Below are 72,089 nucleotides of genomic sequence, written 5' to 3' on the forward strand. Positions count from 1 at the left end.
TTTTAAATTATTATTTTGCCCCAAGAAAAAGTAAAATAATATTGTGTATGAAATGAATGAGCCTGCGACAATATAAAAAAAAGGAATCAATATCAACAATATTTGCCAGTTGTGAACTTTTTTTTTGGTGAGTATTTCAAGAAACTCCATTATGATTTTGCTGTCTCGCCTGCAAAAATTTAGATGAATACAATAATCACTACATACATATTATTGTAGGTAGGTATGATTATGTTTTTATGGGTTGTTATGCTGTAAATGGATTGTTCTTGCTGATTTAGGAACAGTATTGCAGAATTATTCATCATCTAGACAGTGGCTCTTCAGGCAAAAAACGAACGCAAAATGAGGAAATCATACGATTTTGCCATTTTAAAACTAATGTTTTTTTTTTAAATCGCGCAGTAATAAAAAAAAGCTTGTTTGCATGAAACCCGGTTGTGGAAAAAAAAAAATAATAAAAAATTAGTGGTTAAAAACAAAGTTGTTTTATTTATTTTATTGGAATAATAATCTATTATGATAGAAAAAATTAACACTTGACTGGAATGATGCTGGCTAAAACATTAACTACATTTTTTACTTAAAACAATAAATTATTAGAATATCTTTATTTTTTGTACTATTTTCAAATAAGTATGCGACTCCAGTGTGTCAAGAATCAAGTTGTAATAAAATTGATTTAGAGCCGTCAATCTGAAGTCCATTACGCTACCAATGGAGCAATGGATCATAAAATTATTGACACTTATCTTTTTTTAAATCCAAAATTAAAAAAAAATAGAATCCTATCAAATAAGCCTCATATAAATTTTCTTAACACGTCACTTTTGCCATAAGAAAAGAATTAGTAAAATTGTTTAATTATGGCAATAGGTACATAATAACTGGACTGAATAGTGTCACCTAGGTACTTCAGGGAGATTTTCAAGGTAAGAAACCCCTATATAATACTTGACTATATAATGGCAGGTATACATGTAAAGCTACATATTTTAATATGAGCAAATGTTCCAACCATAGAATTATAATATAACAGAAGGCGCGTAGAACCAAGTTTGTATGCATTGTACTGTGTCCAAAAGTCCCACCTCTACCCGACATCCTGCCTGCGTGCATGTGTGAAGTGGCCGCATAATGTTGCCAGACCGTGAATAATTTGTTATCATAACACAAATATAAGGTAATTTTGTGTTATGTTATGTTTTACCAAAAAAAATATTTTACTGTCTAGAAACGTAAAAAAGTCATTCAATAATCATTTAGTAATCAAGTAAATTGATCCATTTAATATTTTACGATATTAAACAGAGATAATAGAAAGCCGAGTAAAAAATTCAACTACCCTGGCAATACTAACAAAATGTCCACCTAATTTTATTTAACAATCTGAGAGTTAATAGCAAATAATATTATTTGTGAATTCGCTTCTTACACATGAAATGTGATCCCACCGTATTCCCTTTTCATCCCAATAGTATTTTGACAATTACGAACGACATAACACGACATAATTGAATTTAAATCGGCAGTTGTGCACTAAGCGACGTCTACAGAATACCAAATAGCCAAAATGTAAAGCTACTCATTTATGAGTAGTTTAGTCGGCATCAGTTTGATACGCGGTTTCTGGACTATTATAATTCCATGATCCCAACAAAATTGGCATATTTACATACATTGTCCCCCAAGCTCCTCCCGGTGTACTTAAAATAAAATATACAATACCACAATATGAAATCTAATCTCAGATTAATGCTCCTGTGTTATTATGCGGTGGAACCGTTTGAGAATATTTGTAAATATTCTGCTAATAAAATTAAACTGAAACTTTATTACTCAAAACGGCCATGATGTTAAAAAAATACTTATTTTCATTCTTAAGGATTTGATTTGACCAAAGGCACTTTGATCTTTTTATCGTGACAATGCACAGATGGCGTTAATAATTATTCCCACATCAGACGAGGCCAATGCGCTGTGGACATGTGAAGATGCAATGGAATAGTTGAAAATATCTCCGCGATGCTACTGACTTGTCAAGGACACAATCAAGGGTCATAATATATTAATAATTGGGATAACTTATTAATTATAAAACAAGAGATTTATATCTTTATATAAGTACCGTCACTCTTTTGCAAATATCTCGGAGGTGCGTGATGTGCGTGCCTTTTTCTTCAAAGATCACATTATTCTTTACGCCGGTACTTGCGGAACAATGCTTCCCCCAGTAAGAAGAACATCTCCACCAAGACTTGAATGTGCATCTTGACGTCCTATGGCGGCAGAATGTAAAACCGTCAACCATCAACAATGTCTTGTTTTTAACATATATGAATTTGGCTGCAACAGAAGAAAAATTGTTATATACATTGATAAATATTATCACTATCAGTCATATACGCAAAACAATTTCTTTTCAACTTTTGTTATTGCTTTCATATTTTCAATATTCCTTACTGTAATATGAGTACCAATACTGTATTTGCTGAAGGGAATTTTAGAACCAATGTCGACATCTACTCTCTATCTCACATCTTAATTTAATTCTGTGCCCAATACGTCTACCTGAATCATGTTATGTTTTTACAATGGACAGAGGTTCATTGTTTTATGTTCTGACTAGCTATGAATAGTGGTTTTTATTTTTGCACCACAACAGGCCAAAAAGCCCAATTACAGTGGTTTTTTTTTTAAAATTTTATTTTGTACATATTAAGGCTTTACTGACAGAATGCATTATTTTTGGTTATTGTTTGCTCTTCTTATGAAGATTTTAGCATTTTTCACCTAGTAAAACTAAATTTTTTATCCTAATAACGAATACTCTTTAATGATTGAATTTAATTTTTTTTTAGAGTGGAGGCGTATAAAAAAAAAAAAAAGGCTATTTAAATAAATTATCAGTTTTTTTTTCAAAATAACAACCCACTAAGTCTCTATCTTAGAGTCTTGTCAGCAGCTGAGAAAGAGGAGATATGGAAGGAAGTCATGTAAATACACCACAACATCCAGACACTGGAAAAAATAATCTTTCTTGGATTTTCTTTCTTACAACAGGAGGGAATTGAATTTGCGATGCCAGTTCCACAGTTGGCCATCTATAAATACTCAATGAGACATACTATCAATACCTTCTGATATCAAATAATCACTTACCAAGGATCTATAGAACTACTGATAGCATAATACTGACACTCTAATTTGCTTAATTTATAATGTGATTATCAATTTATGACTTTTAAAAAATATATTCTTTCAGTTTTTCACTTTAACTATTTTCTGTGGTTAAAATGAAGTGAAAATTATAATTAATTAAAAATAATAACCCTGTCTTTTTTGTAACAATCCCTCATAATCTCAGTTAGTGAATTAACAATAGAATGAAACACATTTCATTTTCTTCTTTCCACATCCGCCCCTCCAGGACACCCTTCTGCTAGCCAGAACTCTCGCCTTCTCTCATGTTAATCCCCTGTCTCTTAGTTCCCAAGCCGCAAAATTGTCATCGACAAGAAGAGGCAACTTGGGTTTAGGTTCTCCTGAGACATGCACAGCACATGTCTAAGCCAAGTCCACCACCGATTATAGGAGGCTGCTGCGTCCATTCTCGGACTTCAATGTTAGCTATGAAATAGAACCACCTTATGCCTAATATTCTCTTCAAGCACTTACTCTCAAAATTCAGAAGTTTGGCATTTTGAGTTTTGGTAAGGTGCCAAGATTCGCACCAATATAGGAGTAGTGACTTCTTCTTCTTTTTCTTCTTCGTCAGCCTTTTGTCCTCTACTGCTGGATATAGGCCTCTTGACATTATGCAAGAATTGAATAATCGGCATTCAGTTTTGGCTGAGTATAGACTAGAGTTCCAGACAAGATGCATCGCGTTAAATGTTGCTCCAGGAATTCCTAGGTGGGTTGCGAGCTCTTTGTGCATGCCACCATTTTCAGTTATTTATTTATTTTGTTCATTAACGCCCAAGGGGCATTAACAAAAAAAAAATACATGCTAACATACTTAAAAATAAAACACAAAAATACAGAAAAAAGATGTGAAATCCCAGGTATTTAAAGCTGTCAACATTCTCGATCCTCTGCCTATTATTAGAGAGAGGCTGATCAGGGTCAGGACAGGATTGATTGCACATAATCTAGGTCTTTTGACATTCCAATTTATTGAAATCTAAAATATACAAGTTAATCGGAAAAATAAAAATCAAACTTTTTTTCATGGTTATGACATTTTGTAAGACGATGGGTAACCAAACACCAATACACCAAAAATAATTAAAAATATTAATTTTGTGTATGTGGTGGCTTATGACATATTGAATTTGCATGGATGATAAGTTATGTTACGATTTCTAAATCCAATTCAAATATATATTAAAAACACAAAAGATATTTTAAAAATAATTTAACACTTACTGGTATATATAGTTTTAAAAAAACATAGTAATCCCAAATTAACATAAAACTAAGTTTAAATTGATTTAATTATGTTTTTTCATAGTTGACTACAAAGAAATATCATTAAACAATTCTAATTTAGTTTTGCATTTATTTATTTCAATAATAACATAGAAATTCTATTTTGATTTTTGTCACATTATTCGACATTCCCTGGAAAAATACATTTTATTAAACATTTCAATTTTATTACATAGTTGAACAGAACACTATTGAAATAAATAGAGTCAATGTCAGTATTAAAACTATAGATTTATTTCCTCTCGAATATTATGATAACAGTTTTTCAAAACAATGGCATATTATTTAAATTACACCAAAACCAAGGCATTTAGATTATTCGGCCACTAATTTTATTTAAGAAAAAAATGCACTTATTGAAGAGTCATTATTTATCAGTTTTAATGATACCTTTCATATATGTCTATACAGTTTTATACTATTTATGGCATTCTAAACTAATTGGTTGAACTTACTTAACCTAAAGGAGTACAAGGCCACTTCAAATTAAATTTATTTGTATCATGAGGTATTTTTTAAAAATATGTTGCACAAATAATTTTAACTGATACATAAATATTAGAATTTATAAACTGCAAGAAAAGAGTATTTGGACAATTATTTTGCAATCAAGTAAAGATGCGTTGAATAACTAGGGTAGTATTGAAAATACTTAATACAGTATAATGCATAGTCAAATATTATAATTAACTAAAAAATGTATAATTTAAAGCATAAAAATACATAATTATTTACTACTATGAACTAAAGTATATAAAATATAGTATGTAGATTGAAACACATTTTACAATAAAATGAGTTTTTTTGCAGATTTTGTGGAGCACATTAATATTTTTAAACCATGATTATATTTCAAAACAAAATATATACAGAATAAAATACAAAACATCAACAAATTACTTATTTTTAAATGTTATATTTATGGAAAATATACATTGGTGTCAAAACTTCAGAATATATCATAGGTAAAAAGGCTAAAGGAGAATCAATTAAAGATTTTTAAAAAAAAATGCATAACATTTTATATTTTTAATAAATTTAAAAAAACAATGTAGGTAAGATAGGTGTCATGTAAAACTATTAAGGCTACGTAAAATAAGTATCATAAACAGATTTTAATGTTCATCTAAATGAGAATTCATAAAAACAAGTCCAATTTTAAGTGATATGATCTGTTGATTTTATGAATGTCGTATAAAATGTTTTTTTTTACAACAGTCCAGGAGGCCCAATAAAAGTAGTGAAATCAAGCACAAAAGACCCAGGCTTGAGAAAAAAATCGCAATTAAGGCAATCCATTACACCATGGAAGCCGCTGTTTTTTATTTACGTCCAATATTGTTTCAATATGTTTAAAATTCTGAGAAAAGTAAATATATAACTCAATTTCAGCTAAAGCAGCTTATCAGTCACTTAACCTTTTTACTGTCGATATAATTAATAATATTTTTATATCAATATATATGTGAGACAATAATATTTAATATTATATTTAAGGTTTATTTACAAATACATCGGCTTAACTTGTAAAACTTCTAAGTCCCAAACTTACTTTTGTTCAGGGGAGAGTTAAAACAGTGTTTACTTCTGTAGCAAATAATAGTAATGTTTTTTCTCGAGTTTGTTTTAAAGATAATGTAAACACTCTACGAATATACAAGTTATAAACACACACAAATTATTTGAATTCCTAACAGAAAATGCCAAAATATCATTTTTGACAGTTTGTAATGAATTTTACAATTTATGGTGACGAATAGTATTTATGAATTACATAACACATATTTTTTGTACTAAACAAACATATACATCTAAAAGTTCATTGATTAAAAAACTTAAATTTCAATATAAGTATAAATTCATGGAAAAACAATATGCATAAAATCATACATAGTCAAACAATAAAAATTACTTCAACATTAAAATACTACATTTAAAAAAAAAAAACAATATAAGAACAATGCTATAAAAAAATGCAATTGACTTAGCTCCACAGATACAATTGAATTATTTCTTTGATATTTTTACACAGTAAAAAAGGTTAAGGTACTTTCTTTCTTTGCATCATGAACCAAAATTTTAATATTTAAAAAAAATAGGTATATAAATATGAGTCGTAAACATTTAAATTTATTAAATTTCTCAGTGGAAATTTATTAAAATTTCAAATACTTTAATCCATTTACTTTTGCAGACTAATTACTACTAACATATTAAAACAGAGATGAAGAACATTTAAGAGAAGGTAATATAAAAGTCTAGGAATCTACAGGGCTTATGACCTGTCAATGGCTGGTTTAAGTTAATATAATAATAATGTTAATATAAACAGCTCCCCAGGGAGTTGAATCCAGTCCTTGTCTACAAAAATTTGGACAAACTCAAAATATTGTTGACTAATTATAGTTTTATCACTCTTATAAAAATACCTTTGAAAAAATTCACAACATCTCCCATTTAAATTAAACACTGGCAAAAATACCAGTCTGATGATATTGCTAGAGCAATGAACCAGTTTTCTGATGCAGAAAAATGCAAAATACATATTTTTTAATAGATCACAAAGAAAATACACGTAGAATTATTTTTTATGCATAATACAATATATTTGAAGAAACAAGAAATATTTGAGTTCTAACCCTAATATTTAAATTTCAGGGCCATCATCATCATTAACATCATTGGTACACCAATCGCAGTGTATCTTGATCATTTTTGTTACATGAAAGCAAGATGATCAGTCTTAGGCTTCAACTACCAGTCCAAGGACTATGAAATATGCTAGACCCTTTTAAATAAATATTTCATATCATGTTGGGAATCAACCTGAGACCTCTTGCATGGTAGGCAAACGCGGTGACCATCGCACCACGGGGCCGACTTCAGTTAGTAAATAACAAATATATCGATACTATTAATGCTCATAAGTATCTTCGAAATCTTCTGTGGAGCCAAAATAACGCCGAATAAACCATAAAACATCTATAACTATTTAACTTTTTAGATTTTCATGGGCTTTGATATACTAATGGTGTTCTTCTGGTTATTAGCATCATTTTATAAATGTTTCGGATATGATCACATCATTGTTTTCAAGTGATTTTAATTTCAACAAATTACAACAGGGATGGAGAACATTTTAGAGAAGGGAATATATTAATCTCAATGACTCCCTGGGGGTTAAATTTAGTATTTTGTCAACAAACGTTTGGACAAACTACAAAATATTGTGATTTTAATTTCATCAGACCGTAAAAAAAAGCATTTCTTGTTTTTGTTAATATAATATAATGAAACTCATCTTATACTAAAAAAAACATTGTACAGCAAGAGTTGGTATTGATTTATTTAATTACAAAACAAGAAAAAATAATAATGTTCTTTCCCTTTTCCCTTTCTCAAACAATTAATTTACACACTGTCCCTTACAGCATTTCAAATTTCTGCTGTCATTTGAAAAACAGGTATTTAAAAACAAAAATATATTTAAAACAGGTATTTAAAAGCAAAATACGACTTCATTGTTTAAAAAAATGAGAGATATATCAAGTCTTGTATTTTATGCAGGCTCATGTGACATCATACCCACACAAAAGTTAAATAAAAAAATAAAGATTGAGATGATCTGAGGAGTGCAGACAACGTTTTAGTCTCTGTCCATTCATTCTCCTTGCCGCTGATTAACCTAGATGGCTAAACAACCGAGAAGAACACAATAAGTATGAATTGGTCAATCTATAGGCTACAAGTCTCATTTCACAAAATAATAGCGTCATTGCCATACTTCCAGTCCGTACATATTTTTGTGAGCTTTAGGTTTACCGTGACTGTGCACTGGAACCGAGTATACAACCTTCCCCTCCTCTACGTGCGCCAATGCTTTGCAGCTCTTACTAGATCGGGAAGAACAGTACCAACGAGTTTTTCCAGTCAAAGAATAACATGGGCTGGAATATGTATAGCCTCGATATAACAGGAGCTGCCTGCCGATCCTCGATCTGACATATTTTGCTGCAAAATAAGATTTAAGTCAATATAAAGAAAAATACATTTAAAGATTCAGATGAAATGCAATTTCTTGGTGGATATGCCGTAAGATTTTTGCTAAAAATAATAAATTATTTAATAAACATGAAGCGTCTTAAAACAAAGATGGCATTTTCCACTTTATTTTGTTTCGAGTAATATGCAATAAATGTTTTGTACTACTTTTTGCAGACAGCAGGGATATTTCATTATTTCAATTAATAATTATTTCCATAAGTTACTCTCCAAGAATATTTTGTTGTGATTAATCAGTCAATTATTGACTTATTTGAAATAACTGATGGTTTTTATTCTATAACGTAAAGAATATTGCCGTTGTTATTGAAGAAACTAAATGCATTGATTAAAAAATGTATGACATACTGCTATTTGTGCTTTATTCAGACCAATGGTAAAGATCGCCGTCTTTGTTTCAACACGCCTCAAATGTATATTTCGTTATAGTATTAGATCCTTGCTGTCATATAAAAAAAGTCAAAATAATTATGAATTAAATTGCCTTGCTGACTCTTTAATATTTTTGTATAACATATATGTTTTCTCAAAATAAGTATATCGGAGTATACATTATTTGAATGAACATTTTTCTAAAATTCACATGTTTTACCCAGGATGCAGTCTTAAAATATAATGTTTAATGACTGTCTAATTAAAGAAAAGTCTTATATGCGTAAATTCATTAACAGAATCCTCTTTCCCTTCTATCATGATCTTATTCCTACCTTTCTTGTTGTCCCTTTTGGTATTCGTTAGGCTTATACTTTCTCTTGTATCTCATATTTGTCATTTCAACTTTTATTGATGAACTAATTAATGAAACAGCAGTTATTGTAAAATATTCATCTAATATTGACAGCCAAATACAACATTGATTAAAATCTACAGCAATCTTACTACAAACAAATTGAAATAGATATTTTATTCAATCGTACTTATAAAATGCACATACTTACATAAAATTACATTATTTGCAGAAAAACATGAACATTTTTTACAGGTTCTTGGTCTAATTAATGTAAACTATCTACAGTGGCTTGCCATATTATTAGACTCAGTGGAATAATAGCACAAATCTTCGAGTAAAATATCGGCCCTTGTCCCAAATGCAGTAGAATAAGATTTTTTCACTCTGGCATCACCGATGAATACATATAAATCAATGGCAACACTGCTTGTGTCTACATTTCGATCTTTTGTAACTAGTTATGCCATTTTTTGGTGGTCAGTGGTTCATGGAGTATTTATTTTCCAGACAAATTATTAATTGAAATATTTTATTTTGATTATATTTTTGTGACTTTAATATGTTTTGTTGTTTGTTTTGAAGGGTATGTATACCTCAATACCTGTACATGTTTTTGTGTATTATTATCATAATGAGCGGGGATGGTATATTTTTATTGAGTTATTACATAACCCTACTTTTGATAATATTTTTTAGCTGTGGGGGGAACTGCTGATATTTCTCCACAAAATGTAGGAGAAATTTTGCGGGTTATTGAATAATACTGAGATGTCTCAGTGTAGCAGAGATTCATCAAATTTATCATAGCACAGGGAAAAGAGTGAATCGAAAACTGGATTTAGGTGTACCTTAAGAACCTGCTCATAAAGGAGCGTGTGGCAGAAAACAGATAATATAATAGAAATCTTAGAGATATTTCTTTGTAAAATAGAAAACATCCTGTAAATGTATTGACCAAACAGCCAAAGAAGGGCATTGAGATTTCGCAATGTACAGTTCAGAAACGCATTAAACCATTTGGGATAACTTCTCATTGCCCGGCACGCAAACTCAATTTAACACCCACAATGGCCAAGTAATATATGTAAACTTCAATGCACATGTAGATGTAGATGATTGGAAAAGAGCACTGATACTGAATAATCATAAATGATTTATTAATATACCCATAGAATTAAGAATGGTCCAGAAGGAGAATAGAATCGGATTTAAATACATCGGAATGTGTCCAATAATTCCCCTACTATGCCCCATTTTCACCGCGTGCATTCGTGATGTCGCCGCGATATGTTGCACGATGGGAAATAATACAATTATAACACAAATGTAAGGTAAAAAAAAGCAATCTGTTAATTTCTCTAAAATTTTATTGTGCACGCGGAAATATTGATTGACACAACAGAGTAGATAAGTAAAGGGTCATTTAAAAGGAGTAATTGAATTTTTGTTTTTATTTTATTTTTTATTTTTAACTTTAAACTTAAATTATAAAACAAATTTTATTTTACATAAAACTGATATTTTTATATCATGTTAAATAATATTTGATGTTTTAAAGATAATGTCGATCAAATGTCCACGATAGAGTTGTTTAATCCAAGATCCAATTTTGATTAGTTTTCTCATTAGATGAATAAAGTAGGGTAAAAAAATTTACAACCCTGGCAACACAAACGAAATGTTCATTTTGTTTCTTCGACAATCTGACAGATGGACAAATAATTAATTTTTTAAGTAATGCATTTGCTACATACACATTCATTTGCTAATTACACATGAAATGTGATTGCATCCTGTTTCTTTAAGATATTAGCAGTATTTCTACACTTTAAAAGGACACAACACGGCATAGTTGAATTCAAATCAGGAGTTGCGTACTGAGCAACGTCTACAAAGAAAATAATGGGTCAAAACGTAAACCTACTCATTTATGAGTAGTTTAGTCGCCTTCTGATTAATGTGCGTATGCGGTTTCTGGACTATTCTTAATTCTATGAATATACCTTTTAAATGTGTTTTACAATCGCTCACCAAAACTCTATTGTATTGATAAATTTCGTTGTTTTCACATTAAGTCTAATATATAGCAAGCAAATCATTAGATAATTTCCATAGATGAAACAAATATTAAATATAGTATAGAAGTCAAATTCAACAAAATAATCATATTATGGTAAAGGTTAAGTTAGGTTAGATTAAATCTAAATCTTACTTTAAACAGAACTCTTTTTTTAACCCCTTGATTCCAGATTTCTTTGTACGACATATCAGCTACTCTAGAGGATTTTAAACAAAATCAAGAACAAAAATTTTGGTTTCTTGATTTTTTTTTTTGATAGGGTTGTTCATAAATATAATTGCTAGCATTACTAGAAATCTGTATTTATCGTCTTTTTTGTCATTGAAATAAAAAATTAACCACATTTTTATCATTTTTTTAAGGTATGACATTTATAAAAACAATTTCCCATATGCAGTCATGGTTTAGTGGGACGAGTCACAAAACTCGCTATCAAATGTCTTCCACCTTTTTAAATCTTTTTTAGCACACCACACAATCCCTTACTGCACCATTTCTTAAAACATGTAGTCCTGTCTTTTGTGAGGCAATATCAAAGCTCATGGGTGTTTTCATTATCTTTATCCTGTTCTGACCCTGATCAGCCTCTCTACAATAATGGACAGAGGATTGAGAAAGTCGACAGATTTAAATACTTGGGAGTTCATATAACTGAGGATGGAATCATGCACTAAGAGCTCGCAACCAGCCTAGGAATTGCTGGAGCAAGTTTTAACATGATGCGTGTTGTCTGGAACTCTAGTCTATACTCGGTCAAAACGAAATGTCGATTGTTCAACTCTTGTAAAATGGCAGTATTCTTATATGGGTGCGAATCTCGGCACCTTACCAATGCTCAAAACACCAAACTTCTGAGTTTTGAGAGTAAGTGCTTGAGAAGAATATTAGGTATAAGGTGGTTTGATTTTATAACTAACATTGAAGTCCGAGAACGGACGCAGCAGCTTCCTATAACAAGCGTCTTGAGGATACGGCGGTGGACCTGGCTTGGACATGTGCTGCGCATGCCTCAGGAGAACCTAAACCCAAGTTGCCTCTTCTTTAAACCTGCGGGCTCACGCCGTCCTGGAAGGCCGTCGATGACGATCTTTCGACTTTATTCGGCGGAACTAAGGGGCACTGGATTGATGTGGGAAGAGGCGAAAATGCTGGCTGGCGATAGGGTCTCCTGGAGGCAAATGGTGATGTCCACATGCTTCACTTAGGAGCGGATGTGGAAAAGAAGAAGAAAGTAAAGCAAAATACACGACCAAACACTAGTGGGGAGTGCGTAAAACTAAACATGGAAAAGTTTGAGTTTGTTTGGTTCCGGGTTTGATTCCCGGTAAAATCACAAAAATTCAATGTGATTTTTCTCAAGCTTGGATGTTCTGCGCTATAATCCACCACTGTGTTTGAGCCAAAAATTGGCGAATTCAGGAAAGTTTTTATGTTGTCGTAACGACGCCAACAGACTTCAAAAGGCTAAACATGAGTATTAAAAAGAGTTGTCACCGAAATCTTAGAATATAAGAATTAATTGTCGGGTTTCTGATACTCGGTAACTGCATTTTTTACTAGTTGTGAGGTATTACACCTTTAAAGTTAAAAGCTCATCCTATGGGATCATCAACAATTCGAATAAAACCACAAGTCCAATATTATAAAATGTTTTTTTTGTATTTATAAAATACTAAATATTTTGATTTCTTTTTTAAACAGAGACTATTTAATGCCATTTATGAAGACGTCTTATTTTTCAAACATTTATGGTAACAAACTTGTGCCAGAAACCCGACTTAATGATTACAGAACACAATTCAATCGCAGGACCACAACTCTGTTTTTCTTCTGCAATTATGAAACTGACTTAACAATATCCTTAAAAATAAAAACCATTATTACATGACTTTTCTATTCAAATAATTACATTAAGTAAGTTGTTTTAAGACATAACGTGTAGTATTTCTATTTTTCCATATGAATTTACAAAATTATATTTGACTGAAATATTTCATATTTAAACTCATGTATGAAAAAGTATTAAAAACAATAATCAACGAGGAAGTTTAATTAATAGACTATCAAACTTAGCCAAAAAATTAAAAAGATATTTTTATGTATCTTGTTATCAGCACTATGATTTTTGAATGTTTTGTAATTTTGAAATTACGTGACGTCACAAGTTCTCTTCGGTGAGTTCTGCTGACTGGTGAATTGATGAAATTTATCATAACACTCTATCATTGGCTGATTCATAAGAACTAGTGACGTCGTTTAAAGTAGTTCGTTTTTATTAAAATCATTTTGATTATACATTTTCAAGAAACTATGTACAATTTAATGCTCTAATCTTTACGGAGCCTAAGAAAATATTTTTATATCCAATTTCCCGTAGCACTGAACTTCCTCATTGGTTGGTTGGAAAATATTTCTCCATATCAATAAACAAGCTAATTATACCTACCCTGGACAAAAAAGTTTTAAATAAATAAAATAAATTATTAAGTAACGCTAATAAAAATATTTATCTTATAATAACAAATTTTGTACTTTTATTATATCAAATGTGTACCACTGAATATTATATTATATCGTATAATACAGATAAAATAACACATCAAATCCAATAAGTAACTATTAAGTAAGTACATAGAAAATATGTCAATTTAAAACACAAATTAACATATAAACATGAATGAATATCCATATACATTATGACAAAGATAGAGAACATTTAAGAAAGGGATTTTTATAACCTTATTTTGTTTATTTTTTAAATACATATTATGTTAAACAATTTGTAGATTATGAAGTTATATTATTCATTATATTAAATATATTATATTATACGGTTAGTATACACAACATAATTTTATGGAATAATCTATGCATTGTTTAACACTTACCATTCCGTCTATACTTATATCTATTTTGTTTTTCGAAAACCACTTACATATATCAATATCAGTGCCATACTATAAAGCCACGTTTATTTTTGTACGCCTTAGGTTCGGAATGGGTATGAGTAGTAATAGCGTAAACGATATTCCCATCGTCTATATGCACTAATGCCTTGCAAATTCTACTACTACGAGAGGAACAATACCATCGAGTTTTCCCATTTAGAGAATGACAAGGGCTGGAGAATGTATAGCCTCCATAATACAAGAGCTGCTTCCCAAGTCTTGAGGTGACATAACTTACTGCAAAATAAGATTTGTGTAAATATCAAAATGAAATTTTGTTCCACTCTCTTTTCCATTAGCCGTGTAGTATAAAATTAACACAAGAATAATACGACTAAATATTTTCTTTGAGTAAAATCAATAAATAAATTTTATCTGCCGACCGGTTTCAGAACATGACTGTTCCTTTATCAAGGCTTGAAAATAAACTAGCACTAAATATTTTAATTCTTACCAAATAACAAGTACATTTCTAAAAATACATCATATCCGCTAACACGTGTCCAGTGTTTTTTGTCCAGGCTACAACTTCTCAGAAAAGAAATAAGGGAATAGACATTTTTAGCAAAGGACTGTTACTGAAACCTTTAATTTGGTTATTAATTATGGGAACTCATTCGCAGCTAGCACACATTATTTCATTTACATTACTTATGGACAATTCTTGATGGAATTCCATTGTAATGATGTAATAACTTATATTTACATATAAGTTATTAATTATAATACTTAGTACACTTCCACTTATTTATTTTGACCAATTAGCGCTTTCACCCTCTAATGGGCCAGTCTGTAGATGCCCATTAGAGGGTGAAAGCGCTAATTGGTCAAAATAAATAAGTTGAAGTGTACCAAGTATGTCTTAAATTAATAACTTATATGTAAATATAAGTTATTATATCATTATTGGCAGCTATTTGAATTTCTAATTTTTCATCATTATCTAACTTTAGATTACAAATATGTAAGATATTAAATCCATTATCAAAGGTGTGATTATTTTCAATTAGATTATTAGTGTTTACAGATGATATATTTTTAGGTGTCTACTTGTTATTTGGTAAGAGTTTGAATAATAGTGTTTATTTTAAAACCTTGACAAACGAACAGTCAGAATATTTTAAAAATAATTTTAGTAATATAATTTAGCATGGAAAATTTCAAAGTTAGTGCCTAATGTTAATCCAAAGTTATTAAAAAGTTTTTATTTATACCCATACAACATTTAATGCAGCCTTGGTTCGAGGATGATTATGTATCGGAATAGAGTATACGACCATTTCGTTCTCCACATGCGCCAGTGCTTTGCAGTTTCTGCCAGAACGAGATGAACAGTACCACCTAGTTTTTCCATTTTGGGCATACGAAGGACTGCAATATGTATAACCTCTGTAGTACAAAATCTGCTTACCACTTCTTGAAAGGATGTAACGTGCTACAAAATAAGATTTTAGTAATTATTACTACCATGAACGTGGAACTCTGAAAAGGAAATGAGGTAACAGAAGTGGAATTAATTTAAATAACAAATATTTTTAAAACCTCAAGTAGAAGAAGTGCGTTGAAAAGATTACTAAATGATTGTGAATGTGGACAATGAAATAAATTATGCACTAATGTACGACAGAATCACCAATAATAAAGTCCGAGGAAAACTTAAAGGGACAAGAATAAATTAAAATATTAAAAAGTGTCACAGCGATTTCGTCATGTGGAACAAACATGTAAAATTTTAGGAAGATGCATGTAGTAAAATATGATGAGGACAGCCAAGAAAGACTTGGCATGATTAGATCAATCTAAATCCACAAGAAATAACATAATATGCTGGTTGTAATAAAATTATAACTGTTATCAACATTTTTCTAAAAAACCAAACATCGTGTAGATATTACATTACCATTAAAATGACGGTTCTAAATCTTTTTTGAAGAGAAAGCTAGAGATCACAGAAAACAAGACTGCATATTTTTAAAAAATCAGTTTAATTCATTTGTTAGCTTATTTTGTTTAGTTTTATTACAATTCATGTAATAATTAAAATATTATTTTCATATTAAGTTAGGTTAAGAGGGCGAATAAAAACAATTTGTTATTAAAAAAAGTGTCAACAATCATTTAACAACATTCATTTAACCCGTTTTCCCAATAACATTTTTAAAAAAATAAATAAAATATGTCTATTTAAATCTAGGTAAGGTACAAAAATATTTAGAATTTCATTGGATTACTATTAGATAAACTCAATACTGTCTTGATAAAGGGGTGCTCTTTAACAAGTAGACAGAAAAAAATAAAGCGATGGAAAAATTTATTAAAAATAAAATTCAAAGAGAATCATAAAACGGTTTAAAGGACCTTATACAAACCTTCTTTCTTTCATTACAATTTTCTTTTTAATTCTAACACTTTTCTTATATTCATTTATATATTTTTTTTACTATGCAAAGTTTCACTTTTTATTTTGCATTGCAGTATGCTTTTTATTGTATCTACATGTATACAAAAAAGCATTGTTTATTTTTTCAATTATTACTTACTATGTTTGTACTCACCTGTAATGCCCCTTAGGAGTATTGTAAAATTGAATAATTAAAAAATAAAAACCGTTAGCTGTATGGTTGGCTGGATAAGTCGCATTAAAAAGAGTTTTTGATGTATTTAAGTCCGCCAACGTACTATTTACGCAGTGCGGTAGTTTCATAATTATTGTATTCACAATTGATAATTTTTATTTGTGCTCAAGTATTTTAAGTAAAAAATGTCTTTTATGTTCCAGTATTTAACTTTAAATGAATGAGAAATAACGAACATTAAAATGCTACAGAATAAGGCAGTGAGGATAATACTCAAAGCCAATAAATGAACTTTGAAAGAAAGCATAAAGAAATTGGCTTTCACACAGAAAATTAACAAATCAAATGTAATATTGCAATTGTCATTCATAAAAGAATTAATGTGCAAAATGAAATAAAAAAAATTAACAAAAAATGCCATAGATATGAAACCAGAGATATAGAAAAAAAATGACAGGAAAAACAATTTTAAAATTCACTGTACAAGATATTAAAATTGTACAATAAGTTACCAGAAGATTTTTATGGGGAAAACCTAAAAATATTTTTAATGTAAATAAAAAAATTATATTAGCTCTAAAACTAATTTTGAAAAGCATAACTAAATAGATTTTTTTTTCTTTATATTTATATATAAGCTTGAAAATCCAGTACATCTCCATAATGATTTAGACATCTTAAAACATTGTTAAGAAAATATGCATATCATATCATCTATCCTATTTTTTGACCATAAAATTAAAAATGTGTCAGCGATCAAGGTGTTAACGTTTATACTTCATGATTCATATCATTAATTATTGTCGTACTTTCGCACTTATTATGATTGAGTTGCACAGTCTAAAAAGGTATCTATCAGGTGTTCTGCAAGACATTGGACTTCCTCAATTAATTTCATTTTCATATATTTTGTTTTAAAAAATCGTTGTATCTTTTAATATCAGGGGGATGATTGTGATTTGGTTTACAAGAGATAACTATATCCCCAAATGTATATAAGGAGCCCGCACATCCCCTATATCTGTAAGTACAAGCCCATCTGAGCTTATTGGTATAGGAAGACATTTGATGAATGGAGTACGTGTGACCGTCAAGAATGAGTATCTTTTTACCATTTTTATTCATCCTATAAAATGCTGTAAGAAAACAACAAAATCATGTTTACATTGTTTTAGATAAAAACTTGTTTTAGGATAAAAACTTGATTTAGGATAATAACTAATAACGTATAATGAATGAAAAAAACACATACTTTCTAGATAGGTTTTAATTTATTTAGATTCTTGAAACTTATTTAATTTTTATTATTTTGGGAATAATAACAGATCACCAGCGATAGGTACATTTATCAACACAAAGTCATTACTTAACTGGGTTAGCGATTCTATAAAACTGTTCACAGTATGCAAAAGACAAAAATAATAGAAAATAGCACTGAAATATAAATCATCATAAATTGAAAATATAGAAAAACATCATTATCTTTGTGGTGTGACATTTTACACATATTTGTTTATAAATTTGTTTGAACAATTTTTATTTTCAATTACACGTCGACCGGTTTTGAAATTACTAGTCCTGACGATGTGGTAGTAGTAACCTCAAAAGTAGTTTATATAAAATATACATAAAATACATTAAGTGGAATGATTATTGTAAAACCTTTTTAGTTTATAAAGTTATCGACGAGTCTCCAAAGATATCGAGACTAACAAGACAACTATTGATTGATTGAAACATATTTTTATTCCATGACTAAGCCGGTTCAAAATATTCAATTTTTTTATGTCAATATTATATACAGGTAACCCAACCCTCCTATAACACGGTCTTCAACAACACGGTTTTACTTCAACCCTCCAACAATACGGTTGTTTATATATGATGTATTTACATATATTAGTTAGAACACACGATGATGCGTCCGTCACCTACAGGAAATCGTCAGAATTGGTTTACAAGAGATAACTATATATAGTATAGTTGGATAATTTATAAAGCGCCATTTTTGTGAAAATCACCTCAAGGGCGCTGTACAATGAATAAATATCCCAGCACGTCTTGCAGCTACAGAGCGCATGGACGGTTGGGATTCTAGTTCTTTGTTTTCAATTGAAATCAATTTAATTATAACAGATAGGAGCTTGATTACAGCACATCTTGCGGCTACAGGGCGCATAGACGGTAGGAAATCTAGTCCCTATTTACACATTGGTGAGTGCAACTATATCCCCAAACGTATATAAGGAGCCCGCACATCCCCTATATCTGTAAGTACAACCTACTGAAAATCGTCAGTTAAAGTAGAAAACGAGCGGAAATCATCAGAAAAATGAAATCGTTGGTATTTTACTAGAACATGAAAAATTGATTGGAGGTGTTAATTTTGACAATATGAGTATTTAGGAAGTTTAAGATTTATTGATGGAAGATGAAATTGGCAAAGCATATTTGCTGGAAATGGCTTCAAACGTTCAAACCGATTTTGAGGAGATGAGCAGAGATGAAATTGTGAAATAAAAGAATTGACTTTAAAGAAATAACAACCAAAAAATGTAAAATAATTTAATTTCAACGCACTCATCCACTGAAAGTTTCGGACATAAATTGGTTGATACTTCGGCTAAGCCAAAATCTGCAGTCGGGATGTCGGATTACGTTCGGCCGTACTTAGGTGGAAAATCAGCACAATTAGAGATATTGAATTGTTGTTCATTCAAATAATTAGTTATTGTATTGCCATCGTCTAACATCAAAAATAAAAACTTGACTGATTTTGTAATTGACTATAGTTAGTAATTCTAAGATCTTTCATATTTATATTTTTGTAATTCCTTTACACTAAATAAGTTAATGTTCCTATCACATACATTGAAGAACTGTTACATATAAGTTATATGTTTAACATAACAATGAACCAAAAAGTGATAAAAAATAAACTAATTTACTTATTAAATGTATGCTTTTTATTTCATTGTGTATTTTATTTAACACTTATTAAAATGAACTGGCAAGGTTTAACAACAGAAATGCCTAATTTTGGGCATTTGAACGTGACTTTCAACTAATTTAAATAAGTTTTGCTTTTGTTTCGGCCGAAACTAGAACAGAAGCTGAAATTCGGTTTCTATCCCTTTATATGCACTATATGCACCCTTCATATGTTTTAATGTGATGTGCTGATGTATGTTTAAAAGCATCAAACATAATATATGATAAATGAGAATCACAAAAAATTAAGAACTGGAAAAAGAGAATAGCAAATAAAATACTATTGTATGACAATCATAATTTATTATCATTCAAAAAAGTTTGATATAATACCAATTAATATAAAATATTAGCAAGAGTAACAAAAAACAAAATAACCAATACAAGTATTAAAAAGTAGAAGCAACTTAATGGCATAGCGTTAAAACTATAAATATGGATTTTTAACAATAGCATATCACATTATTAAATATATATATGTAATATAAAATAGATTTGATTAATAACATCACGAAATTCAATAACAGGATTAACCTATTATTAATTTACATATTTAAAATTTTAATGGCAAAAAAGCAAATATAATTCATCTTAAAACAAAACATATGATAATATATCAATTTTTGCAATTGGCACAATTTATATTTTAAAATTAATGTAAGTATAAAAAAGTGTCATGCTGTAAAAGAAAAAACAATAATAAAAATCCCAACATCTAAATCCCAGTACAGCCCCCAAATACATATTTTTAAAACTATTTCTTTAGTTATAATTTTATTAGATTATGATTTTGATTCATTTGGTAAAGTGTAATTACATATGTGTTTGTTTCCTGTATCTTAAAGTTCAGCTTTTATTTAAATGTGTATTTTGTTTCAGAATGACTATACATAACTTAGATTTTTTTTAAATGGTTCACAACTGGATGTTACATAAACAGCTAAATTATACTATTTGTTTTTGGTAATATTTGATTGAACTTGATTAGATATTCAAACAAAAATGGAAGGGTCACATGATGCAAGTCATGCACAACATAGATTAGAAGACAGAAGATTTACTGAAAGCGGGGCCCAAACAATATAGAGTGAGGGTGAGATTCCCGAGAATAATGTGTAAGGGAACTCGCTGTTATTGTCTATATGATCCTACATCGTAAGTGTTATAAGATAAAAATATGTATATTTTGCAACATGGGAATCAAGTGACTGTGTTGTGATTTTCTCACAGAACATAAAAATCAAATTAAAATTATTTTACTGCTAATAGACCAATAGATGGATTACTTAAATTTCATGCAGAATGTATCAGTTTGATCACGTAAATCATTTGAATGCTTATCATTTTATTGTTCAAATAATTTGAGTAATTTAACATTTATTTAGCAACCTGTTCATTATTTTCGGATTTAACTGGTCTAAGGGATTTTTGATATTTGACTCTCCCACGAGAAGAATTCAAACTGGCAGGTTCATGCTGATGTTCTGTGTTTTTAAAATTAGTCATAGTATCTCCGGACATATAAATATGCCCTCTGCATCCTTTGCCATAGTGAGAAGAACAGTACCATCTTTTGAGCCCCGTAGCTAACAGAGAACCTTCTCTGTAAGTGTATTTCTGGTACATCAGAAGAGTTGCCCCATTGGAAGTAGTGACGAATTGAGGAGTATCTAAAAATATTTTTATAATTGAATGTAAATAATTTTGCTGCCAATGAAAATAATTGACAAATATTGTGTAAACTGAGACAGTGGATGAAATCTACAATGTTTGATATGTCAAGATTTGGACTGTCAATGACAATCTGGATGATACTGAAAAATCATTGAAAGTTTATTATTTTATAGGTCGATTTTTAATATTTTTTAAATAACGCATGGTCTTATCATCACTGAAGCAAATACATATTTTTTTCTGTTGAAAATAACTCATCCTGCAATGTACATTAATACTTGCTCATCAAGACGTTAATCATTTGATGCATCATGCATATTTTTAAACCCAAATATTAAATAGAATAGTAAAACCAATACTTGATACTTTACTACAATCATGCTACACACGTCTATTCTGACTGACATACTTTCCTAACTTCTTCCACATTCATTAAGCTAAAAAGATAGGCACACTTCGAAAAAATGATTTATTTCTTAATGATAGTTCAATTAACATAGGTATTGGTTTGCATAATTTATTTTGGTATTTTGATAATTATAAATGGTAAAACTCAAATTAAAAAACCGACTTAAACATGTCCAGCAAAGTTGATTGGTTTGAAAAAGAAACTTGTTAATGAGCAGCGGACGAAAAGCGTGAACAACAAGGCTTTTTTTTTCCTGACAACGATCTGGATATTTGGCAATCAGGATGACTGGAGTTTGGATAAACGGAATTCTACTGTATAAATGAATTGGCAAAATATATTTTTTATTAAATGTTATTTTTTATATTGTAATTTGTGATTATAAAATGTTCTAGAGTTTCAACCAAATAAGTTAGTAATACTTTTCTTCAAAAAATTTACAAAACCGTAATAGAAAAAATCAATGAATATATAAATTTTAAAACTAGATTCTAACCCACTGTCTTTTTGACTTACTTCCTGATAATATATTTCTCCTATATCACACTAGCATAATTAAATATCATAATTTTAAACATCATAGTTATAACTAATAATTTAATATTGATATAAAGAAAGTATTTTTATAACATTATAAGTATACAAAATACTTGGATCACACATTATAACATTACATACAAAATACTTGGATCACGCGTAAACAGCAAAAATGATTATCTATGAACATTTTGAACACAGGTATGATTTATATCGCAGTAAAGAATTCGGATTTCGTCGGTATTTTCATTCCATATGTGTGCTTTGGCTTTACAGCTTCTAAACTTTGAGCAACGATAGCGAATTTTGTTGCCATTGCTGTTGCCATCTGATGTAAAAGTATAACCGTTGATCATCAGCATCCGTTTTCCAATCCTTGACATCACATATTCAGCACATATATCTAAAATGTAAATAAAACGCAAAGAAGATAACAAAGTGGTAATAATTTATAATATATTAATAAAAACATAGTAAAATGTCAACTAATTGAAGCATTGACATTTCACATGAATTTCAAATCATTGGTATTAGTAAGACTATGATAAAAATAATACTTACTTTAGAAATGGTAATCAATTAAAAAATATGTATTTAAAACATGCATAAGACTGAATTATTTCACCTACATACTAGGCAACGCACGAAAATAGTTCTTAATTCTTATACTTTTTGGACCGGTTGTTTTTAATCAGATGAATCTCACTCGAATCAATAAAGGTGTCAGCTCTTTAACTTCATAAAAATCAACAAACGGAAGAATTTAATAAATATGGATGTTCAAACATAATCAGAGTGGTGAATGTTACAGTGTGTAATGCGGCCACTTAAACCAACCAATGACAGCTCATAATTCCTGTAAATGCCTAGACTTTCATATTCTTTCTCTAAAATGTTCTCCATCTGTTGTAATATTATGTTGATCTTAATAACTCCCAGGGAGTAAAATTTTTATTGTATTTCATGTTTGGGATCACTAATTTGAATCAATAGCATATACTAAACTTATTCATTTTTTGATTAACAATTGATTACATTTAAAGTACCGTGAAACTCTCTCAATTTTCAATAAATATCCACAAAAAAAAATGCACATTTTAACAAACAGCCTTTAATTAAAAATAGCATTCGAAGACAATTTTTATGAAAACTGTATAGTCCTTAAATTTTCTTTACATAAGTACACATAAATACTACTTACTCGTGGTGTGATAAAGGGACACTTTACAAAACATATTTATACAAATTGTGGAATAAGCTAATCCACACATTGATTATAAGTAATTAAATTATTAGACGTCTTATTACTTAGTAAAAAATAATAATTTAGATATTTTTCCTGAAATTATCATGAGACAACTTACTTAATTGGAAAACATTATATGAAATACTAAGACTTATATGTATATATTTTTTTTAAACTGAAGAGTCAATAGTTAGACAAAAATGCATTAAATGTGAGATCAAATCTGTAGAGCAAAAAAATGTTTTTCAATTACATATTATTTGTATTACAATACATTTCATTTGATTTAAAAATAGTTTATAATTTTTATTTAATTTTGCACCACAACATGCCAGCAGTACTATTCTGAACCGCTCTCGCGGCCGTACAAAACACTTTAATTTCGTGTATTTACATACAAAATATGTGAGAAAAAAGTGTTTTCTAAGGCCACGAGAGCGTTTGGAATATCACCCCAGGGGGACAATTACTAACGCTATCTTCATCGATACATATTGAGACAGATACAAAAACGCGTATATTAGTAAGAAAATTTAAAATCAGAAAAGGAAGCCAAATTACAGCTCAGAATACCCACTACCCAGGCTTGAAAAAAATCTCATTTAATTTTTGTGTTTTCATCGGGAATCGAACCCGGATAAATAAAGTCACTAAGTTGAATTTAATATTTAAAAGATAATAGATAAACAAAGCTGTTTTTACCTAACTTAAAACATAATTTCACAAAATCTGCATAATTACAGAGAACATTATAATTATAAACAACCCCTAGGTAACCAAATCATCAACATTCTCACATCTCTATTTGCACCTGATGGTGCATAGGGCACTGCATTGGTACACCAAATGCAACGTAACTTAATTGATATTTTGCACAAAGATAGGGTTGACAGTGAAATATTTCAGTAAAAACCACCTTATAAATAAATATTTCACGTCGCCCCTACTAGGAATTGAGCCCAGGACTTCAAGCATGGTAGGCGTTTGAGCCAGCCACTACACTACGAGGCGGACTTTTTTCCACTCCATTCCTTTTTCACCATCGAGTTGAAAACACTCATCCAGGATTCCGGTTCTATTTGACACACAGAACTGTATTTTTCATCCATCTGGGCACAGGTCAGATGACCAAAACCAACGTTAATTATATATGAAGTTGAATATCTCGTTATTACTTAGGGTTTTACAAAAATAAAGTATCTGGAGTTTAATAAATATTTAAATTACTAACTTAGTGATTTTCATTTTAATTAAAAATTTTTTTCCAACGGATTAGGAAAACAGATACAATTATGTACAATGGAGAACTACAGTACAAAACACTCGGGGTTAAGAAAAATCGCATATAAATATTTTGAACTCACCAGGAGTCAAGCCCTGAACCCTCCATGTATGAGTCAAAATGCCTTAGCCATTATGCTACGGAGGCTGGAAATAGATACTGAAGTTTAAAAATGTGTAATTAACAAGTATGATTCAAATTAGGACATATGATTTTAATTTTATTTGGGTCACTGTCCAAAACTTGTGCCTTTGCTTTACAAATTTTATATTTTATACAACGATAATGGTATTTGTTGCCTATTTTCTTATTAAATAAGAATCTGTAGTCATTTAGCTTGAGCAAATTGTACTTTCCATGTCTTGAAGGAATAAATTCTGCCTTAAGATCTAAAACAAAATAGGTAAAATTAGATTTTGTAAAAAGCATTAAGAATACTTAACTTATAGTCACAAGGATGACAAAAATTATAAAAGCGTTTTGTTCTAAAAGCTTATAAATAAAATACATAAATATGTAGAAAGGTTTAGCTATATGTTGTAATTTATGGTAAACAAGTATAGGAAAGAGAAACAAATATTTTTTTGTTTTGTTTTTATTTATTAAATTATCCACAGTTAAAAAACAGAGAGACTAATACTGTATACTGTTGTTACATGTAAAAACATTAAGGATTACAAGACAAAAATTTATTCAAAGTTTGAAGTGGAAATTTCTTATTCCGATTATCACCATCATGTGGCACTGGTACACCAACTGATCAGCTCTTACAAAAATGGAAAGCGATCAGTCTTACGCATCGGGCGCCAGTCTGTGTCTAGTGACTATGAAATGTTGCGCAGAGAAGAAAAACATGTATTCAATACATATTTTACGTTGACCTTGCCGGAAATTCAATCCAGAACTTCATGCATGAATGCAAAAACAATAACCAGTACACTACGAGGCAGAAATTTCAATTTGATTTCCTTACTCAGGATTTTTACCAAAGGGTACACCAAATAAATACAAATAAATTTTACAATAAAAATCAATCCATCGGCGGAAGAGAGGGGACTTTATAGAAACTTATAAGATACTCAATATTTTTATTATGATTGCCCCCTGCATGAGATGTATCAATTAAATCCCAACACAAATTTACGGGGTCATAACTGGAAGCTCTATCGTCACCAATTCCACCTCAATCCCAAGAAAAACTTCCTTTCCAGCAGGGGTAGTTTCAGACTGGAATAAATTACTTTGTCCATTCCATTTTCGTCAACCAGTTCAAAAACCGTTTGGATGCTTTTATGAAGGAAGAAGAACTTGGATAAAAAGCAGTACACGAGATGTAGGCATCAGCAAAGGCTGCCTGCCTATAACGAATAATAATAACCCATCAAAATTTTACCGTGTCATGTGGATTTGTACGACTGGACCAGTGTGAAATTGGCTATTGTTTTGGTATTTTAGTCTGTCTAGATAATATTCTACGGAGGTTGAAAATCTAGTAAGTACTAAAATCACTAATCCTCCGGGCAACTCATTGATTAATTTTATACTGTCTTAAAATAAGTTCTCGGTTAATGTTGAAGATTTTTATTGAGAATAATGCTGTTCTTCGTCTTCTTGCTATATTAAAATATATATATGTATGTAGACAGCTTTAACATGCCATTTCTAAATTTAATGTTTTAAAGCACAAATTATTTTATAATGAAAATGGAATTTTATGCACATATAGAAATAATTACACAAGCAATCACATTTACATATGTAAATAAAATTTTAAAAACCTTTTAGAAATTCAGAATGTATAATAAACACACATACCTAATGCCATTACACGTAGCTAGGACGGTACCATTCTTTTCAAATTAAAGGCACATTTTAATTCCACTAATAAAAACACACAGATCGCATTCATAATAAATGTAAGGTTTTAAGTGACAGCTAGTCTGTCAGCGACATGTTTTCAACGCGTAGAATAATGAAAATGCTAAATACAAGAGTATGTTATTTACGATTTGGTTATAGTTGTTTTTACATAAACTTTTAATAAAATTACACAAAACGGCCAACTGCGGCATAAATAACTCAAAAGAAACAATATTTTTTGTCAAACATAACCTTTCACCAGTAGATGTCACTTCATACTAAATTACTAGTTTATAATTGCATTAATATAGCAAACAGTAACAACATTGAATCTTAGAAATATGTCGCATTTTTTATTTAATAGCTAGTACATTTATTTTACGGCTACTTAGTTGTTTAACTAACTTCAAAACCACTTCCAAAAAACTAATAAGTCCAAACATTATCGCAGATAAAAAATACAAAGTTATCACAGATAAAACACTGATAAATGAACGCTAGCGAACGTTCAGTTTTAAAACACTCTTCCAATCAATCATTTTATTGTGATAGTTCATAAGACTAATCCCTGAATTAGGTAAAAAGAATATTTAGTTATTGTTGCTCGTAAAATAAAGTAAGTAAGCAAAAATCAAATTTCATATGCATCAATAGGCTGGACATATCGATATTAAATATATATAAAAGTATTGGCAATATTGATACTTATGCAAATATTATACATTTGGGTACACAACAAATTATATATTGGTCTTTAAAAATCTAGATTGACCAAGAGAACTAATAACGGTGGCGTATTATGGCTGCAAAACACTTCGGCATAATAAAAATTAGAAGCCGTTTTGCGGAACTCACCCGGAATAGAACCCAGAAACCTTTTTGCGTAAGGCAAACGTCTCATCCAGATAATCACAGGGCCCACCAACAAATAAGATATATATATATATATATATTTTAAACAGTTTAAACTAATATTAATAATCGTAATGAACATTGGAATATGAAAAATAGTAGTTAAAAAATATTTTTTTAAATTACTTATATTGTGTTCTACTAAAATAAATAAAATATTTAAGTGTTGCTTATAATTTAGTATGAAATTATATTTTTTGGAATAAATAATCAAATTTTTTGTTTTCCAAGTCAAAAAGCTCATTTTTTTTTTTTTTTTTTCCATACTGTTACATATTATGCATGTATTAAATTACATATTTTATACATTATATTTATTAAACATTAGAAGAGAAAAAGAGAAAAAATACATATTCTAAAAATAAACATAGCCTTAAATTTGGAAAAAATGCCCACAAAGACTTAAACGTCTGAGCGTGGGCCATTTCTTTTTTATTGTTTTTGGTGAATTTTTTGGTATACAAACACAAATATGACAATGCCATACAGAATCATACAGAAATAACAGGAAAATGACATAAACAATGTAATTAAGACATCAAAGTTTAGAATATGCTGTTGTACGACTCTTTCACAATAGGTGTATATCTGTATTTTCCATGCTGATCCAAGTCCTCAAAGCCGCTTTAAACTTTGGAAGGGATTCTATATTTTGTATTTCCTTGGGTAGGAGATTAAAAGATCTTGGACCAACATGGAAAGAGTGTCTCTGTGCGAACTTAGTTCTGCATCCTGGAACCGACAGTACACTTTCTGATCTGCTACTAGTCCTATTTAAATTATTGCCAAACAATTCCCTATTTTTGTGTACATGTTTTAAGCATTGTAATAAATATAACTTTTTTAAATTAAGGAGTCCGCTCTCTATGTACAATTCGTTACTAGGAAATAGTCTATGCTTTTTGTACATTATCTTAACTATACTCTTCTGTGCGATTTCTACAGGGTGACTATGTGCGTCCAAAAGTCCACCCCATCCAATTATGCCGTATGTAACAGAAGACTGAATTAGAGCGTAATACAGCATTTTTAATTTTTCATACGTTAAAATATTTTTTAAACTTTGGAAAACGTAATATAAATATCTGATTTTGTCTGTTAATTTAGCTATATGTGTTTCCCATTTTAGCCTATAATCTATGTGGATACCCAGATATTTATAACTTTCACCTGAGCTAATTTTGTAACACTTATTACAGATATCTATATTACAATTTAAATCGTGTATTTTAATTGACAAATTTTGTGAAGGGCCAGTCTTATTAGAGATTTGAAAGGGCAAATACATGGTTTTTTCTTGATTTAAACTAAGCAAATTATTTTCCAACCAGTTATTAACTATTGTTATACTTTTTGTAGCATCACTAAATGTTAACTCCCATGTTTTATTATATACTATAATAGCAGTGTCATCAGCATAGGACAATATTTCTCCGTCTACGAATCTATGAATCTATGAATCATAATGTGTATTTTTGAAAAATTGAATATAAGTCGATTCAAATTTTTATCATCTGTTGTTGGGAAAATTGTTTCCACACTAAAAATTAAAGTCAGATTTCAATTTAATATTAAATAAATAACATTTATTTTTAGACTTTATTTCCAATGATTACAGTACTAAAAATTTTCTACTTGTTAATTTTTCTTACATGAAGGTAAGATGATCAGTCTTACGCTTCAGGAGCTAGTCCAGGGATTATGAAATATTCAAGCCTTAAAACACCTTATTAAATAAATATTTCAAATCAACCATGTCAGTAATCGAGTCCGAAACCTCTTGTACCGTAGTAGAATAATAAAAAAATGATATTTGACAAGCATATTAGATAATTTAAGTCATGGAAAAAGTGAAAAGATGTTTATGTGTAGTAAAGGTTTATTTATTTATATATATAAAAAAAAAAAAAACATTATTGAATATTATTAGATTTTATACCTATACCATGAAAAAAATCATATTTGGACATCCCGTGTGACATTATTATTATTTTTTTTTTTTTAAATCTCGTTCTTTTTAGTCAGATCTTGAATGCTTGAGTAATATAGAAAAAGTGTTTATAAGCTCTACAATTTAGGAAGAGAATGTGAAATAAAAAGTTTTTTTTAGATAGCCAATACTATTACTACCATCACCGCCGCACACGTCTATCCTGCAAACATTCCTAGCTTCTTCCACATTCGTTCATATTGTCATACATGCCCTTAGGTTGCGTTTGCTTTTGATGTGACCAGACTTGCGATTTTAAATTATCTGATCGTGCAGCGACTTTCGTGGTCTTCAACGTCCACATTAATTTAAGTCATATATATATATCGTCGGCCTCGTGGTGTAATGGTCAATGCGTTTGCCTACTATGCAAGAGGTCTCGGGTTCAATTTCCGACATGATTGATCTGAAATATTTATTTAAAATAGTGTTTTCACACTGTTATATTTCAAAGTCCCTGACCCGGTACCTGAAGCGTAAGACTGATCATCTTACTTTCATGCTGAAAAAATGATCAAGATACGCTGAGATTGGTTAACAATGCAGTGCCCTATGCACCATTAGGTGCGGAAAGGTAATAATGATGATGATATATAAATAAAACGTTTCACCTGAAATAGCGTGATGACCGAAGAAAGCAATGTCATCATTTTCTATATAATCCAATACAGCAACTCTAACAGTATTGCACATAAAATCAGGGGGCATTGTTCTATAGTACATTCACATCGTCTTTACCATAAAAAAAATAACTACAAAGGAATATGGTCTATAAAAAGACCACAGGACAGTTCAGTTCACTTCAGTCCAGCTCGAAAAATCACTCAGTTTCAGCATGTAGTTCAAATGCAGTCTCTTCAACTTATCACCGCCGTTACGCTCGTGTTACACAACCATATGCTGTATCTTATTCGTCATTTTATAAATATGCATTAAACTGCAACCTCGTGTCTTATCTGTCGATCTCTTACTGGGGTAGGAGCTTTAACCAACACCCAGTAACCTAATCCTACAAATATATGTTTTACCGTTTTTTCGACATCTATTTGTTCTACATGACCAAACCATGTTAGAGATTATTTTTGAATCTTATTAATTACACCTATATTAGATTTGCACTCTCGCCTGATATTATCGATCAATGCGATCGCATTTCAAACGCATTCCCTTTGCTTCCTCTGCCAGTTCCATGTTTCACTTCGATACATAAGTGCTGAGACGAAAACTTCGTTGTGCACTGCCAGTCCAGCTTCGATTAACTAACTTAATTTTTATTATAGCAACTAAGCATATATTTATTAGAAATACACTAGCTAGAGATATTTTGAAATGCCGGTGATGAGAACGATGCTATGTTTTAATATGACGTTCTTATCGTATTTTATATTATAATGTTGCGCCCAAAATGCAAAAAAATTGCTAAAATTTATATTTTCTCTTTCCACGCCGCGCTGATTCAAGTCATAATTTATTTTGTTTATGGTTTTTCTGCATTCCTTATCTGCGTTTTGTGGTGATTTTATTCTATGGTTTCTCCGAGTCTCTGTTTTCTGTATGTACTGTATATCTGTCAGTTTTCAGGTTAAATTGTGTTTTTATTGTGATTCTCTTTCAATAAACTTGTGCTTTAACCAGTGACGTTTGACATTTTGTGTGGAAATCTGAAATAAAATCTACCCGACGCTTGTATCCTAATTAAATTTAGGTTATTAAAATTCTTAAGGTTTTATGTTTTGTGTCCCTTATTAATTTGTTTGATCAAACTGTAAAAAGGCTATGTACTATTGAATTTTGTGTTTTCTTAATAAAACTATGTGCTAATATTTAGCAATAGCCTCTGTTGTGATATATTTTTTTTATGCTGAGTAAGTAAACATTACCTATTGTCATATCAGTCCTGATGATAAACACTACAATTGAGTTCTAAACTTTGGTAAGTAAAACTAATTAGTACATAATAACACAGAACTAGTTCATTCTTGTCACCTTTATAAAAAAACAACCAAATGATAAAACAGGTTAAAAGTAAAGCTAAACAACGTAATTTAATTTATGTACTTGTAGATATAAAGTATAAAGTGGAGTTAGCACCGTCAGTAGGGCCGCAGTAAGTCACATCTTGCTGGAGGATGTGATTCTATATAATGCTACGAATGCCCAGTTGTATTCCACCGGCAACACTACTGACTAGTCCAACTCCTTAGTGTCCACGTCGCGAACCCCAGGCAATGGGATCACATTTGTAACGGTGTGGTCACAGCAGATAACGAGAGGATGAAAGGCGAGTTTCTGGCGCCTCCAAACCAGAACCAACCAGCTTAGGGAAGGTAACCCCGACAGAAAAATCCACCAGAAAAGGCAACTGGAAACCACTCTGGTCATCTTTTCCCAGGAATCACTGCAGCGAGTACATCCAATAAGCAGTTGTCCTGACTGCGGAGTAGCGCAGGACTGAGATGCTTTCGCTGCAGTGATCGTCAACGCCGGGGGGCCCAATAAGGCACCAGAAGAAGATATATAAAGTACCGTAAAACTCCTATTATCCGGATTAATGAGTGCCAGATGTTAGCACATAAAACTTACTTAAACATATCCCGCAAAGTTAATAGTTTCGATGAAAAAACATGCCAGTGTCAGAGGCCTTTTGTATTTGTTATCGTAACATCTTCTTGATTTTTATTTCCTGATAACGATTCTGATATTTTGCAATCCGGATGACTGGAGTTCGGATAAACTGAGTTTTCTAAAGCCTTTGAGCTTCTATTGTATCAATTCACATGTTACAACAGAGAGGGAGAGCATTTCTAGCTAAGGGAATTTAGAAATATAGGGCTTATGACCTGTCGTTGGATGGTTTAAGTGGCCATTGAACGCACTGCAACATTGACCATTTTACATCCATATTATTTAAATTTTTCCATCTGTTGATTTTTGTGATGTTAAAGAGCTGAAACCTTTTCTGGAGCAGGATTCTCCTACTATTTTGACGAGAGTCTCTATGTATTTTTTGTTTTTTTATAATATGTACGTATTAAATTTTAGTTTGTAATGTATGTATTATTTAAAATAAATTAATTGAATTGAATTTATTGATGCCGGTGAGATTCATATGACTGAATTATTTCACCTGCTAGGCAACAGCTGAAACATAAAAAAATATGTATACTTCTGATCCAACTGGATCCATGACAGATCGTAAGCGCTAGATTTCAATATTCCCTTCTCTAAAACTGTTCTCCACCTCTCTTGTAATATGTCAATCTTAGTAACCCCTTTGGAGGTGAAATCCAGTTCTTGTCTACAAAATTTTGACATACTTAAACCATTCTATACTATCACCTAAATAATATGTACAGCCTTTGCTTATCAAAACCCTTTTTTTTAAATATGGCATATGGGCTCTCCTCTCAAATTCTGCATGAAAAAAATAGTTATTACTAAAAAGTGTTTTAACGGTTGACTGTCAATCTTTAACCTTTGTAAACTTTGCAAGTCAAAAGTTATATAAGTTTTTTCTAATAAAAAGTTAAATAAATTTTATCACGGTGCAGCTGTGAATTCAATAATCTTATAGATAATAGCGGTGTTGTTTGAAGAATCCGATGCTATTAAAATTTTATTGATAAATGATGATGCATCAGTTTCGAGTGAACAACACGTGTCTTAATTTCCTACGAAATTACAATGAAGTAGTGTGAGTTTGCATAAATAACTAATTAAACTCAGAATTTTGTGAATATTAGCTTAGACAAATCATAAATTCTAAAATATGATAATGATTTATAATCATGTTTATCATAACTGTGGAAAAAATACACCGGCTTCAAATATGAATGTAATAACCATGTTTTTTTTTTTTTTTTAAAGGGAATAACTCGCTAGACTTCTATTTCGGAGGTTTGTCAGCGGATGAGAAAGTGAGGATATGGAAGGAAGTTATGAAAAATTCACCACAACACCTAAACCACCTAGGAAAAAAATGTTTCTTGAATTTTTTTCTTGCAACTGGCGGGAAACAAACCTGCAATGCCTGTTTTGCAATCGGTCGTCTAACCAACTGCGCCATGGCGCCTGTTAAGTACCATTAGTTCCATTAGTTCTAGTATCGAATTATATTGCGCATGTTCATTTTAAGGGGTTGAAATACGATTAATTAAATTTAATCAACGATAATTTTGATGTCGACCTTATTTATGCGGCAATTAATTGGAAATAATAATAGTTGAACTTTAAAAAATAAAATATACTATTATGAGTGATGATCACTTAAAACGATACATGTTCACAGATTAGTAACTAGCTTAATTTTCCTCGCATTGCCCACTCCCACCACCTTCCCCCATCCACACCGTTAATCCCGAAAATACTATCAAAAATCACTATTTCAATCGAGACTATTATTATGTGATCCATACTAAAATTCAGTATATTAAGATATAACAATCAAGAGTCAATCTTAATAAAACAATTTACTTTCATTATAATTGTATATAGATATTTCTGTTACTATCTTTGTCGTCCAAGATTCTTCTTATTCTGGCCTTTTCAAGTCTTGTCCTATGATTATTGTGGGTGGCGCAGTATAACTTTTTCTCTTGAATTATTTTGTCTTACCTCAATTTATGTATTCCCGTTGAATCACCAAATTAAACAAATAAGTAACGTGCTTTTATGTTTTTTTTTTTACTTTAACCAATTTTTTTTAGTAAGTATTAAGCTATTTAACCCAAATATGAAAATGTGTTTTTTTTTCACCCGATATGATGGAAAATATGATAAAAAATTGAAAAATCGACATTGAAAATCGAAAAAAAGAACTGTCACAACTCTATTGTAATCTGTCAAAAGTATATTCTTATATTGCTTGAACTGTGGTAACTTTAGCATAAACAGTATACATTTTTTACTCACTTTTCCCATTGATGTCCTATTTATGTTACTTATTTACTATTGTTAGTAAATTAATAAATTATTACAAAACTTAAGCGCATTGTTTTTTTTAAACCCAATCCTGTTAAAAATATGTAAATAGGTACAGTTCATTAAAATCTTTAATAAACTTTGCTTATGTGTGCATGATATAGAATTTTCATATAAAATATTCTAGTATGCTTACTAACACAAACTAAAATTGTATTTTTACTTGGCTCACTAACAGGCACTAAAACATCAACACAGGCTTATTAAAGATTCAAACTTTCTGTACTTAATGTGTTTCTAGTATGAAAATGTAAAAAAATCCAGTTTTGTTTGATGTTTCTTGGTGGAACTGCCTGATCCATAATAATTTGTTTTTTTTAGAATAGAAAATTAACTAATAACATATGGTTAGAAAACTCATGATCTTTTGGAGGAATATTTTTTTTTATTGATTTCATTATTTCTAAAGACATTTTAACATTACTCATAGTTTGTATATCTTTTTAAAGTAACAATATAATCTCAATTTATTATTGTGATTGGTACAGTGAATACTTTTTAATTTATAACTTAATAAAGAATCAAAGTTTTAAATCAAAAAGTGTATTTTTAAGTGCTGGTAAAATAGTTATGTATTTTTATTATTATCTGTTGAATCATATGTGTGTGGCGTTTTCATTTTTAAACTCAGCCTGACTTCAAGTGTAGCCCATCGCTTCAAGAATCCAGAAATTTGCTGTTATTGTCACAAATAAATATAAACATTTACAAAATCGGTGCTTTTTGTACTAACTTCTTTAATTTCTTTGTTTTGATTTTCTTTCTTTCTTTCTTTTTATTTTATATCTTTCTTCAACCAATATTTTATCTAATTGTACACATATAAAATGTGCAACACTTTTTGAACTCTCATTTTCATAATTTTTCTTAATTTTTTACTTTTTAATGGCAGTATAGTACTTAATGAGTTTAACCTTTTAACAAATGATATAACAGTAACTGAATTTTAGAAAGGAAAATTATAGAAATGTAATTTTTTTAAATGATAAAATCAAGATAATCTTAAGCCTGGGTGTTCTGTGCTGTAATTCACTACTGTAATAGGGCCTGCTCGCCCGTTGTGGTGCAATATAGAAAAATATGATGGACCTTATTCTTCATCCTTTGCATAACTATATCAATCAATGTGGATGTCTCATTCTATCGTTATTTTTAGTTGCATTTTAATGTAGATTTTGATGAAAATTGCATTAGCGAAGTGTTTGGGAATTCGATTGTTAAAAATCGTCTTTTTAACTATTTTGCCTGTGTAAAATTGTACATACAATAGTCAAAATGTTTAAAAAATCTCATCAATCTGTGATTTTTTATTTCAGTGAAGTACATTATGGTTAAACAGAAAAGATTTCCTCTAATCGATGGCTTCACTTTCTGGAAAGGACGCCCTTCGAAGGGAGGACATCGATGGTACTGTTCATCGTACTCCAGTCTTCACTGCATGGCTTCTGTCGTAATAAAAGATGATATAATTATATCTTTTAAAAATGACCATAATCACGAGCCCCCTAGGTTTTTCGTTGATGCTAAAGGAGATTATATCAAAATGTGAAAATATCTGCTTTAAAAGGAGATACCTCAACAAAACCTCAACAAATGGATAACATTTATGATAAGGGAATGAGCATTGGCAGGGCTTATGACGTTCTTCTTCATTGTCTTCCTATGTGTCTCTCAACGTGTCGTGGCTTTGAGGATATGCCCACCCGATCTTCATATTGCGATTACATATATTCGTGAATACTCCAATTTTTATCGTTATTCAACCAGGCAACGTCACAGCACTATCACATTCCTTTCGCACAAAAGAAATGCGATAGCAATAGTGCACGCTATAAACGGCCCCGTCAGTACATGATGTAATGTTCGGCCCATGCAAATTGGTGAATGTAGTGTAGTCACTTATATCAGTCTATGAAAAGACGTAAATCCTGTAAATGCATTGACTTGAATACTTTGTTCTCAAAAAGGTTTGTCACCACTGTTGCAATATCTATCAATCTTGATCAACTTCCTAGTGGCATAAATCTAGTACCTGTCTTCAAAAAAAGCACAACATAAATATGACTGATTTTGTATAATTTTTTTATTTATTTATTTTAAGATTATAATTTTCTTGAGTAATTAATAAAAATCTGTGATTATTTATGTTTTTTTTTTGCCGTTTGTGTTTTCAAATTGCATTGTAAAACAGTTTTTCAAATGTTTAATCTAATTGAATTCCTTATTTATAATATATATTTTATACTCTATAAAAATCTGGCAATGCTTTGTTATTGCTAGATTTGAGTATATACTCGTATATAGATTAAACTAACACAATCGGAAGTTTGATATCGATTATTATATTTATTTATTTATTCATTTATCCATTATAAACTAAGATTAAGAATAAAAATAATGTGACCTCACTGGGGTTACCCGTGCCGAGGACACATATGTACATATACAGTTTTTTTTTGTGTTTCGGATTACATAAATTGTGAGGATATGCGGTAGCAGAGAATTTTGATGAATAGGTATTTGAACATAGTTTTTATGTCACTGTCTTGCTCCCCGATACTGTGCAAAAAAGACAACTGCATGTCGGGCCCTTATGCCTAGCTAAAATATACAAAATCGACGTTTCGTTGTCCCGTTTTTCAAAATCCTTTACTTCATAATGCTTTTACGTGACCATAAAATCAGATTCGGTGTTCTTAATAATACCATTGACCTATGATTTCACATAAACGGACACAGAACCCCTTAAAATTACGACACTTAACTCATGTCCAAACGCTCAGTCATGCCTAATGCGTATTTAGTCGTTCTTTAACCGCCAGCCAGGTTTTGATGTGAGCTTGACATTTGATTAGCAACCAAAATGCCTGATTGTGTCGTGAAAGCATGTAAAAACCGTTCTGAAAACAAAAAAAAGATGTTGTAAATTTTTATTGGTAAGCTGGTACCAAGGTACTTTTTGATGATTGAATTACGGGTCTTCTCCCACTAGTCATTACTTTATAATAATAAAAATATAAAAAAGTAAGTAAAGTTTTTATAATTTTATCTAAATCATTATTGTATTAATGTCGAATACAATCACACTAACTTATATATTTTACTAAGACGTGTGTACTTATTGTCAAATATTTTAATGTGTGAAAATTATACTAATAACATTTTCAATAATTTTTAATATTATAATATTTATGTTCAACACCACCTGCATTGGAAACAAAATGGCTGTCTTAAAGTCCGAAAATGTTGACGTTTACAAACGTTGAATATATTGTATGTTCTGTTTTGAGGCCATTTCCACACTATCGAAGACCAAACACATTAACATATTACAAATAAATATAATATGGCGATTTTTTAAAAAGGAATGCGTAAATCATGACATATAAGGAGGTTTAAAGTAAAAACACCACTGTTCATGAGCACTGTTTTTGGGAGGACCAACAAAACCAGTAGCGAAACGACTATGTCTTTCAAGTTGTAATGTATGTAGACGTAGAAGTTCTTGTGAATCTCTTTTTTTAATTCCTAAGATTTCCAAGTTGTCTAATTTTAATATTTTACTTTCAACACGAAGAACTTTTACAACAGTGTTGTTCCGGACGCGTACAATATATATGTGTAAAATATAATAAATTAAATTAAACTAGCTAGAATCCTCGGTATCTTTACGACTGAATGCTAGTCTCCCAATAAAGATGAATGATTCACTTTTGAGCCTGGCCTCAGTAATACCGGGGCAAAATATAGTCCTAAAACAAAAGATAAATTAAAAAAATGCATGAATGTAAATAAAGCCCTAGAAAGGGCCACTGTATTATGATACGCGTATCGCTTTACAAGGCCAATTACAATTAGAAATATTAATTCAGTTGAGTTCCTAATTTCGAACTCTGAACAGTTCACACGTGTTTTATTAAGTTCTCCGCCCTGTTCGCCTTCCTGCACTTCGCTCTTCGCTCCGCTCTGCCAGCTGACTACCTTCGCCTCTCTACACCACTTGGACCGGGTGGAAAGTCCTTTTCAAGGCTATTGAGGTTGACTTGCGGTCAGCGCAGTTGTGCCCCTACCTTCCGACTTTGTCCTTGACTCTGTCTGGGAGGGTGGCTTCTCGTTTACGCCGGGAAGCCTGACTGCGGCAGACGCGGGTGACGAACCAGCAAAATTGTGGTAACGCGTACGTTACACTTTGCTACTTCACGCACAAGTTTCACATTGAACTTATAAGAAATAGTCCAAAAAACAGTGATAATGGTAACAATGTTTGATTATGAAGAGTTGAGGAAATGTGGATGTTCAAACATGGGCAGAATGGTGAATGTTACACAGTGTGTAAAGTGGCCACTTAAACCAGCCAATGACAGGTCATAAGCCCTGTCAATGCCTAGACTTCCATATTCCCTTCTCGAAAACTTTTTCCCTCTCTGTTGAAATAAATTTAAAGTGATAATGGTGTTTTTGCTTTTAACCCCATCATATATCAAGTACCTATACTTAACCACAAAGCAATCAAAATTAAGTTATCGCGACTGCTATTTTTTATATATCAATATAATATGGTTTCAATGTATATTTTACTTACACTGTAGTATTTAGTTAGTGAAAAATGTTTGGCTTAGAGCCATTTTAAATTTATAATTAAGAAACAAGAGACCATATTTTTACATCAAAACCTTCATTTGATACTCTGGAATACTTTTTACACTAATTATCATTTGATTTTAAAATAATTTACCATTTTTAAGGCAAAAACAAAAAGATTGATCATCAGAATAATTTTCTTGAAGTATGGCACTTTGGCTTTACATAAGAGACTCTCTCATGGCCTTCTTAAGCAAAGTCTGCCGCTAGGGGCGCTGTCAGTGCTCAGGCCTTAGAAGAGGGTGTATTGATTGATGTCTAGTAATAATACGCTATTGACTAATAGAGTCGCTCATACGAACAAAAATCATGCTATGCTTATTAACCACGAAGCTAGTTACAGTATACAGCAATACTACATGCCGTTGGTACTCAGGTCGAGAATTATTGCAAGCGCAAATCAAAACCGCCCGTTACACGTTTATCGTTTAACTAGAAAACCAAACCAAAAGTTTGGAACGCTTTTGTTCCATGCAATAGAGCTCAACGGCTTATCTAGCGAATTATTACTCGGAGATTGATATGCTTCTTTAAAAAGTATACTGATAATAATTCTTGGTTTTTCTCTGTGTTTCAGCAAAATTTATTACGACACCTAATAAAAACCGCCTGTTAATGTTTAGAAGTTATACGTATCGCAAAATGCGAAGCTCTTCTAAAGGTTGCAATTGGCGTTGTTCTTCTTACGATTCCCAGCTTTGCAAGGCTACTGTTTTTATTGATAATAGTAATATTATATTTACCAGAAAAGAACACAATCATAATCCACCCAATTTTATCCTTAACCAGAATGGAGAATATGTTAAAATATAATGTATTTTTAAACTCTACAAATAAAATTAATCGGTCTGTGGTAATTTGGAAATTTTCTAGAAAATCTATCAATAGAATATGGCTTAAAGTTTTTGGGGGATATAAATAAATTGTGTTCACTTTACCACGTTCATATGTAGTAATGATCATTCTGATCAAAAATTCCTATTATGCCACGAACTTCTGAGTGACTCATGAAACCACACGAGAGTCATAAAATTTCTAAATCGGTCAAAACTGCTGTGTGATTATGTAGTCCATGAAACTATTAAACATACTCTAAAAAATATCAAGAGGGTATAATGAGGGTATAACTAACCTGAGACATGAATCTATCTAAGACCAAAATTATAATAAAAGAAAACATTTTATTCCAATAAGTAAAATTTATCTCGGATGTTTTTAAGTATATTTTTTCTACTGAATCTGTCGCTGTTTAAAACTGCTGAACTGATACAAATGGATTTATTTTTGCTAAATTTCATATATTAATATGTTTTCGTTCCATTGTTGAAAAAAAATTACAACGTAATAAATAAGTTACAAAATTTTTTGTTTTATTTCGAAAAATGCCTTTCAAAATATTTTCGCACTATTTGAACGTTTCGTACATCCGAACAGGGTATAAATTTTGGGTGTTCGGACTATCGGGGCTCTGCTGTATTGGTTTTTTCAACGTGTTTAGTGTGAAGTAATTGTGAACAAAATAATGCCCAAAGAACTGACGGCAGCATATTATGTAGTTGGTTCATAAATTGGTTCTGTTGCCAAGAACTGATACGCTGTTGTTTCTTGGAATTGACGCCTGACGAACTGTCATGACACTAGCAAATAATAAGATGGATTTACAAATTCGTTCTGTCAATATTTTTTATTTTTTAAAATGAGTTTTACTGTTATTTAATTAAACGTCAGCTGATATGTTTTTATCGTATTTTTCTGGACTGGTATTCTGAACTCTTTTAATTTAGTACGTAAATAAGCGCTATACCGCGCTATAAAAGTATTTAGAATAGCAGCCCTGGGGTGCTATTTTGAATCTTCTCTAATTCTCTACTACCCGGAGATCGATTAATTTGGGAATTTTTATTTTTTGCGTGCGTTTTCACTTTGCCTCGTGTATGTCCACACTGATGATTAAACAGCAAATAAATGTAATCACGTGAAATAAAACACGATGATTTTCATTTAGAACATTTTTGCGACCTTTTCCGTTTTTTATATCATTTGATATTAAATCATCAGTGTGGATATTATATGATCAAAAATTCGTCGCGTGCAAAAATTAAATATCCCATATTAACCACATTAAAGGGGTAGATAAGATTCATAATACCGCCCCTGGTATGCTTATTTTTATAATTTTAACTATTTCATATACGATTACATTATGGCACAATTATTTTACTTTCCGCATAATATGTCCAATTTATTTTTGAATGAGTTAGCATATTATGGTGCCGTGACTATTTCTCGGGGCAGACTATATGCATCTACAGATCTGCTATTGATAAAACGTTTAGCTGGATTGGGGTTGATTTTGGTTCCTCTAATTTCATCAAATTATGTCCTCTCAGTTGTGTATTCCCGAACATTGTACAAAGTTTACAGTCGTAGTACCTGCGCAGCATTGTACGAGTATAAGCTTTAATAATGTTTCCTATTTGCTCTTCGCTGTTTACATAAACGTTTGTGACAGGTTTTGTTATGCAAAAATACGGTCAATTTTATTTTTTATTATTTATTTATTTAAACGCCTTGTAGGCTTTTACATGTTTTACATACATATTTACAAATAAGGACAGACATGTATTTTACACAGAAGTAGCAAAAAATATCAATGATTTTTAGAAGAAAAAGATTAAAAATGTCATCTTTACATATTAGTATAAAATTTATGGGTTTACTTAACATATAGTACATACATATATTGCAGTGGAAATAACAGAAGTGCATTTTTAAATATGAAGACAGAAATGCAATTTACACAAAAGTAGCAAAAAATAAAAATGAATTAAGAAGAGTAAGAATTTTTTATTTTTTTTAATTGATCATCATTACATATTAGTAGAAAATATATTGGTTTACATAATAATACATACATATATTGCAATGTAGAGAACAGGAGTGCATTTTTTCTTATAGGTTATATTAAAATATAGAAGAAGTTAGAAAAATACTAATTTAGAATACAGATATAAGTCAATAAACGGTAAACAATTGAAATCAACATAGTATTATTTAGTATTACAATTTGAAGATAGTAAATTAAAACACTGACTTTTAAAATTCAAAAGTGTATGTGAATAATAGTAATAATAATATTTGGCTGATTTACATAGCGCCATTTTTGTAAAAAGTCACCTCCTGGGCGCTTTACAATCGTATACCTAAACTTACATTCTAACTACACTAAAGTGATATATTATATTTCCAGATTTAAAATTGAGGGTATGATAGTCTAAAGAAGTGGGATTTTAGTTGGGATCTGAACTGACTGGGACAGTCGATGATTCGTAAGTTTGAAGGCAATTGGTTCCAGGCAGAGGGGCCGGCAGCGGCAAAAGCACGATCTCCAAATATAGTGTTCTAGCGCCGGATTTCGACAAGTTTTCCTCTTCCTGAATCAAATGCTGACCTAAGAGTGGATTTTCTTCGACATGTATTTTCCCTAATACAAAGGTCCGATAGGTATTTTGGAGCCATTTCACGAAGGGATTTGAATACTGTCAAGCAAAGCTTGTATTTTATTCTCTCTGGGCTTTTTAACCAGTGCAAATCTCGAAGATGTTGTGAGATGTGAGAATTTTTTTACTCCCGTAATAAGCCTTGCTGCTCTTAAAAGGTTTGTAAAATGCAGCTCTGGGTTTTGTGAATTTAAAAATCTATTTAGACTACTTGTAGACTTTGTTAACGGATGGAATACTTGTCGAGGACCTTCTTGTTTTGGCTTCGAGAAAAAAATCTCAAATTCTCAAAGTACCTATAACGGAACTCATTTATGCATAAAAATAAAATGTATGTTCAATATTATGTCTCACTTAACAGTGTTTTGGTTTTTGCAGCAAAATTTATAAACGAAAAAAGTTTGATGATAGATGGGTATACATTTCGTAAAGGATTTTCCACGGCTAAAGGAATGAGGTGGCGTTGTTCATCGTATGATTCCTTGCACTGCATGAAAACAGTTCTTGTGAAAAACAATCACATCATTTCTCACCACAAAGATCACAATCACCCCCCACCTAAGTTTTTTATAAGCTCTAGCGGAAAATACATTAAGCTTTAAAATAATAAATAAATGCAAAACCCGTCAAATAAAAATGTTTTTGACAACTCAATACTAACAATGTATTGTAAAAATGTATAACTTAGAGACTGCTTCTCGAAGATAATTGTATTTTTAAAAAATAAATGTATTATTAAAATAACGTTTGTCTTTTGTGTTCATATTATGAATATCCATGTATTCCTTTCTTTACTTTCGCGAAATCCAAGAATAGTTTTCTTTTTGGACTTACGGTACGATTGCATCTAATTTTGTTCATTAAAGTTTTCAGTTTATTTAACATAGAAACAATATATTAGCTTTCAACCCTAAAATGAATTAATATCATTGTTATGAATAGGTATATATTTTTATATACATACCAATAGGTAAAAATATACACGGTTTTTCAGGGCCAGACCGCGAAACTTTAGAGGAACATTCCTCATGGTAAGCTTTAAAAAAATCATATTAAAATTTTTCCAAAAAATTATTTGAAAAAAACTTTTGATCCCAAAATTTAGTGAATCTTTCATTTCTCGGACTAGCATCCTTTCCGCAAACCCTGTCCCATCCCGCCAAAAAAATGCGATAAAAACGTATTTGACCAACGAAGCGATACGCACCAGACGCGGACAAGGGAAGCGGCTGGGTAAGAGAGGAGTAGAGGTTTGTGGAGGGACCGCTTGTCCGAGAAATTAAGGATTTACTACATTTTGAGATCACATTTTTTTTTTTTAATGACTTTGGAAAAAAAATATAAGATCTTTTTTAAAGCTTACCATTCCTCTAGAGTTTCGCGGTCTGACCCTGAAAAACAGGTAAATATAAAAAAATGGTACATATTTTTTCAATTAATTTATGTAGTTGCAAAAACACATCAACATCGCAATTTATAATTATATGTACAGATTATAAGTTCAAAACAAGTCAGCAACAATATGTCATTGACACGAAGGAAAAATAATACTAATATAGAATAACGAAATTAGAATTGGTTACCGACCTTTTCAGGGTCAAAAAAGCGTTCCCTCTGCCATCGTTTGCGTGTTTTTGCTTTAATTTGTACCATTTTTTTCCTCTATATAGTAGAGAGGGATCTCCGTACAAATCTTACAATCCGCGCTTGCGCAAACTGAGATTCTTCTAGGTTGTGGAAGCAATCGGATTATCCCGATACATTATTTTTAATACATCTACTGCTGCGACGATGATAATATTTTGAAACTAAACGTAATTATAATTATTATTTTGTAATGAAGTAAGTATAGAAAATAAATATAAAATTAAATCAAAACATTATATTAATAATGTTTACTAGCCATAAGACAAAGGTTACAATCTCCCATACTGATTTTTTAAATTGCTTTTCGCCTTCAAATAATGTCAATTTTTTTTGTCGAAAAACAATATTTTGTAAAGAGATAATACCTATTATGCATATTTATTAAAACTCTCATTTTCATTGTAATAAAACAAAATAGAATCTATTGAAGTGGATTGATTTTAATTACAATTCATTACTATGTATATATTATATATATAGATATATGTGTATTGATAATTATTATTTCTAAATATATATAGGAGTATACACTATTTATTTATTCTGAATTTTTTACCTATATGTGAATTGCTTCCCTAATCAAAAACCGCACGCCCCTGTATGGCACACAATGAATCACGAATACAAAATACATATTATATTTGTTTTATTGTATTTCCGGGTACCCAAAGAAAAACTACCACCAACAGATGCACAAGAACGACCGAGCTATTCTCAGGTAGCCGCAAACCGTCCATCGTGCGCATCGTGCAGAAAGGAACGTAAAGGGCAACGCAAAACTCGTTTCCGCTGTGTTCAGTGCCAAAAACCAGTGTGCGTCGAGCACTCGATAACAGATTACCATTGCAGAAAATGTCCTTTATAAACCTAAGTTAAATAAATAAAACATTTCAACATAAGAGAAAATCAAAACCACTTTTTACGCATTTTTCACGTACCTACCTACTAGTAAACATATTATGTGTCCTTAAATACGCGCCTTTTTCAAATGTTTTTTTTTTAAATATGCGAGTTGCTTATTTATTGACTTGCTTATTATGTACAAGGCTTATATTAACTGCAAACGGTATGTTCCTTTTAATTCCTCTAACTATACACCGCAAGACAAATAAATTTACGAGTTCTCAAAAAAAACTAAAATTGACATATAATGAATTATTCTTGATATTTAATTAGTTTTTTTTATATTGTTTGACATATGTGATGACTACTCGTTATTTCAAGGTTAAAATAAAAAATCTTACTCATGAATTGTACTTAGAAATTGCCATTATATATCAGGTATCAGATTACCCGAACCTTAGAGACCCATAACGGTTCATTTATGGTCGAGTGTTTGTGATGGAATAATAAAAGACATGTTATTTTTTAATTCATATTTAAGAAGTAGGTTCTTATCGCTTTATTTTAAATTAAAGTATTTTACATTTAAACATATTTATAACATTTAAAAATATTTAGTACTTAGTGAATTCACCTTTATTTTTTATAACATGTAAAATTCTATTATTTAGAGAAGCGTAAAGCGAATCTAAAATTTCTGATGTTATTTCTTCTTCCCAAACTTGAATTAAGTTTTTTTTTAATTCCTCAATGTTTTTTGATTTTTTTTTCCCGACTTTTTTTTTCATAATCGCCCATAAATTTTCTATCGGGTTCAAATCAGGGCTATTCCCGGGCCACGTCAACGATTTTAAGCCAATTTTCTCCTTGAATTCATTGATCTATAAAAAAACAATAAATTATTTATCATGTGGTCACAAAATGCATTTAAAAATATATATATTTGTACTCACAGTGCGGGCTCTATGGCACGGCGCAGAATCGTCCTGAAAAATTGGGTCCGCGGTATACTGCGTAATGTCCTCGATTGTTGGAATAATATGTTTTTTTAACACTTTTTTGTACTGAATGGCATTCATCGTACCCTGTACAAAATTTAGAGGTCCTAAACCGTATGCTGTCATGCACCCCCAAATCATCACGTAGGGTGAATGTTTAACGGTTCGAGTGACGCACGACGGATGATATCTTTCCCCACGTTTTCGTCGAACTATCTTTCTGCCGTCTGGACCAAAAAGGTTGAATTTTGATTCATCAGAGAAAACAACATTTTGCCAATCCTCCAAGGTCCAATTCTGGTGCTCTTTCGCCCAATCCAGTCTAGCCTTCTTCATTTTGTCCGTGAGTAATGGTTTCTTTGCGGGACTCCGTGCTTGGAAACCATGCTCCAACAGCCGCCTGGACACTGTTTTTACTGAAAATGTTGATGTGCTGGTAGACTGCACCTCTGCGTGTATTTCAGGTGCCGTTAAAAATCGATCGCGCATAACAATTTTTTTTATTAAGCGATCATCTCGGGCAGATGTCACGCGCCCCCGTCCGCTTCCTTTTTTTCCGTTCTATGGATCCAGTTTCTTGGATTTTTTTTTAATAAAAACCTCACTGCACCTTCTGAATACCCAACTCGACGAGATATTTCACAATTAGATATGTTTTCTTGCGACAATGTGATTATTTTGGATTTTATCGCAATCGACATTTGCTTTGCACTTTCCATGATTGTTGTGTTATGTTCACTCAAACGCGGGTAAAACAAGACTGTTGAGACATTTTAAAATGTAAATATTGTAGAAAGGTGACACATAGTGTCCTTAATTTATTAAACAAAAGAAAGAGGTATCGATAAAGGATTTCTTAAAAAAAGGGTTCAGTAAAGTCAAGGGGCGCGGTAGCAGGTAAACTCGTAATTTTTTTTGTCTTGCGGTGTAGTAAAAGGATCTGGTGGGAGAATCGGCTGTGGCCTCGTTAAGGAACTTCTCTGCATTTGCTTTGAGGATAGGAAACCACATAAAACTCATTCAGGAGAAGCCAGACATCAACGGACCTTCCGTTCCACTTTGAGAGTGTTCGGCATTTTGTATCCTATTTTTATTTATTTCAACAGTTTCCTTTACTATGTAAGATTTTGGTAGTTGAGAGTTGGAGCTCCTACCCCAGTTAGAGATTAACAGAAGACACGAGGTTGCTGTTTAATGCGTATTTATTACATGCTGAATAAACAGTAAAATGTGTTGCGCGAGTGTTACTACGATGATGGGTTGAATAGACTGCACTTGAACTACATGCTGGAACTGAGTGACTGCGTTGAACTGAACTGACTGAACTGAACTGCTCTTGTTGGGTAAACCGACGGTTTACTGGGTCCTGTGGTCTTTTTATAGACCACGTTCTTTTGTAGTTCATTTTTTCATGGTAGGGACGGTGTGAATGAACTGCAGAACGATGCTCCCGATTTTATGTGCAATACTGTTGAAGTTGCATTATATGTTGTATTGGATTCTATAGAAAATGATGACATTGCTTTCTTCGGTCATCGCACTATTTCAGATGAAACGTTTTAGCACGTGTGTGTCATCGATTATGGACTATAAACCCTACAATTATTTTTACCACGTATGATATTACCTCATGCGATAAGTTTTTATAACTTATTACTGTTACGATGTCTTCTAGGTCCTAATCCAGACCTCACACCTTTGGCTTTGGCCCGCTTTGCCGTGCTGGCCCTACATTTTTTTTTATCACTTACCGGGCTGTCGTCCATCGGGTGGCTTACGTAGATACCTGCCCGTTGATACGGACCGTTGACAAGTGCTACTGTCATCCCGCTTTTTCAGTATAGGGTTAGGCGCGGGTCGAGAGGATAAAACCTTCTCATGCATCTACCATGGCATTACTATCCTCAATAATTACAATGTTTTCAACTCGTATACATCTTGTAATATACCTATTTGCCAATAAGTTTCCTGAGAAACCGTCCTTATCCAAATGATGGCATTCATTGCATACTTCAAGTAATTCAACTTTTTTAAAAAAGAAATACACCGCTAAGCCTCTATTTTTCCCTTACTGTGTAAATTATGCAGGATATAAAAATGAGTAAGGTAATGACCATACACCATTCAAAATTTCGTCGCTACGCCGGCAATATCTTTTAAGTATTTTTTTTCCCTTTATTATGGCCTTTACCGTTCTTGGTAATACTAGCCAGAAACAAACAGTGTTTACATATGTTAAATGGGAGCAAAACAATATTACAGATAAGACAGAAAAAACAGATAAACCTTATACATTTTTAAAATACATGGAACATAATTGATCTCAAAATTAAAATTACAACAATTGGAAATAATTTAAAAATCGCAAAAATAATATGCATTATTAAGAAAAACACCAACACTGTAAAAATTGTTAAGGAGACGAATAAAGCAATGTTCCTATTCATGATGGATTTTTTTTTATTACTTTTTTTTTATTGGACGTAACGGAAAGGGAAAGGAAAATATTGAAACTGTTTAATTTTAATGAAAAATCAAAAATACTTTTAAGAAAGAAAAATCACTTAACAGATATTGCCGACACGACGACGATTTGTAAAAGTGCCGCCATTGAAACCTACGGTAGTGTATGAACGCCATAACATGGCTAAGTTATATATTATATAACTTGTATATTATATTATTCGTAAGATTAATATTATTTTACGGTATTTATTGTTTTAGTTCACTACATAACGTCTCGTCGTGGTAATACAATGATAATGATTGATGGATTTACTTTTACCAAGCAATTTTCGCATATCGTCGGGAAGAACCGATGGAAATGTTCAAGTCACGCAAATAAAGGATGCAAGGCGACGGTTCACACACACGAAGATACAATTGTCCATATCAGTAATATTCACTGCCACATACCGAACAAATACATTGTTGTCGATGGAAAACACATCAAAGTGTGAAGGGTTTATCAAATAAAATTTAAACTGCTTTTGTACCTACGTTTTTTTATTTTACACACAAGAGTTTTTACACTTTGGTAGAATATTATCTACCATATAATTGGCCATTATTTGTATAATTTATTGCCGTATTGAGTTTTGTCTCCGAATTTGGGAATAAGAAACTGCACTCGATGATTTCCGCTAAAATACACTGCGGAAACTTAAAAACGCTCAACGAGTGTACGGCAAAATATAATCTTTCAAAATAAACAAGACCCAAAGGGCCATAAAGGTCTGTCGAATCGGAAGTGTAAGGTATAATTAAAAAAATAACTGTTAATTAGGATTATGATTTTACTCTTCTTTAATCTGCAGAGGTAGATCCAACGCCGGAGTAAAACCGAACGCGGTAGGATCAATAAATTAAAGTTATCCTTTTGCCGTATTATACAACTCTAAAGGTGGGCGAAGTTAGAATAGGAAAATATCACATACTACGAATACTGATAAAAGTATTTTCAAAATCAATATGGATATTGTGGAGAAATGTTTTCATACATAACTTTAAAAAATAAATTATAAAAAAAATATGTCCCTAGAAAAACGCGACATGTTTGGCATTGACAAGAGTGCAGAACTTATATACAAAACAATAATTGCCCCTCATTGGGACTATTGCTCTACTATATTATATTTAGCTAACGAGGGAGACATAAACAAGTTTGAAATACTACAAAATAGAGCAATGAGAATTATACTGAAAAAAAGCAAATATAATAGTGTTGAAAAAATGAGAAAACAATTGAACTGGATAGGAATAAAGAAAAGACTATTGTATAATGTATTTGTATATAAAGTGTTTAATAATCTCATGCCAAAGTATTTTATAAGTGAAATTATATTAAATAGAAATGTACATAAATATAGGACAAGAAATAGAAATAGGATAAGACTACCACTTAAGAAAAAAACAAAATCACAAAATAGCTTAATGTATAAAGGGTTAAAACTGTATGATGAGATGCCTGAAAGTATGAAGAATGAAAGAAAACTTACGGATTAAAAAAAAAATGTTATGTTTATTGTAATAATGTAGTTATGTAAGAAATATTTAATAAGTATTTGTTATAATTGTAAATATATTAGTTAATATACAATGTAATATTAACTAACTTAAGTAAATAAATAAAATAAAATAAATTGTGACGTCAAGATTCGTTCAAGAACATAAATTATACAAAAATTTAAATGGTTACAAACAAAGTTCAAAATTAACATGAATCCTGATATATTAAGGGTGGGACCAATGCAATGACCGTTTTCGCAAAAATTCAGAATTTATAAGTAGTAAAAAAAAAAATTTGTACCAAAAAACGTGATATTTCGCTATTGCATCCGGATGGATCCTCCTTAGGAGTATTGACCCAAACATGCTACTTAATTTCTTGATAGTCTTGGTACTATTGCAAAAGCACCATGATAGGTACTGGTATAGGTGCAATATAATACAAAGGCATATAAAAAGCATTAAATGAAAATTTCGTTGTAATTTTTAATTTTTTAATTTTATTTTATTCTTCTTGCTGAGTATGATAATTATGCCTAAATGGTTTCTATGTGAAGTTCATAATTTTAATTACTATTTATTTATTTATTTCGTGTCTACATATATGTATTTGATACTTTCTTGAACACCTTTGTCCATACAAATCTTTGCGTTTCATGTTAGTATATATTTTTATGCTAAATAATATTAGTGTATTCATGAATATCTATGCTATTTGATGTATTAACATGATTTTAAATTGTTTTTAGGGTTTCGACCAAAAATTATTGATGAAAATCATTATATAGATCTTATTACTCCAAAACCCTATGTCAAAAGAAGATGCAAAGTGTGTTACAGAAGAGGTGTACGCAAAGATACGAGATTTTGGTGTGTTGTTTGTAAAGTGGCATTATGCATAGAAAATTGCTTCAAAGAATATCACAATTATGAAATTGCTACAATAAATAACATGTTAAAATAGTCAACAAGTAAATAGTGACAGTAGATATAGATAGGTATCTGTTTTTTTATTTATTTTTAAAAGACGTAATATAATCAAAAGTATTATTTATTGTTAAACATCCGTAAATTTGTGGTCTATGAATTGTAGATGTATACATTAAAATAAAGAATTGTGATTAATGTTTATTATTATGACTCTCATTGGCTGGTTTAGCTCAAAGGTTTCAGGTTTTTAAACTTTGCGTTAAATAACAGATGAAAGAACTTATTATTATTAATATTTGTTGACCTTAAAAGGCATTTGACACCGTAAACCACAGAATCTTAATAAGTCAACTTTATAAAATTGGTTTTAAAAATTATGGTCTATTGTTTTTTGAAAATTATTGAGCAAATCGACTTCAAAGCACTAGTATTGGAATAAATATGAGTAAGACTAAAACTGTGATACATGGAGTATCACAAGGAATAGTTCTTGGTCCTACTTTGTTCTTAATTTTTATAAACGATCTTTGTAATATCCATGTGCCTGGTAAGCTGTTTTCTTATGCTGATGATACCGTACTAATTGAGCAAGGAAAATCCCGGGAAGAGACTGCCATAAAAACCAATGATTTTGCATAGATTTATATACTATTAAGCATGTTGTCTAGATGTTTATTGAAATTTATGTATGTTTATGTAATAATATTTAATTTTTGCTATTATTTAATAATGTACATGCTTCCGATTTCCATTATGTTATATCCCAACTCAACACAGGGGCCTTGGCTTCATAGAGTTTGGGATACGTTATTATTTTTTTTGTAATATTTCTGTATGTATTTAAATAAATGTACAAGTATAACTGTAATCAAAGAGTGGCTAGATCGGAATCTCTTTTCTCTTAATTGCGATAAAACTTTCTTCATACCTTTTTACAATTCTAAATCGTCAGTCCCTTCATCTTAACTTCATATTATGTTTTATAATAAATACTGTAACTTCGATATACGTGCATTTATAACTGTGAAAAAATTAAAACCGAAAATTTGATAAAGTATTTGAGAGTAACGTTAGACTTTCAACTTAAATGGACTAATCATATTGAAAAAAATATTGACAAATTAAGATATTTGACCTATTTTTTCAAACGTTTTACTAGTTATATTAATCCAGACCATGCCCTTGTACAGTATTTTATTTCTTATGAAATAATTGGATGGGGGGGAGCCTATAATAATCATTTTAAGCCTTTAGAAACCTTACAAAAACTAATTATTAAAATAGTACTTTATAAAAATGTAACTTTTCCCCCAACCAATTATTTCAGGAAGCTGGACTTTTGGAGCTACGAGGAATCTATTGCCAACGGTGTTTAAAATATGTTTTTTATGCGCCAACATTTATTCCCTAAATGTTTTAATAGATCTGGCCAAAGATTGAATAGTGTACTAAAAAATCACTATTATAAATCCAGACTCGCACAGACACTCATTTTTCATAGCCCCAAAACTTTTGAATGCATTTTATAAGGGTAATTATATGATAGAGATTAGTTATTGGAATTTGTTTCGATTTATAATTTTGTTAAAATTATGGATAAAAAAAGCAGATTTAAATAGCTGATTTTTTTATTTGTTCATGTGTTCTAATTTTATATATAATAATAATATATATAATGCGCATGCGCCGGCACTGCGCGGATTATGTATACTGTGTATTCCCTCTAACGTATGATTTGCCGCTATTAAGCATAATCTATCTCGCTTAAGCTACGGTTATACAGAAAAGTTAAGTTTTCTGTGTGAAAAATTGAATATGCATACATTTTTTTTTCTAAACATGTTCAATTACAGGTTACCGACTTTAAGATACTTTAAATTTTCATACAAATTTATTTATTTAACAAATTTACGGACAATGTCAAATTTTAACAAATCATAAAACGAAAAAAAACAATAATAATACAGTAACAAATAATAGAAGCAATATAACAAAGAAAAGCAAAGACATATTAAAACATTAGACAGGGGTTATGGAATCCAGGTTAATTCTACAAATATACAGTAAATTTATTGGGAATATTTTTTCATTTTATTTGTAAAAAAATGATTAAGATCTTGATTTTCATTTACAAATCTAATCATTCTGGGTAGAGGCGCATGGAAACCATAATTAGTCTTATGATGACTGAGGAACAAAATTTCATTATTTTTGAGTCTACGTGAAGGAAAATTAAAAGATATTTGTTGGAGAATAGTCGGGACATCAAATAAATTATTAAGTATTTTAAACATGCAAAATAAATCTGCATTAAATCGACGTTGTAAGAGACTGGATATATCAAGGATAAGTTCCATGTCGGTATAGTTATAGTGATCTCTTGTGATTCCTAATTTGTACGCAATTTTTCTTATAAATTTATGCTGAACTGATTCGATGCTATTTATATGAGTAACATATGAAGGAGACCATAATATATGACCATACAAATATGCACATTCTCGTACATGAATTTCGATTTTACTTTATAGACAGTCAAAGACAACTCTATTAACGTCATATGTGTTATATCTTCAATCGTCTAAAGTAAAATGGAATTTTCTGTAAGAAAATGTGTATATTTTTGCATTGTTTTTATTCAAGACATGTTTAATTATACGTTATAGGCAAAAATACTTCTTATTTTGAAACAAATATGTACATTTTCTTTTGAAAAAATATATTTTACTTTATGGACGATTGAATATAACTGTCTATGTATGTTAACTTCCCATTGTAATCGGGTCCCAGATCTGATATTTTTATAAATAAAATAATTTCTATAAATAAATATACTCGTATAATATTGCAATGCATCGATGTTTCTTTGCGATATGTATTTTTACTTTGCAGTTCTCTGCACATATGCACATACTAATAAACCGTCCTTGCTAGAAAATTATTTTATTTTATTTTATTTTATTTTATTTTATTTTATTTTATTTTATTTTATTTTATTTTATTTTATTTTATTTTATTTTATTTTATTTTATTTTATTTTATTTTATTTTATTTTATTTTATTTTATTTTATTTTATTTTATTTTATTTTATTTTATTTTATTTTATTTTATTTTTTTTTTTTTTATTTTATTTTATTTTATTTTATTTTATTTGGAAAACCAACAGTTCTACATACATATTTATAGTAAACAATCAGACATGTGTATAAACTCTGAACCAATAACAGATTTCCACAAAGTATACAATGTTAGTAAAGAAAATATATCACATATTATATAAATACAAGATTATACATATAAAAATATTAATTAATTAATAAATCTCAATTAAGTCATATTTGAACCAGCCAATTTCGGGTCATTTGCTCTGTGCTCTGTCTTGACTACATCTCAGCTTAGTACAAAGGATCTTTAAATCTCTGTTGAAATGTCTTATCAATCGTGATAAAAATATTTAATAATTTATAGTATTATTTTTACATCCAAGATTACCTAATGTCACGTATGTTTTTATTTATTTATTTTATAGCTGCCTTTATAAAAAGATTACAGACATTTTACATGTCTCATCAGCAATGTTGAGCAAAAAAAATATGGCGTCGTTGTAAATATGTAAATAAGAAAATAAAATATTTTTTTAAAATACGTGTAACGTTTATTTTTAAACATAAAAACCTCATTTTCTTTTAACAGAAAAAACAAAGTTAATTTTTTTAACAACATACAAACTAACTTTAATAAAGGGAATAGTAACAATAAAAAACGTAATATGTGGGACACAAAAAGAACTGTCTTTTTGTGATCCCGTGGGTAATTGTCGCGGACTCCGGAACAGGAGGTCTGAGGTTTGAATCCGCTCTATCGCAACTTTTTACCATTTTTTTTACACGGTTATTAAGGACTAAAAGAAAGTGACCAAAATTTTAATATTTACGTACGTAAATCATAAGAACACATCAAAATAAATCATAAATATTTTTTTTTTTTATTAATAATTTTATAAAACAGATTGAAGCTTTAATTAACTTAGACCAATAACCGGTTACTGAGTAACGAAGTCGCGGGAGCGATGAAAAGCGGTTATTGGTCCAAAAAAAAGTGAATTAAAGTATGAACCTTTTATTTAACTAAAATTTATTTTAAAAAAATTGTTATTTTTAAAAAATTTATAAAATTGCCATGAACTTCGACCAAGGAATTCCAATAACAACTTTGATTTTCAAAATAAAATCTAAGGGCCAGTTGCGCCAAAAAAAATCAGGTCAAAAATTTAGTTGAATAATTTAAGCATTTTTGGTAAATTTGACAAAATAGGTTGCGTGAAAAAAGTAAGGTACAATCCATTTCGACGAAAACTCGACAATTATTTAAAAATAAATTAACATGACTTTTTTGGTAAAACGGATACTAAATATCGCGTGTTTTATATATGTACTTATAATGAACTTTTTTTATTTTCAGTTTCTTTTATCCGTTCTCGTGTCGGGGGCACACTACTTTTGATTGACAAGTATACATTTACCAGGCATTATCCCCTGAAAAATGGTAAATATCGATGGAGATGTTCAAAATACGGGCACCGAGATTGTCGCGCATTTGCACAAACAGAAGACGATGAAGTTATTAAATTAAAAAATGAGCATACACACCCCCCAGCAAGGTATTACGAAGTTGATCAAAGCTTGAATCTTGACAATATCAACCTATTTTTACTCTACTAATTCATGTATTTTTTATGTGCCAGGGTTTACGAAACATATGGGGTATAAGGTGCTACCGGCGTCCTCGGCGCAGCGGAGAGAATTGGTATAAAACGGCCACGGGAGATGCCCTACAGAGAGCTAAAATCTCATTTTTCAGGGAACATATTCTGCCAGTCAAACTGCCGCTCGCTTGCGGTTTTTTTTTTATCTTAACAGCTTATTCCTCTATAAAAACTGTTATTAGTGTTGAAAATATAAATATATATACACAATATCCGATACGCGGATGACACTGTCCTTCTAGCAGATAGTATGTAAAGCCTGCAGCTATTATTGGACAAATTTCACACGGCTAGTTTGAATAAAGGGCTAAAAATGAATATTTCCAAGACTAAATGTATGGTTATTCGAAAAACGCCACAAACTTACCCAATGACTTTAAAACTCGGAGCGCAGGTTATTGAGCAAGTCCATCAATATAAATATTTAGGATGCTGGCTGAATGATAAATGGGATCACTCACAAGAGATCAAAGTCAGAATAGAGATAGCGTGAGACTGCTTTTTCAGGATACGTGAACTTCTTTGCAGTAGATACTTTAATTTAGACCTCTGAATGCGCATTGTACGATGTTACGTTTTCTCAGTATTTTTTACGGCGTTGAAACGTGGACACTCACCCAAAGCACTTCAAAAAAGATCGAAGCCTTTGAAATGGGGTGCTAAGGAGGATATTAAAAATCTCCTGGGTGGGCAGAGTCCGAAACGATGACGTTCTCCGACGGATGGAAAAAGATAAAGAGGTACTGAAGACCACAAAGAAAATGAAACTTAAGTTCTTTGGGTATGTGATGAGAGGCGAAAAATATAACATTTTATAAGTCATTCTACAGGGAAGGATTGAAGGAAGACGCAGTGCAGGAAGAAGACGCATCTCTTGGCTCAAGAACTTGCGTGACTGGTTTCATTGCAGTACTCGGTCCTTGTTCAGGGCAGCTGCCAACAAAGTGAGAATTGCTACGATGATATCCAACCTCCATCGGGGAGAGGAACGATAAGAAGAAGTGTTAACATCAATGCGAGAGCCGGCAACGATGCTATGAAGTAAGCGTTACCCGCCACCAAACTCGTTGAACTTACTCGCTGAACTTTCACTGAACTTCCCTGGCCCAGTCTGCTAAACGTGCCAATGTGTGACCTCCCAAACCATCCGGCTCTCGTCTGCATTGCCACACACACCGCCACCGCGCTATCGAGCCTCAAGACTGGAGCCCACTAAATTTCACTTCTCCGAAGAAGCCGTCTGCACGCCATTGCCATACTTTTTTTCGCACCCGGTCCGGAACATCTTCGAGTTTATGATCTTCAGACCTTGGCAGCTCTCAGATCTTCCGTACCCTGCCAGCCCATTCAAGCGCACCCGCCTCATCAGCATCCGAAGGATCAGCTTCATACGAAACCAACTTACGCCTTCGTCTTCGGGTAATTTAAATGTTTAATTATCCGACCCGATTTGAATAATTTTATTAAGCTATGTGTTCTTCTATTGTATTTTTTCCATGTTAAATAATATATATAATTACTAATTTTTGAATCGCAACTATTAGCAACCCTTTCTCTTTACTTGTACAAGACCACATAGATTACATGTCATACAACATACACTATCGCAATTATTCATAATTCAAATTTATAATATTTTTGTTTATCAATTAAATTAATTAAAGGATATCTCTTAGTTTTAATGTATAAATATGATTAAAAAGTTTTGTGTTCCTAATTGAAAAGATAATTATAAATGTCTTATAGCAAAAAAAAATACACCAACTAAATCAGGAACTAATCGCCTAAATAATCGATTATACACATCTTACCATTATATTTTAATTTCGATAATAATGTTTTATAGTAAGTATGTTTATGGAAAATAAATAAAATAATTTTTAATTATTAAAAATCACCACCACCGTTTATATCTTCCTACAATAAAAATATCTTCAAAGTGCGTCCAGTGTCCAGTCTGTTCTTAGTGAACGATAAAACTATGTAGCTTTACCTCAGCTTATTTCTCCATACAAAAAAATACACTGTATTTTACATCTTTATCCCAGTCGCGGTTTTTTAGTACTAAAACGAGCTTGTAGATTACAAATATTGTTTGAAGATTCTCTATTTAGAAAACCAGTATTTCGAACATTCTTTCCGAAGGACTATTTTTCTTTGATAGGATACCGTTGACATATTATGTATCACATAAGATATGTGGCGTTCGAAGTGGCCGTTTTCGGCATTACTAATTTTAAAAGGAATCACCCAGTGCTCAGTGTTGACATTTCAATCATAATGGAAATATCTTCTGAATGTCATAGTGGTATTTTTTAATAAATTTTTGTGCAAGTGTTGTAATAAAATAGTGTACAATAAAGCTACGTATATCGAGAAGTAAATAATAATTGTTGTTTGAGATGATTTTCATAGAATCACAGAAAAAATAGCAATTTATAATAATTATATTACTTATATATTATGTACTTACATGTAGGTACAAATTAATGATCATTTTTTGTAGATTATGAAAAAATCACCAGTCTCCGCTGAACTAAATAGAGCTATCTTAAACTCTATTACTCATGTCAACTTAATTTTTATGGTTTATACCCATATTAAATTTGGCTGCATTAGATTCAGGCATCAGGTTGACTGTTCATATAACGACTTTGCCAAAGCCTTTGACTCAGTCGATCATGATGTTATGTTAAACAAGCTGAGTGAGATCGGTTTCTCGGATGGAATGCTAAAATTAATGGCGAGCTACCTCCGAAACCGAAATCAATACGTTTCACATGGCTTGTTTGCATAATTTTTTTTTGATACTTACTCAGGTGTCCCCCAGGGATCCAACCTGGGCCCGTTGCTGTTCTCTATTAATATCAATGATATTAAAAAAGTTGTAGTCAAATCGCGTTTTTTATTATTCGCGGATGACTTGAAGCTATTTTTGAGGGTTAAAGCTTTGGATGATTTTCGTACTCTTTCGTACTCTCCAGGCAGAATAAATAAACGTATCTAAATGGGGAAGACGAAATAAATTATGGTTCAATATTTCAAAATGCTTGGTTATGCCTTTCACCAGGGCCCACAAAACGCTTTTTTTTCGCTATAGAATAAATGACCGGAATCTTATGCGGATTTCGAAAGTTAAAGATCTAGGCATCACTTTTGTGAGTTCCCTGACATTTCATGATTAGATCGAAACAGTTTGTAGTAGTTTGTTGAAGATGTTAGGATTCGTCTTGCGTACTGCCAGGGTTTTTGGTAGTACACGAGTACTGAGATTTTTTTATAACTCGTTGGTGCGAAGCAGACTCGAGAGTGGCTCGATGATTTAGGAATCGTATGAATTGAAGTACTCTCTTATGGCGGAGAGGGTTCAGAAGAAATTTCTTCGGTTTCTCTACATGAAGTAGTGCGGATATTATCCATGGCTTTATCCCACTGAGTTCTTCCAGGGTATGCTCGGTTAGAGCAGTTTGTAGACCAGAAGGAATGTGTATTTAACTACGCACTTCTTTCGATTGTTGCGCGGTATTATTGACAACCCCAAAATTATGCGGAACATTAGCTTTTATGTTCCGGATAATTACCTTAGACAGCGTCAGCATAGGATGTTTCACATTTCAATATACAGGACCAATGCCAATATGCCAATGGTTATGCCTGTTGTAAGGGCTATATCTATGTTGGACAATATTACTTTGGACATTGACATTTTTTACGTCTCTGAGGGAGTTTTTCGTTACAAGATTCTCTTACTTTTTCAACATATTATTCTCTGCATATTATGTATACTTGTGTGTTATTTTATATATCTAATTTTACCTTATTATTTTAATTATTTCTATATGCATGAATTAAGATATTCCATTTTGTAATGTACATTTATATGAATAAATAAAATTGAAAATTGAAATATAAATAAAAAATTATAATACACATTTTTTTTAAATAAACGGATATGGCTGATATTTCCATTTATCTTATTGATATACGTCCTCGGGTTCTCGTGTTCCTCGACCTCCACTCCAGAACACGCTTCGTCCATCTATCGTTATAATATTGGGATACGTTATAATATTGAAAATATTATACCGTTCTCTTGTAAGAAGTAATTCAGATTTTAATTCATCAATATGGTCACCCTGCTATAATGTTCATGTTTATAATATAGAAAACATTCAACATAAGTTTCTACGATATATAAACTACAAACTAAACATTCTAATACAAAATGTGAATTATGACTATTTATTAACACTGCTTAACCTAACAACACTTTCTGAAAGAAGAACTATTAATGATCTCATTGTACTGTATAAAATTGTAAACTCTCTTTTTGACGCACCAAAAATACTTGAATTGATTAATTTTAGAGTACCTGCTGTCAGCACTAGGAGTACTTTATTGTTTCATTGCTCCAGTACTTCTTCCAACCAACAAAACAATTCATTGATACCGAGACTGCATAGGTTAGGTAACACTTATGGAACGGCTGCAGACATTCTGTCCAATTCTTTACCATCTTATAAGTCCACAATATCAAGTTTATGTGTAGCTGCTCGTCAAACTATTATTGACAATTCAATTTTATAAATTAAAAAAAAAAATACTTACTTGTTTATTTTTATTACCTTATACTTGTTTTTTATTTTTTACTATTATATCAAATTGCATTGTAGTATTGGCAAATACGCATTTCATAGATACATATTTTTATTTCTTATTTTTTCGTGATAATATATGCTTGCTTGTTTATTAATTTAACTTAAAAATGTCTTTCTTGCTTACCGTAACACTTTATTTATTGTTTGCTTTACAGAATTTATTTCATAAGCTTATATCTTTGCATTTTTTGTTTATATGCTTACTGTTTTTTCTTGCATACCTTTGTTATTATTGTTTTTTTTTTTACTTTGTAAAACTTTTTATTATATCCTTTTTAACTAATTTCACAATTTTTTTCTGTATATTCTGTTTATTATTTAGTATGTTAGCATGTGTTTCATTTTTATTTTTTGTAAATGCCTTTTGGGCGTTAATGAACAAAATAAATAAATAAATAAAATAAATAAATAATGTGGCCTACAATTTCCACTCCAACCGAGCAATCCGTTCACCATGTTACAAACTCAGGGTTCGTTCAATACTGGAAAACTCAAGCCCATAACTAATTTATTTACTCTTTTTTAGCAAAATTTATTAATTCTTCAAGAGGAACTAATTTACTGATGTTGGATAGATACACATATTTTAACCAAGGAAAGGTTTCGAAGAACAAGTATAGGTGGCGCTGTTCAACTCATCTCCAAAAGGGGTGCAAAGCGGTTGTTTACGTTGTGGAAAATTCCATTGTTTCTACGAAAAATTTCCACATGCATCCACCGCCTAACTATATCAATGTAAATGGAAAGTATTTCAAACAGTTTCCCGTAACTTAATTTACCCACTATTGTCCCCTTTAAAACATTTTATGTAACTGAGGTTAATTAATGTTGCATTGTTACTATTAATGTCTTAGCAAAAGATGTATTTATTAAATGTCGATATTATTGACACAGCTACCTCGTCAGTAGCTCAATCACAAATAACTATCGACGGGCTTAAAAACATGCTAAGCATTTGAGCGATCACAATGAACAATAATAAACATGCTTAAGTTATCGCAGTCATAAGTCAACACGTGCGTAATCTCTTAGTCAACGCTTGTGTCGGTTTGTTTTTTTTTGTTTTCCTCGTAAATAAATACAGTTCACTGGCGTAAAATTGGCGTTTACTATAAAAAATAATACAATATATTGCATTTGCAAAATAGTAAGGAGTATATAAATCACTCAGATACCAACATAATATTATACATAAATTCCTTAATTCCACACAAGTCATGGTCAAAATAGCTTTGTCTTCAAAGGTGTAAAAAATTATAATAATCTTCCCAACGAACTGAAAACTATTAAAAATAATACATCAATTAATAAATTTAAAGTAAATCTAAAGAAATTCTTAGGACACGTGTAAAAACTACATTAAATTTTAATTAGTATAAATGCATTATTGTTTTATGTTTTTTCTTTATATATCCTATGTTTTTATTTTTTTCTCATGTACTCGTTTTTAAAATGATATAAACTTTCATAATAAACAATAAACAACTACAACAGTGTAAGCACAAGAGTTCAAGTCAACCGCTGCCGCCGGCTAAATGCAATAAATAGCATGATAAATAATAAATAAATAAATAAAAATAGCTGTTTTGGAATAAATTTCCATATTTACACCGGTGAAATTTAAACGCGACGCGAAACGTAAATATTTTGACATTTAATATTAGGTGTCCACGGATGTTGCATTGTGATCGCGAATACGACAAACAACCATGATGAGGAATTGTTATCACGTCGCTTATTAGCACATCGATAGTTATTTGTGATTAAGCTACAGGTATTAAATAATGCGTAGGTAGTTTAATACACACCCCTTGTACTTCTAAAACTAAAATATTGTATATAAGATAAAATGGAAATTCAGTGTAACGAGAAATTGGGTATGAAAAACGTTTTCTTTAACACGGTAAAAAATTGAGCATTTAACCTTATGCAAATTTTCTCAAAAATGTATGAAAATATTAATAAAAATGAACTACATAATTTGAAACGTCACAGGTTCAGGTGAACACGTGTTTAGTACTGTGATAGATTTCCGGTTTCCGGGTAGTCATGTTTAGCACGTTTTCAAGGGTCGGGGTTTTCTTTTTAAATGTCAGAAAAACTCACCGACTTGAATTCGTGAGGCCGCGGGTGGTGTAGTTTAAAAAATTATAATGCTTTAAAAAACCATAGCGACGATATACGGTACATAAAAATAAAAATATTTCTTTTTGACTTAGTTTGATAGTCTATTAAAAAGAATATATAACAAAACAAACCAATGAATTTCCTCATTTTGGGAAAACTAGGAAACGCAGTGAGATAGTCACGGATCCGTACTCTTTAATATGTTATATCTTACATATATTTTTTGTACCGTCCGTCCTCATTGACCTTAAAAATAACTTCAACAAACACGGCTCCTGATTATGTATACGTTTTCTGTTTGATTCATACCAATAAGTTCTTAAAGCCTAAACCTATTCGATAACTTGTTACTTGATTGTCAAATTAGGTTCCAGTATTATGGTACGGTTGTTACACATAACACAGGTTTTGGTTTTGCTGAATTTTAAACCCATGTATGCAACCTATCTTTAATTATATAATTCTTCTGTAGGTGTGGTGTCACTGAACTCTTAAACGGCTGAACTGATTTACGTGTGGTTTTCAGCGAAATGAAGATCTTTGCGCTGCGCGTGTTCGTAGATATGATATTTTTCAATCGAATCGGTAAAAAAAAGTTAGAAGCATAAATATTTTTTTCATTGACCTGACCTACCAGGGTTGTATTCGACGAGAACGCATATACAAAAATGAAAGGATATTGTTTTTTTGTGTTTAAGTAAAGTTTGTTTTTGAATGTTTACAAACAACATTCGTTTTTCATGGATCCCAATCAGATTATTTCCTTACATTCCTTATAATTTCTTCTCATTTATTTATTTTTACTGGATTTATGGTAAAACTAAAATATAATTAACTGACACTCAATACATTTTTGAAAATCGCATTCATAAATAAAGTGCACCCCTGTTGGTGAGAAGAGCCGAGTTCGACATTTGCAAAAAGAATTCTATATTTAAAAATCAATTATTTTATGTATTGGAACTTAACCATAAACAAGTACCTAGGTACCTACTGAAATTCAATATTTAAAAATTAATCATTTTTAGTTTTGGAAGTCAATCATAAACAAATACCTAGGTACCTACTTATCAATGAAAAGTTTTTTTCCAAGCTAATAGCAGGCAAGCCAACGTTTGGGCAGGACAACGTCTGTCGGGTCCGCTAGTTAACAGTAAATTTAAAACCCCTGACTCGTCAATAATTGTTATAGTATCGATTACTCTAGGTTGCAGATCTAGGAGAAGATTCCTCGATAGGGAGGTATTGTGAATTTAAATGAACGCCTTCTCGTGCAATTTTATCTTAAACTTATTATTTCAACTGTTTCACATACAATAACTTGTTATTTTCAATGGCAATTAATTTTCCACTCAGACAATTACAATACGTTGCAGTGTTAGGGTAGTTTTAGAGACATGTTTCTAATTTATTTATTTGTTTTATTGGGTAAACCAACAGTACGTACAAAATACATTGACAATTTCTTGGTATATTAGTGAAGGACAGTAAGGACACCTGCGCACACACCAAAAAAATTGTTTACACTTCAAACGATAATAGAAGTTATGTTAAATGTAACAAATGAAAATGATATGTATAATAATATAATTAATGAAATATCCGCATCTCTCAATATTTCTGTGATTTTTGGCTTAAATTTACATTCATTGTCATGAAAAATATCGTCCTCGGTAATTCTATAATTAGATTTCTAGCATATTCTAGGTATTGTAGATTGTTTGAAACATAGGATTTTGTCTTGTCGGTCTAGATGGCCTGACAATTTAGAGTGGTCCGATGATGTATAAAGTTTTTTTCTTTTTTTAAACATCAAAGTGAAAGGAGTCTAAAAAGTTGCATTTTGGATCACATTGAACGTAAAAATTATTTAAAATGTATTCCATACTACTTTTGGCCCTCAACCGAGGTTTGATGTTTATGACTGCCTGAACATTTTGTTAATTATCTATATTAATAAAATAGTTTTTTGTTAGTAAAGATTAAACTTAATCACATTACAAATTCGAACAGGTTTTAAAAAACTAACGAAATGCAAAAAAATTACACTCCGCGGAACTGATTCCGTTGAACGCCTGGCTAATATTGACGAAAACAATGGCTCATTAAAACAATGCTATTCATTTATTACTAACAAAAACAAAACAACGCCCTTAGATGCTTATTTAATAATATTTAATGCACAATATGAAATTTAATTCAACTGATTTTCTTACTTAAATACGAAATGACAGCCGGTTTAGCGTAAAAAATAGACTTTATCGAAAACTTCAAGCTCTGGTTGAGGCCCAAAAGTAGTATCGAATATTTAAAAAAATATTTTTTGCATTCCGAGTAATCCAAAAGGTAACTTTTTAGACCCCTTTCATTTCAAAATTCGGAAAAAAAAATATCGACCCACCCTACCTGACATGTTGCCATGTTGAAGCATGTCAATTAAATTAATTTAACCAATCCTATTTTTTTTTTGAAGAGATTGAATTCAAGTAGAATTTCTTCGATTTAATCAATAAGTGACTTACGCTTGGTATTGCTGCAGATGAATTTAATTTACTAATCATCATTCCCTTTCCGCACCTAATGGTACATAGGGCACTATAAACTTAATTCAATGTAAAAGAAATTACATAAATCTACGAACAAATTAAATATCATTATTTTTTTAAATTTTGTTGCAACAGAGAGGGAAAATATTTTCAAAGGAGCTGAAACATTTATCATGTGGGTGAGATTCATCGGTGTTGCCAAGTAGGTGATTTGGTTCAGTCAGATGAATCTTACTCACATGATAAAGGTTTAACTCCTTTACTTCACAAAAGTTGACAAATGGAAGCGTTGAGGAACTGTGTTTAAACATGGGCAGAATGGTGAATGTTATGTTGTAAAGTGGCCACTTAAAACAGCCAACGACAGATCATAAGCCCTGTAAATGCCTAGACTTTCGTATTCCCTTCTCAAAAATGTTTTCCCTCTCTGTTGCGACAAATTTAGATCGGAATAACTCCCCAGGTAGGAAATTCAGTCTGTCTGCAAACGTTTGGATGCACTCAAAACATTGTTTAACATTTTTTTTACTTAATTATTTTGATGTTTGCAAGCAGATAATGCCAAATATTGTTGTTATTATGATGTTATTTTTAAAAGTTGATGAAAATGTATTTATTAGTAAATTTATGTTTTTTGTCTTGATGGCATTATAATGAATTTAAATTATGTACATAACTATATGTACTGGTACATTTTAAAATAAGATAGGTTCCTTAGTCATCTAAATATTATATACTGCACTTAGTGTTTTATAAAATACCGTTTTGTTAGAACACGTTATATATTTTTTAGAACCTGTTTTTATTACACTAGTAAGTTTTTAAATATTGTAAATAAATTATGTTTATGACATTAAATGCACATATTGTAAATTTGATAATTTTATTATGGGTCAGGTATTAAAAAAATAACAAAGAAATGTTAATTTAATTCATGTTCATATTATGCGCATTAAGTTATTTAAATAAATTGTTCTTAAATGTAAACTTTTTTTATCTTACCATTATATATATTTTAAAGTAAATATGCAGTTCAAATATACTAGATTAATATATCTAATATAATTTATATTAGTATCGGATGTCATTTAAGCGTTAATAATTTCAAACTGAAAATAATTTATCAGTAGCTATTCTTTATCTGTCGTTTCTTCATCGCTGAGAATAGCTATTAACATTGACAGCTCCAGCATCGTCAGCTATATACTCCTCTAGTTGTCCCTTCAGCTAGGCAGATGGCAGCTGTCACTGAAGAGCCTGTCGTAGTCCTGATTTTCCAATTTATTAAGTAGTTTTTACTGTGACAAAATAATTTAACTCCCCATGTGGTGAAAAAACGAACTATACAACATGAAAATGTTCCACAGTATTGGTATAGTTATTTCTTTATTTTTATTTTCTTATTTATTTATAATTTATTTGGCAAAAATTAGAACTCTCGCTCTCCACACTCCAGGCTCTTCAAAGTCTAGGACTTGGAGGGCGAGAACTTATTTACAGGGACCCGTCACAATAGATCTTTACAGCTCGCATCGACGTCAGGAGCCCCATTTCAAAGAATAAGGTAAGGTTGCACTTACTGCAATTTGTTGATACTTGTATGTAAAATCTATTTCAATTATATCAGGTTGAAAAAAAAGTAATTTCGTATATGCGCCCTATTTTTCAAGTATATCTCGTTTATTATTGGTCACATCTGATCAGCGTTGTAAAGGTATGAGTGTATACTATAAACGCTCTTTTGACATTATCGCGCTTGGTCGGTTCAGTCGTGAACTATCGTGCGTCGAGTATGGAGGTCTCAAAGGAAGAAATTCGCCATATTTTACATTTTTACCACCTGAAAGGGAAAGACGCGTTTAAAGCGACCAAAATTTTTTTGCGATGTATACGGGGCCAATATTCTTACGGTTCTTGCTGCACAACAGTGGTTCGAGCGATTTCGTTCTGGTGTAGTGGAGGTGAATGATGCACCACGGTCTGGCAGGCCTGTCGTCAAAAATGTCGATAAAATCATGGAAAATATCGAGATAGACCCTTATGTTAGCATCGCCCAGGAGCTGAATATCGATAAAAAAACCGTTTTGAACCATTTGCAGAAGGCTGAATTTAAAAAAAAGTTCGATGTTTGGGTGCCACACGAGCTGATGCGAAAAAATCACATGAACCGAATTTCCATCTGCGAATCGCTGATGAATCGCAACAAAATCGACCCATTTCTGAAGCGGATGGTGACTGGTGATGAAAAGTGGGTCACTTAAGATAATGTCAAGCGACAGAGATCGTGGTCGAAAGCCAACGAAGCTGCCCAGACCGTGGCCAAGCCAGGACTGACGGCCAGGAAGGTGCTGCTGTGTGTTTGGTGGGATTGGCAGGGGATACTCTACTATGAGCTGCTTTCCTATTCTGCCTGATAATTCTGCCCTTTACTGTGAACAACTCGACCGTTTGAAGCTGGCAATCGAACAGAAGCGACCAGCATTGGTGAATAGGAGAGGAATCGTGTTTCATCAGGACAGCGCTAGGCCACACACATCTTTGATGACGCGCCAGAAGTTCCGGGAGCTCGGATGGGAAGTTCTTATCCATCCACCCTATAGTCCGGATCTGGCATCAAGTGACCTGTTCCTTTCTATGGCTAACGCGCTTGGGGGTACAAATTTGTCCTCGATAGAGGCCTGAGAAAATCTGTTGTCCGAGTTTTTTGCCAATAGAGACAAGGGCTTCTACGAGAGGGGCATTATGAAGTTGAATTCTTGTCGGCAACAAATTGTCGAACAGAACAGCGCATATTTGACTTAAATCGAATGATTGTACCACTTTTTAAAAAGCATTGAAATAAAGCGAAAAATACGAAATGACTTTTTTCCCAACCTATTATTTTATGAAGACTTAAAGCAAAATACATTTTTATTTAAATTATTGTACGAGGGTGAATGTGTACGTATGTTTGTATATGGATGAGTGAATTTACCACGTTAAAATATTTAAGGGTATAGAAGTTCCTTCCTTGTGATGAATCTTGTATATTAAAATTTGAACAAACTCGTAAAAATATGAAATAACATTTGTCCATCATGCTAAAGACTTGATAGAGGATGTTACACAAATATTGAATAAGGCATTTATTTAAACTAATCTCTATTTCAATCTCTCAAATGTCGTAATCGGTATGTATACAAATAATAAATAAAACTGCTACCCATATTCAAATATATGGGGACTTAAAACTATAAAGGGACTATAAAGGGACTTAAATAAGACATTTTTATTTTTAGGGGGATTCAAAATAAAGAAGGAAAGTTTCGAAATATTTTTTGAACAGGCGATTTACCCGGAAGTCCAGCCGAACGTAGGGCCCAAACGAAAATCAGAAATTATTGAACAGAACGTAAGAAGAAACGCCGGATTGCAATATACCTTGCCTTCGGGAAAAGTGTGTAGGGCAAAGAAAGTCTCCCCTCTATCAAACTGCAGAATGCAGTGTAGAAAGAAAATAACCGACGAGCAAAGAATGAAGGTTTTTAATCAATATTGGAATCTGAAGGTACAAAAAAAGAGAAACAGTTTTATAAAATCGCTAGTTATCAGAAAACCCCAGCCCCCGTCAATGGTACAAGATACGAAAGCGTTTTACTTAAATGTTGATGAGAAAATCATTCCGATTTGTAAAATTTGTCTCATAAAAACTTTGGATGTATCTGCCTTTGTTGTTAATAAATCAATACGTTAAGATGTAATCAGTATTAAGTACCTAATTGCTGAACGCAAAAATTCTTGACTATTTCTCTAATCGAGTGAGCTAATTTTTTTGATATAACAAACCTAACCTATATAGGTTTCAGCAGTTTTTTGTTAAGAAAGTATTTTTTTATTATTTCGCCAAGAACATTCTCTGCATATTTTAATGTTTGCGTGAATAAATAAACCGGTGAAGATAAATACTGTGTTTGATTTGATAATCTAAGTCTTTCGACATGGCACACCAGTCTGTAGTTGGACATATGTAGATAGGGCACACATTACCCGAAATCAACCATTGAATAAACACACGAATCTTTGTCTTTTAGCATTTCTTCATTTTATGCTTTTACAATCGAAATTTCTGCAAGAAGAATAATACGTCGAATCGTTATTGTTACATCATATTGTTGAAACAAAACGTTGCCTGAGATGTGCAGTATTTTCTTAAGGTTGCCAACTCAATCGACCGACTAGGAGATAAAAAAAAAACTACCTTATATCAAATACCATGTGCTTATAAAAAAAACAACATTGAAGTATTGAATAATAGGTATATAATTTATTAACAAATTACAACAGGGATGGAGAATACCTTAAATAAGGGATTATGGAAGTCTAGGCATTTACAGGGCTTATGACCTGTCATTGGCTGGTTTAAGTGGACATTTTACACGTTGTGTAACATTCACCATTTTGCCTATGTTTGAACATCCATATTTCTTCAATTGGTATGACATTTCGGTAGTCAGGTGGCAGAAGAGACCATCTGTAATTTTCAAAAATGTTCAGCAAGCTGAAATAAGACCCAATTTCAAGACTTCGATCCACAAACTTAAATATTTTAGTGTTATTTTGAAATAAAAAATTATTATTTTAAATAGTGCTGTTTTTATTATTTTTTTTCTATGTGTATTTACCGACATATTTATTAAAACTATTGAAATTTAAAACACAGAAAAATATACTGATGGTCCCTTCTGCCATCTGACTACCGATTTAGACTACCAGGATAGTACAGTGCCCGGCAGGTATTCAATTATACCAGGATTAAGAAAGAAACTGCCGACTTTGTAGAGCGTCATCTCTGTCGCACCTGTATTAATGTATGCATGGCAAAAACGACGCTCTACAAAGCCGAACTTAGCCAATTAGGCCAGCAGTCTCTTTCTTAAACCCGATATATTTTATTTAATGCCGGGTACTGTACATACTGTATGTGTTTGTCTGTTTAAATAAATTATTAAATATTTATGAGCACTTTTTATTTATTTATTTATTCACACTCTTTATCAAAATACAATTCCATGTTCACTTTGCCCAGCTAACAAGGGTACATACCCCGTTCCAAGCTAGGCAATTACATTTTAATATATTATAATAGTTAACAAATTAATATAGAGCACAGACAAACAAAATATAAACTTATTCGGATACACATTTTGATTCATATACATACAGACATACACATATATACACACATATATATAAATATACACATATATACACATGTACATACACACACACGTACATACACCCATGCGCATACACATACATACATTCGTAAAAACATAGACAATTTATTTATGCGAAACTTCATGGTTGTCATCTATAAATATTTAAAAAAAAAATATTCCTTATTTTTTATATTTTATTTTTGACATCCAGTAAGGTTCTCCAATCCGTGGCATGCATCAACTTTTCTGACTTCCTACGACCAATGTCATGAAAGAGCGAGGTCAACTGGTCGAGGTTTTAATTTGTTATTTTACATTTTAGCATGGTTTGTCCCGTCGCGTTCTGGTAAAGTACTAATAAAGCATAATGGATACACTTTCTGTGTACATTCTACACGAAAACTTCAGACTCGTTGGATATGTTCCACCAATGGTTACAAGGGATGTAAAGCTGTAGTGATTACAGAAGGAAAAAATATAATTTGCGTTAAGAGAGACCACAACCACGATCCCTCTAGGCATATGAAATATTAAACCATGGCCCCGATTACAATGCGAAGTTAAGAGAGTTATCTTAGACTGTCTATAAAGAATAACCGATATTTGTGTACGAAAATGAGTATATTTGCACGAATATTTAATGTATCTTCGTCGGTAACCTATAATTGAACATGTATAGAAGAAAAAAATGTATGCATATTCTCCTTTTCATACAGAAAGCTTTATTTTACTTTGTAGATAAAATTGAAGATAATAGATCTATAATAATAGATCTAGATATAGATCTTCCCATTGTAATCGGGGCCCATGACATGTTGATTGTTTCAAAATGATAAAATGAAAAAAAATATTTCGGTATGCACATTTATGTTTATGGAGCAGTAGAAACATAGTGGCACTACTGTGCCCTTTTACTAGATTTTTTTTTCACCACAACAGGCCAGGAAGATCAATTACAGGGGTAATTTACAGAGCACCCAGGCTAACGAAAAGCCACCTTTTATTTTTTGTAATATAATGTATTCTATTTTTATTTTATTTATTTATTTTTATTTGGGAAAAAAACAAAAGTTTTTACAAATATTGTATACAGAAAATAAGAATACATATGAACGAAAATTGTGAAAACAGTAAAAAAAAAAAATCCACAGCGGTGTAAGATATTGATTCAGTACATTATCGGTATCAAAATAAAAGCAATTAACAATTGTTAGGCACTTATAAGTTGCAAATACAATACAAATACGTATACTTATATACATTTATAAAAATAAAGTTAATAGAAAAAAGATAAATTTAAATTTTAAAAAAAAGAAAAGAAAAAAGTTATATAAAAATAATGTAAAAGGTACAAAAATATAATAATGAACATACGAATACATACATAATTACTGACATCATTTATTTGGAGGGTTGTAAAAAAAACTTAAACAAATAGTTATAACTAACATTATAA

At 31.1% G+C, this 72,089-nt stretch overlaps 1 protein-coding gene and 2 long non-coding RNA genes across 9 annotated transcripts; 2 read left to right on the plus strand and 1 right to left on the minus strand.

Annotated features, from left to right (window-relative positions):
* Nucleotides 1–609: 609 nt before the first annotated feature.
* LOC148273953 (uncharacterized) lies at nucleotides 610–27,351 on the minus strand. Of its 7 annotated transcripts, XM_088237880.1 has the most exons (6): nucleotides 26,845–27,338; nucleotides 25,112–25,418; nucleotides 15,529–15,749; nucleotides 9,264–14,551; nucleotides 3,679–8,505; nucleotides 610–2,346 (listed from the first exon to the last, which is right to left on the minus strand). In XM_088237880.1, the coding sequence occupies exons 5-6, from the start codon at nucleotides 3,938–3,940 to the stop codon at nucleotides 2,117–2,119; spliced, it is 492 nt and encodes a 163-aa protein (XP_088094006.1). In that variant the 5' UTR covers nucleotides 3,941–8,505; nucleotides 9,264–14,551; nucleotides 15,529–15,749; nucleotides 25,112–25,418; nucleotides 26,845–27,338; the 3' UTR covers nucleotides 610–2,116. The 7 variants fall into 7 exon arrangements, 5 of the variants coding, with proteins under 5 accessions (XP_088094006.1, XP_088094007.1, XP_088094005.1 ...); XM_088237881.1 differs by having other exon boundaries at nucleotides 3,679–14,551; nucleotides 25,112–26,387; nucleotides 26,845–27,351; XM_088237879.1 differs by having other exon boundaries at nucleotides 3,679–14,551.
* Nucleotides 27,352–31,339: 3,988 nt separating this feature from the next.
* LOC148273954 (uncharacterized) lies at nucleotides 31,340–34,776 on the plus strand. Its single transcript, XR_015824414.1, has 2 exons — nucleotides 31,340–31,656; nucleotides 33,659–34,776. It is a non-coding gene; the product is annotated as an uncharacterized LOC148273954 (long non-coding RNA).
* A 20,975-nt stretch (nucleotides 34,777–55,751) lies between these two features.
* On the plus strand, nucleotides 55,752–57,610 carry LOC148273955 (uncharacterized). Its single transcript, XR_015824418.1, has 2 exons — nucleotides 55,752–55,999; nucleotides 56,084–57,610. It is a non-coding gene; the product is annotated as an uncharacterized LOC148273955 (long non-coding RNA).
* Nucleotides 57,611–72,089: the final 14,479 nt, after the last annotated feature.

Source organism: Micrasema longulum, unplaced genomic scaffold (assembly GCF_059751315.1).
Source record: "Micrasema longulum isolate JH-2025_06_02 unplaced genomic scaffold, ASM5975131v1 h1tg001796l, whole genome shotgun sequence".
In the NCBI taxonomy this organism is placed as follows: domain Eukaryota; kingdom Metazoa; phylum Arthropoda; class Insecta; order Trichoptera; family Brachycentridae; genus Micrasema; species Micrasema longulum.

What these genes read in the sequence shown, in the direction of transcription:
- LOC148273953 (XM_088237881.1), bottom strand. Translation starts at nt 3,940, where the DNA reads ATGCACAAAGAGCTCGCAACCCACCTAGGAATTCCTGGAGCAACATTT. An exon ending in CAAACTTCTGAATTTTGAGA is followed by an intron (nt 2,347 to 3,678) that starts GTAAGTGCTTGA and finishes CTTCTGTTGCAG; the next exon opens with CCAAATTCATATATGTTAAA.